The sequence below is a fragment of the Argentina anserina genome, chromosome 6 (assembly GCF_933775445.1).
Source record: "Argentina anserina chromosome 6, drPotAnse1.1, whole genome shotgun sequence".
NCBI classification, from domain to species: domain Eukaryota; kingdom Viridiplantae; phylum Streptophyta; class Magnoliopsida; order Rosales; family Rosaceae; genus Argentina; species Argentina anserina.
In genome coordinates this window covers 23,468,619-23,540,707 of record NC_065877.1, presented here as the reverse complement: position 1 = coordinate 23,540,707, position 72,089 = coordinate 23,468,619, and the positions used below count along the sequence as shown (strand labels likewise).

Below are 72,089 nucleotides of genomic sequence, written 5' to 3'. Positions count from 1 at the left end.
AGTGAATAGTAAATATGATTAACTGAGCGGCAAAATAATTACATTTGACTGTTTACCATAAAAGGTAATTTTTTAATACCAGAGATAAAAACCACTTTTTCATGGGTCGGGTCGGGTCGACGAATCCGGTTTAGGAGTTGCCGGGTCGAGGTCTGCAACCGCAGATCTGAGTAAATTTGCCAAATAACTGCATGTAACTGTGGTTGCTTTTAACGTTTGATTGAACCATCGCATTTCTCGCATTAATCGTCGTAGTGTACGTTACATACAAAAAAATTAGAATTATATGATTAGGTCGCATTTAATCATAATTTTCATTTAAATTAAGTGAATATAAAATATGATTCACTGAGTGTAATAATTTAAATTACCTGGTCATTTATACCAGAAAGAGGTAAACATATTTCTTTATGTTCTTGGATCAGATTCTGGGCAGCGGCGGCATCGACGATATTGAGCGTGGCATCTAGTGGCGCTGGCATTGGTCTCTCGACATAAAACAGGTCGGAGAAGATGGAGGCTAGCGGCGGTGGAAGGGTGCCGATGGTGAGAACAAAGAAGAAGGTGGGTGCCCAGAAAAGAAATCTGGGTGCTTTTCTGCCTTCTTAGTGTTCTTCTACAAAAATTGTTTTCGACAGAAGTTATGGTTTCTAGGTTTTCCAGTTATTTTCTTTGGCTAAAACTCAAATCCAAAGCTAACGTGTTGTAGGGAAAATAGAAGTGTCTACTCATCTCATTGATAATCCCCTTTATATAGGGGTCAGGATTATAATAGGAATAAATGGTAATTACAATGTAATTAAGGCAACATAATGGTGATTGGTCTATTACATCCGTTGACTATAAACATCATTAACTTATTCTGTTATTTACTTTAACGAAGACACACTAATGATGTTTTTCCTTTAACAATTTTTGAATTGTTTTGTGACTTTTGTGTTGTACTATTCTATTGAATTGTTTGGTTATGTATGTTGGTAGAATGGTAGTTGTTTTGTTTTTCAATGATTATCAGTTATTAGACTAATATATATAATGTCTATTAAAACGGAAAAGTCAAATTTAGATAGTTTAACTTTTTTGTTGTATCCATTTTTGTTTCAATTAATAAAAATATTTCGTATTATCGATATTTTTCACTATTTTTCTTCTTCTTTGGTTTTATATTTCAAGCATTTCCAATTTAGCCATCCAAGATTCGCCAATGCGTCAAAGTCTTGTTCCGATTGTTCGTGTTGATCGTCATATTCACAACAACATATGATTGTTTCTATGATTACTTCAATGGACAAAGTAGTAGTGCATCCCACACTTTGACGTCTTCAGGCGCTCTTGCTTCAATTGTCAATCACTTTGCTTTCAGAGTTTTGATTAATTTTTGTAGTAGATTTGGTTCCTTATATCCTTGGTTTCTATGTGTAATTGTCCCTATACGTTATCTTCAACATCTTCAACGTGTTTGCTATTAGGGCAATGGACACAATATAAAGGGCTAAATTAATTGCACGTGTGATATTTCGTGTCAATATGAACCTATCTAGGGGACTATCGCTTTGATTTGTATGGAGGTTGCTATATTAGGGGTTTTGCTTTGTAATTTGTTTATTTCTTAATAAAAAAGAGACTCGTTATTCTACAAATTGACTTTTGTACATGTTGTTTTCTTCAATTTCTTTAAATCTAACAAATCAAAAGAAAAATGACAATGACTCATAAAGGAATTGAACTCATTAAACCTATCGCATAGAGTTACAATGCTTATATATGAGCATGCAAATCGAAACCAAATGGTACGGGAACAAAACCACTTTATCAACTAAGTAAAAGCTTTTTTTGTTTTTTAGGGGAACTAAGTAAAAGTTTAAAAGTTAACCAAAAAAAAAGTAAGAGTTTAAAAGAACCAAAATGAAAAGCCTATAACAATAAAGCATAAACTATGAACAAGACTTAACAACCGTTGATGATCTGTATCTACAAATTTTAGTCCCACATTTAGTATTTAACATAGCCACTAGAGGTGGCAAGCCAAAACCGCGTATGTGCCCTTGTTTGGGTTATCTCATTTATTTATCATGTCAGGTTCGGACCAGCCGATTTACTTAATCATCCAGCCCCACCCAGCCTATGTCAGGCTGGGCCAAGAAGCGGGCCGGCTCATTAGTATTATAAAATATAATTAGAATAAAAAATATAATGTAATTAGACTATTTGTTTTATATTACTATTTAGAATAGTAAAATAATTAAAATACTACAACATATTTCATAATTTTATTTCTAAAACGTTACGTATGTCAAAACAATGACGTTTTCTTCACTATTGTGAAATAATATGGTTAAAATAATAAAATAATCTAAAATCTAATATTCAAGTGTAATAATGATAATTATTTAAATATTTATATCAATAATATAAAGTTATGTATTCAACGGGTCGGCCTATGAATTTATCGTGTTGAGGCCGTGCCTGGTTAAAAATGGGCTCGGGCCGGACCCAGCCCATGGGCTAATATATCTCAGCCTAGCCCAGCTCATTACTTTAACGGACTCTGGTCGAACATGACCGCTAATGGGCTCATGTCGTGCCTGGCTCGGGCTTTTCGGCCCATTTGCCACCTCTAGCCACGAATATGAAGAGGGGCAAGTAGATTCCATCCGCCATATACTTCTCACTAGCTATAACCACAAATATATGTGGGTAAATCCATTCTCCTACACATTCCATATGTAATTCTTGGAAGGAAATTTGAGCTTTGTACGTAATTACGTATCAAATGCTGTAAATTCGACACGGTGGTTAACCAAATTCTTTCCTAATGCAATCAGGAAGTAAATAGAGAAGACTGGGTTGAACACATGAAGATCAAGAGGAAAGTAATTGATCAAGATGAGACGGAAAGAGTGTTTAGGAAATCACTTCAAGATGTGGATGGGCATTGAAGGAGAGTTTGTAGGAATCTATCTTTCTAGGAATGAGATGCAATGTATTGTTTTTTGGGCCAATTACATATAAGGACACATGAAGACTCACATTTTAAATAAGGACACTCAAATATTTTTACCCACATAAGGACACTTTGGAGTAAAACTAGGGCTGGATTGGTTGGTATACCAGTCTTAATTTTCCAATACCATATACCAACCAATATATATTTGGTATGAAAAATCCACAATTTATACCAACCAATAACATTGGTATACCAATTAAGTGGTACGGTTGGTACTCGGTTGGTACGGTTGGTAATGGGCTTGTACCAACATATTTAAGGCCCAAAAATTTTAAGGCCCAACCCAAATAAATAATAATAAATAAGTGAAATAAAAATAGAATTCCAAAGTCTTATATAACTTCAACCAAATTACCAAATACAAAGTCATAAATAGAAAGTCAAAGTCCAAATAGTCAAACTGTTAAAGTACTTATGAATTCTCAAAACAATTGAAAAAATAAATGATAGGTTTAAATGCGATATATGTTGACATGTTGTAAACAGTGAGGGTGCTACTGATAGGTCTAAGCATTTGTACTTGGGAATTCGATTGAATCGATTCATTCATAATTAAATAAAGAAATTGAAGATGAGAAAAATAGTGTACTTGAGAAAGAAACTCAGAGAGATTAGATTAATGTTAGTAGATATATACGGTTTGGATTTATTTTTCAATAAATCTACAATTGAAATTTAAAGATATATATATTTTTTAATTAAATAATTTAATATAATATAAGTTGGTAGGTACGATATACCATGGTATATGAAAAATCTATACCACCTACCTACCGTATTTTTAATATTGGTACGGTATACTGTACCATATACCATGTACCAAGTATTTGGTATACCAACATATTTGGTACGGTTGGTATACGAATTGGTTGGAATGGTTTTCTATACCATTGCCACCCCTAAGTAAAACGACTTTCATTTTAGACATTAAAATTACAGAATGTACGCCACTAGAGTTCAAAAATTACACAAAAACCATCACTCCGGCAAAGTCCCCAGCCATTCACCGATGAAGTGTCTGGCGAGTTCGTCTCTGGTGACTTTCGGCCAACTCCGGCGATGTCTTTGACAACTTCCGGACGACTCTCGCGAGGTTCCGGCGAACACCTATCGGCTTTGGCGTGGTGTCCGGCAACTTCCGCATGACTCCAACAAACATTGATGATGACATACAAGATACTGTCACAAGAACCAAAAGCTACCACTATCGGCAATAAAGTACTACGATGAGATTTCCGGCAACCTCTGATGAGGTCCCAAAAGCTACTACCGAGTTAGACAAAAGATACTACTGAGCCACACAAAAGACACTACTGAGCTAGACAAAAGCTACTATACATGTTTACCAAAGCTATTATGAAGCAGAACAAAAGCTACTACTAACAACGAACAAAGCTACTACCAATAACGAACAAAGCTACTACCGAACCACACAAAAAATACTACTTTACATGTTTACCAAAGCTACTACCAACAACAAACAAAGCTACTATTTACAATCACACAATCCAACTTCATCCAACTATACATCCCAAATAGCTCATCCACTCGACACAATACACAAATCACACGCAATAACATAAAAAGATATTCTCGTAGATATATAAAAATACTACGGCTAGCATATAGACATTAGTCAGAATCAAAAGCTACTGCTAATACAACCAAAGACTACTACACCTAAAATCAAAAGCTACTACCAATACAACCAAAAGGTACTACATCTGCAATCAAAGTTTATACGCCTATTTGCCTTGACAAAATCATTTCCCTCATTCATTGAAATCATTTCCTTCATTCAAGCTTTGAAGTCATCTTACACCACCTAGGAAATTAAGCTTGATATCTCCAAAACAAACCAAGATCTAGAGAGGTGGAGGGTGAGATCGACCAAGGTCAGGTCGTTGATTCGGTAAGGCATGAAGGCTTCTTGGTCGAGGCTTTAGGTCTCCGTCGCTAGGAAGAGAGTGTGGAGGGGAGGGAGTGGTGGTTAAGTAGATCCCCCTGTGTTGAGCGCTTGATCGATCACAGTCGCCAAGAGCCAAAGATTGGAGGTAGGTGATAGGAGCACAGAGTGTAATGTTCTTAATGCGTTTATGCCCTATTATTACTCTTTGTTACTGTAATAACCCGATTTTTCGGAACGAGTATTGGATAGTTTTTAAGTTTATAAATTTGTGAAATTTAATTAAACGAATTTTTGTTTGCTTAGCGATGCGGTAAAACAAAACGGAAACGTTATCGAAACGTTTAATTAGAAAAACGTTACGTTTCCGTGACGTAAAAATCGACTTTTATTCCGTCACTCGGTTTTGAAAACTTCCTTCACGAAAGTTGTAGAACTCGTCGTTACGAGTTCGTGGACACTTCATGTGTTCGAATCGGAAGTCGGACCTGAAAGTTATTAACGACGGAAGTTAGTTTCTGATTTTGGAAACAAGTATAAATAGGGTATTTTCGAGATTAGGGTTTCCATAATTGGAAAACCCTCTCTCTCTCTCTTCACTTCCGCCTCCCTCTCTTCTCTCTCCCCGAGTTCGTCCTCTCCTCCCTCCGAAAAACCTTTCACCGACGATCTCCACCTCCAGTCGGCCGTGTTTCTCACCGCCACTCCCTACGGCCTCACAAGGTCCTCCGCAAGCGACCCCGAGCTCGCCGCACCGCGCCTCGCCACCATGAGCTTCCTCGAGACAACCCGAAGCTCGGAGGCAACCTCACACCGTCGTCGCAAACGCTCGCCTCTCATTTCCCTCCACCCTCTGACGCCACCACGAGTAATTGCAGCCCGAATCGAACCATGACACACCTTCCACGAGAAATCGACACGATCGGCGATTTGTTCCTCTCCAACGACTTTCGAAGCCTCCACCGTCCGATCTAGGTATGAAATTATGAATTTGATGTTTGTGTGTGATTGTGTGGTGTTTTGAATCGATTTGGGAATATTTGGAGGAGGATCGGAGGTAGAGGTGGAGTGTGGAACACCGCAGCCTTAGGCGGCGCGTGTGAGTACGCGGAGTTGCCTAGGGGCGGCGTGAGGCCGTGGGAAGGGCGAAGGAAGGAAGGGGAGAGATTTGGGGCGGTGGTGGCGTAATACGCGCCTTGGTTGGTGTCGGCGCGTGGGCCTCACACGCTGTCACAGTGAGTGGCGTGTGAGCGCCACGCGCGGTCGCCGGTGAGTGGCGTGTGGGGTCGGCGCGTGAATAGTGACTTGGACACAGTAAATTGTAAAATTTTATTTTCACATACGGTGAATGTAAAAAGTAATTTACGTACAGTAAAAGTAAATTTTATTTACGTATGCTAAATGTAAATGTAAATTACTTTCAGTAAATATAAAAAGTAATTTCAGAAGGGTAAATCAGTAATTAATATTTACTGAGACATTATTTACATTTGAATAGTATTTATACGTACAAAAATTATATATGGAGCATGTGATTTAATTTGTACAATATGAGGTGTGATTATTGTACGAGGTTTTAACATGATGTTTATTAAACGTTTTGTCTTCGGACGTGTTTATGAAATATGACATGTATATGATATAGCGGATTATCCTGCTTGTGGTGAGGTTTTTATTGTGGATTTGTGTGAGAACTTGTGAGGATTTATTTGTGAGATTTTGTGAGAGATTGTGAGGATTATTACATTTCCATTTTTATGTAATGTGAAATATAAATTTAGTTTGTAATAATTGGTTTGTCTGAGTTGTATTGTGAACTCAGTAATGATCCGCTGTGACATTTAAAATGATTTCGATTCGTTGAGATTGTTTTGGTGTTGTACAACTTTAATATTTTGAGTTTTTATGCTCGAAATTTTAGTGTCGTTACAGTTACCTCTTATTTAGTATATTTTAGTTTTTTTTATATGAATAAGTGTCTAGGTAGAGCTTATGTCGATTATGAGTGAATTGATGATGAAATCGTGCTAAGTGTAAAGAATCTTTGTTGAGATATGATTCCTTGTTCGAGTAGGATTCATCATTTCCTATTTCTTTGTTTCTAACGTACTTATTCTTATTAGGAAATACAAATCCATGTTGGGGAAGGAAAGCAATCCTAGTTCCACAAGGAAAGAAAAGAAGATATGCACTTAAAAGCCCAATCCATGTAAGAATCAAAATGCTGTCAAGATTTGTAGTCCAACTTCGACGGGGTCCCTTGGATAGCTCCGAACGAATTAGAAGATGTACCATATATGGATAAAAATCTGTGTGAGTCTAGTTTATGTAGTATTTGAAATCAAATTAATATCTTATTCCTACAAGGAGATATGACCGAATCATTACTCGGAGGTCTAGTGAACTTGGCAGAATTATCTCAGCCATTGATTTGCTTTTGATCCAAGGGTTGTGAGGGAAAGTTAGGACCTTGTTTTTCCTATGTATAGAGGCATGAATATATATCAAAATCACCAAAAATTCCTGCACCAAATAATGTCAAAGCATGCATGCAGCAAATTAATGAGAAGAGGTAAGAAAATTCAAATAAGGCTGCAACAATTAAGACTCTTGCTACCTTCCTAATTCAAAGTAGGAAATTTGTGCAAAAGAAATCAACATTAAAGGAAGAAGAAGATATGCAATTAATGTCCAATCCTTATAGAAATCAGAATTCTGGCAGTGTAGATCATCCAACTTTGACGGGCTCCTGTGGACAGCTCACAATAATTCAGAAAATGCCTGATATATCGATGAAAAGCTATGGGAGTCTATTTTCAAATTCCATTGGAATCAGCTCAATGTCTTTTTTTTAGAGAACGTTATGACCAGAACAAAGCACAAATATCAGATCTGCCGAATTAAGAAAATCTAGGAAACCTCAACCAATTTGGTTTCAACTTTGTGGCCTTTGTGGCCAGTCTCCCTTGGGTTTCTTCCTCTATATATATCACCTCAATTCCACAGAAAAACATCATCAACCTTGTTCACAAGACTAGCCAAAGCTCTCCCTTAAACACTACTTATCATCCTCAAAGCCATTCAAGCCGAATACACCATCTTCCTTTCATTCCATTCGATTCAAAGCGCTACGCCTAGGATTGCCATTCAAGTTGAAGCCGTGCTACCTTGTTTTGATACCGCTAAGGAGATTTACAAAGTGTAACTCGTTACGTCTTCAACTATGTTTTCGGGTTGGATTCTTTGTGTGATGTTGTGCTTATGTTTTTGGCTAGTACCGAATTTGTGGAATACTCTCATGTAGTTTACAATTTTGCAAGATGTTATAAAGTAGTTCTGATTTTCTTTTCTATGATTTCTATGTAGATGTCGTGAATTTATAATTCAATGATTTAATGATTCTCTTTCTTGTGCGTTAACTATATGTGATTCAAGGCGCTAAGTTAGTTTTGCATATAGGATTCTTAAGTGTTTTTGTTAACTTGTTAAAGTAAGTGACATGCTTCACTGGTTAGTAATCACTAGGAATTAACCATGATCCGTTGTTATCTAAAATGCGCTAAGTAATTAGATAAGAAATGAATCAATGAAGTGGTAAGATTGAGAATGACATGTTACTTTGTAATTTCTAAGCGCTAAGATAAGATTACTAGGTCATGTTTCGAGTTAGGGATGCGCTAAGTAACCTAGTTCGGCATTAGGTTGTTGTTTGTTCATTCAATACTTGTCCGCTAAGGCTCAGTGTTAGCATAAGATGAGATTATGATTTTGAAGCTACTTGTGACGTTTTGTTTGGTGATATTTATGTGTTGGTTGGTTGATCACATGTATATATTAGTTTAGGATTTATTTTTATATTCTTGATCCGATCTTATATCAAATCTTTATATCTCTTATGAATTCGTTGTTAAATGTTTGTGATTCTTTACCCTAATTGGATCCCCGGTTTGTGAACGATACCCTCTTACTTTATACTATTAACGATGCTTACAGGGTTAATATTGATCTCGAGTAATCGAACCGATCAGTAGGTCTCGAGGCGGAGGTCATCACAGGCTCGCAGTTAGGGGTGCCACTTCCGAACTGAAAAACCGAGAACCGAGCCAAACCGAAAAAAAACAGACAAAGAAACCGAACCGAAAACAAAACAAAAAATGCAGTTAAGTTTCAGTTCGGTGCTCCAACTGAACCAAATTGGCTGAACTAAACCGAAACCTAATACAGAACTCGAAAAAAGACTTTGTTTTACATATGTATATATTAGGCTGGGAAAAACCCTCGCCTCACTCGGGTCAGTCTCACTTAGCCTCAAACTGAAAGAGAAAGGATTCACTCAGCCTCACTCGATCTCTGCTTAGATGCTCTCTCATCTCAAGATTCAATGCCTCTTTGAGTCGCTTGGCTTGCAACCATCAACCACGGTTCACCAATCCACCGCACCACCGCTGGCGCCACACGGTTCTCTGCCATCCTAACTCCTAAGGTGATTTGCTTCTCCGATATTAATCTCTAAATATTCTCGAATTATTTCTTTCTAAACTAATAGCTCTCAATTTCTTGATTTTAGTCCCATTTTAATTCAATTTATATTTTCTGGGTTTCTCTGATCTGTCGAGTTCTCCGGCATCAGCCGAGTCCATGGCTTCACCTGCTACTCACTACTCTGTAGAAGATCCACGCTTCCTCCTCTATTGGTCTGGGTAAGTAGTTTTCATCGCAATTCAGTATTGAAGATTTTTGCATTTTTCTTGATAAGCAAAATGTGAATCCCTGTAATTCCTCTACTATATTGACTATGTTATTATATTCTATATCTACAATTAAACATAGCTTAATCTCAGGCATTATCATATCTCTCAGATTCAAATTGTTACAGAACCTCTTTATGAGACTTATTGTAATTGCTTGTACTTAGGATCTAAATTGGTATCACTACTGTATAAATCTGGACTCTGTGAATGAGAAATGCAAGAAATTTCAGCATTATTGTAAGATTCCAATATCACCACCATCACCACCATATGTGGTGGTGGTTCTGATTCTTGATCCAAGCTTCTATTTTGGGTTAACTTATTTTTGATAGGGAATTAAAGAGTCTTTATAATTTCAGAATCTAGGCCTTGAAGAGCAGAGGAGCGGAAGAGAAAGGTTTCAGCTTGGAGTAGTTCTCTTTGGGTGCATACTTGTAATTCAGGCCCTTGCCTCAATTGGATTTAATTAGAGGGTGAGTTGAGGTTACTCTTAATTAACTTTAGTTGTTTGAGAGGGTAAAATCCTGGTGTTAATTTTAGTGGGTTGTTGGTGAAGAGCTGCAGTTGAAGAAATAGAAGACAAAGGTTGAAGTTTGGTGTGGTTTATATTTGGGTATAGATATTAGCTTATGCTTAATTAATCTAAATTGATAAATCAAGATGGTAGCCAAGATGAATTCCTAGAAGAACAAAAGTTCAATTGTGGAGTGCAACTGCAAGTGGATAATCCCATTTCATTTATGTTTAATCTTGTTAGATTAATATAAGTCACAACCTTATAATTCTTGTTTGTAATTGCTATGTCCACCGGTTTTTTTCATTAGTGTCATCTTGTTCTAATAAACATACATATAATTGGAACCAGTTTCAAGATTAAGAATGAAGTTGGTTTCATGTGCATGCCCTATCTCCATCACTCCAAAAACATGGAATCATAGTAGGTTAAGGTATGCAAAACCCTTTTAAGTCTTTAATATTCTTATGATATGCCTCACTGTTTGGTTTGTTAATGATGAGACAAAACCATATCACTGTCAGTGTATTTGCTATTTGCTATGAAACAGAAGCTTTGTAATTAACAAGAACTTTATAGCTTGGTTCTTATTAATTTTGTTCAATTTAACAATTAACAATCAGTCTGATTCAGTTCAGTTTTTTTTTTCTGAAAAAAAAAAAGATCGAAAAAACTTAACCAAACCGAATCGGTCGGTTCACTTTTCAGTTTTGTCTGTCTGAGAACCGTAAATTGTGAACCAAACCGAGGTTCAGTTTCAATTCAGTTTTCAATTTGGGCTCAAAACCGAACTGTTTGGACTGAATTTCACCCCCACTCGCAGTGGTGGCACTGACGAGGGAGGAGTGATGGACTAGTTGTGGGGGAGTTAGGGTGGTGAAATCTATTTTAGAGAGAGAGAGAGAGAGAGAGAGAGAGAGAGAGTTTGTTGAGGGTAATTTAGTCAGAGCATGAAAATATTGAGTTAAGAAGTGGTCTTATGTGAGAAAAAAATTTAGTGTCCTTTTATGGGAGAGGGTGTTAAAAAGTGTCATTTAATGGTATTTTCTGGTTGAAAAAAAATGAATTTAGAGTGTCTTTTTTACGTAGTCTTCTGCATGCAATGTGGCAGTGGAGATCACATGGGAGGCTATCCAGACAAAGACACAGAAGCCGCTAAAGTGTTCCGAAAGGAAAATGGCTACTACTCCTACTAGACCGAGTAATGTATTTATGTAATTTCCATGTCTAGTGTTCACCCTAAATCTTATTATGTGTTGTGGCAGGCTGGCAGGCATTCTAGTACCCTTGTTTAGTGATCAGCTTTTGTTGCAGTACGTTTGAAATTACCGTTTTTAAGTAGTTATCTTTGAATGAAACTAAAGTCACATAAATTCCCGAGAAAATTAGATATAAGCCCAATATTGAAGCCATCTCTTTAAAATACATCCATGCCCAATTTTTCTTTCAATCTATACCCAAAATATTTTATTATCATTATTTATTCCTTTTATAAATGTTTAATCTACCCTTCTGAAACATAAAAAGTTATATTAAATTATTTCCTTACTTTTAGGTTTTTACATCCATTTGAATATGGAATTAATGAATTTCGTCCATAATTGTTTCATTGTTTTAAATTCATATTACTAACTTCAATCTATATATATACTCATCACTAGGTTATTCAGTTTTGTAAATTTTTCGAATCTCTTTGTTGTTCTTCTATCAATCTATCCAATTTTGTAAAGGTTTACACAATTCTTATTTTTAAGCAATAGGAGCTAGTAAAATGAAGATTATATGAGAAATTCTTATTGTGAAGTATGTACACATCTTTGTTCTTGAATGATATATTTTTTTCTTAATGTTAGATATATTATAACATAAATCCACTGTAAGAGATATAATATATATTTTTTTGGGATGAGAAGCGTAGGTAATATATATACACTACAAAATCTAATAACGAGGTACATTAAAATTATATATATACATGTTTTCTTCGATAAGAGGTACAATAGAAAATACTCATAATCTATATACCAATTTACACCATAAATTTGGCTATAATTATCCGTTTGCACCCCGAACTTGCATTTGAGTCAATTTACCTCTTGGTAAAAATTACTGATTTGCACCATATCCGTTAAATTTAATATTTTTCATCCAATTTTAAGTCACATGTCATGCATTTGAGGAGCAGTATTGTCATTATATATTTATTCATATTTAATAATGAAATAAATTAATATAATTACTTAAGAGGAACACTTGTTACTATGTTTTTTTTTGTTTTTTTTGCGAAACATGTTATTGATTTATATATTTATTATTTTAAGTGATATAGTATGTTAAAAGATATTAGAAAAATATAAATAAATACATAGAAAATTAAAAATAAATGTGTACATATAAATATATATATATATATATATATATATATATATATATATATATACAGTCCCTATCCAGAGTGAAGGTTCACTCTGAAGTTTCAGAGTGAAGTTCTAATTTTGGCACACTTTTCGGTCAAATTTTTTCAGTATAAGCGATTCAATATCTAGGTATGCTATTCAAGATCATCTCTACAAAATTTCATCTAAATCAGACATCGTTAAAGTATTGAAATTAGATTAAATCAATGAATGAATTAAAACTGTTCAACGTAAACCGTTCGTGTAAATCTCAATTTTGAAAGCTCAAATCATTGTCAAATTGGATGAAACTTTATAGAGATGATCTTGAATAGCATATCTAAATATTGAATCACTTATGGTGAAAAAAATTGACCGAAAAGTGTGCCAAAATTGGAACTTCACTCTGAAAATTCAGAGCGAACCTTCACTCTGGATAGGGACTGTATATATATATATATATATATATACATAACACACTATATTTGAACGGGTGGGTATGTTGAATATATAATTCAAAATAGGGTTAAGTATGTAGAAAAAATATGTAATAAAATAATTTAATTAAAAAATAATCCTCATTTTAAAGAATATTTTTATTTATTTTTAAGAAAAATATAAATAGAAAATGACAACATTACCCCTCATGTGCATGACATGTGACGCAAAATTGGATAGAAACAGTTAAATGTAACGGATGTTGGGCAAATCAGTAATTTTTACCAAATTTAGAATGTAAATGGACTCAAATGCAAGTTCGGGATACAAATTAACAATTTTAGCCAAATTTAGAATGTATTTTAGCAATTTGCCGGCATACAAATAAGTTTATACCGTAACTGTCATGTAAAATATTAATTGGCTTCCCAGTATAATGAAAGACCTTGTACCAATTTAGTTTGTCCACTTAAGTCTCATGTTCAATATGAAAGTATGTTGGGGAAGGGTTAAATCAGATAATAATATTGTTGAACAGGGAATCATCATATATTCTTAAGAGAGAGATGGATGATAAGAAAACTGTTGGACATGAACATATGTAATTTAACACACCTACATCAGACATATATGTTATACAAGAATTATGTGTAAAAGCGCTAGCTATCTCTCCCTACGATTTACACAAATACTTTTTGGCCAAGTCTAAGAATATATATAGGCAACCCAGCTAGCAATTCAAAGTATTAATGTCTAGATTGAATAGCAGTGGCATCTAAAGGCGCGTTTAAACTCACTGAAAATGTGAGGACCGTTTCCAGAATTGCATTCGCATTTTCTTCTCCTGGAATTCCATCGTAATATTAGGATAAATTTATATGTGTGGCGTAGGAAAAATGTGTCTTGTATGAATGAATTAGTGCTCTTGCCATGTTCTTCAATTGCTTTTTCAACCAACATCTTAGATAATCCCATTTTTATAAACTGATCAAGAACTTTAGAGTTGGAAGAACTTGGACATGAGCTCGCCTTCAGGATGAAGAAAAAAGCAATTGCACGTTAATTATCTCCATTTCATGCTTACTTGTGATAATAAACAAAAAATACACTAGCTTGTCCGGAAAATCAAAATTGTCACTGCACTAGATTTTACCTCCCAAGGCTCCTCACGAGGATGAACTACACTCGAAGAAGGCAAGAAAGTGTAGCTGTCGATTTCATCTTCAGTGTTCCGGCCATTATCATTGTCATCCATCCACACTAGAATGAATTCCCTCCTGCACAAAATCACAACATGTATGAGCAAATGAACAAGAAAATTGTGAATCAACAAGTGCGACTCCGTAGAACATGATATGGGTAATATTCATATCTTACTGGACTCGCTTTTATAACTCATTGTAGCTATACACCTTAGCATGCAGGAATCAGATACATGGTTTAATTCTTATTGGTTTTAGCTTACATGCTTAAAACAGAACCAGACATATACCGCAAGACTTCCATCAAACCCGTAAGGGACACTCAAGTAGAATCACAAATTACACAAACAAGCCTAGCTTCATACCAAAACCTAACCACAGTAGAATAACAAACACATCCTCAAATCGGTTGTTTAACCTAGAATAAGCTCCATCAGGCACCACAAGTGACCAAAGTCGGAACCTTTAAGAATTAAACAGATGGGTTTGAAATACGGAAACTCAAACAAGATGAAACCAGTACCATTTTCTCTAAAGCTCAACCAATCAAAGCTCGTCTTCTCCGAAAACCAGACAACCCTTGCAAAGAAGAAATTTTGTAAAACAAAGTCACAATTTTGTTACAAGTAGAGCTTGAGAAATTCAAATTTCAAAGAAGAAAAACCCAAGGGTTTTGCTCTGCTCTCTGTTCGTGAGTCAAGGAGGTGTCTTTTACCTCAAAAAAACGAGAGCTTGAGAAATGCAGAGGGATGACTGTGTGAAGAAGACCAAGAAATGGGGGAATGGAGAGACGTCTATATAGGACAAGCCGTGTAGTTTGGCTGGACCTCCGAGGCTTGTTTTAACCAATAGGGAGAGGTTTGAAATATTTGATTACAAAATTCCATTAAACTTCCACATATTGCATTAATTTCTATTATCCATGCATAATATACTCATTTAATCTACCAAGTACCCTTTTTTAGGAAGAAGACGATATAATTACGTTAGATGAAATCTAAAAAGTCTAAAAACATCAAAACAAATCGAAAAAACATAAAAATAAAAATAACAAGATGCATAGAGGCATCTAAAATGATGGGAGACCATGTAATTGATGTCATACGACATCACTGCATTGCATATATCACAAGAGCAGTGTAAAAGTAATTGTAATAATAACTATGAGTGTATCTGATTATGTGATTACTAAAAGAATAAGAAGAGATAGATGATCTGTTCAATAGGAATTCGAAAGTAACCAAGGGTATCATAAACTCGAAAATTAGCAAACGAATCCCTAAGATCCAGAACCAATACCGAGTCAATGTAAATCGGTGCCTATGATTCAATAACAGCACCCACCCTCTTGGATTCCAAATTCAAACCCAAACATGAGTGGGCCTTCTATCCGCACCCGAGCTCAAAAACAACACAAAATTGAGAACCCCAATATACTAAGGGCCTCCACCTCTGTTAGTTGAGGGTTTTCGCTAGAAGCACAAAACGATGGTCTTAGTCGTTGACCCCCTCCAGTCCATCCTGAGCAACGATAATGCCGACCACCGCCACACCACTGCTCCTCGCCAGAAAGTAGTGTCAGCCTTCAAATATCCCACGCCACCACGAAGATCTGGGCACCAAACTAGCATCCCAAATCTGTAGTGGTGTGCGTGACCAACCATAGCCAACCTTCTCCACCAGAAACCTTTCCCGGAGGACCCCAACACCACTCAAGATCCAGGATCCCAACCCCGTATTCGACCCAAGAGATTCTCAATTCCCTTGAAGGATCAACAGTCCCTAGCAGCCTAGGTGGGTTCTGGGCGGTTTTATCTTTGTTTTCAGTATTTTTTATCTAGAACTATTAAAATATATATTCTAATGTTATTTTAATTTTTATATGCTATATAAAAATAATAATTAAACAATACAAACCGCCTAGTCCCCGTCTAGACCCTCGACTAGTCCTCTAAACACTAATCCCTGACAATCTGCTCGACTAGTGTAGCGTTTTTTAGAACCTTGGCTGCATAGAATCGGATCCACACCTTGGAAGCATCTACCGAAGAAGGAGAAGGCATGGTAGTCACCGCACCTCAGTTTCCCAACACTAGAGGAAGTGCCGCTGAGATTCTCCATCAGAGATGGAGGAATTTGTAGAACTGGCCCCCGATAGGGTTTCATCTTAGTACTCACAAATTTTATTCTAAAGCATCTACCAAGTACTAGATTAATAATGCAGGTCGTGATGTTATATCTTGATACCTATATCGATTGAAAATATAATTGTTGTAAGTTGTGAAAGGATCACTCTCATTTTGTTAATTGTGAAAGACGTAAAGACAATTCACAAAATTAGTTGTTCCATCTGAGGTTTTTTCTGTTAAAAATGAAAAAAAAAAAATATATATATATATATATATATATATATATATATATATAGAGAGAGAGAGAGAGAGAGAGAGAGAGAGAGAGAGAGAGAGAGAGAGTAAGACAAAAACTACTGTCCACTATCAAAATCAGGAATTCATTACTGCAAAACTTGAAAAGAGGCCTACCAACAGGAGTCTGAGCCTCAGAGGCTTTACAACTTGTAGCACAAAAGAATAGTAACAATATCCAATAAAACGGCAATGAACCTGTTTTTAATCAAGCACAGTTGCATGAGTACTTGAAGAATCAAAACCATGCAGGTCCAGGTTTTCGCGGACCACAAAATCGCATTTATAACTAAAGTTCACAAGAATTGTATATACTGCAAATCAGGAATGGCAACAGGTGACATATTTACACGTTGGTTTTCGGACTTCTAAACACGCCCTATAGATACATGTGGTATTTTGGTTCATACTATGAGTGCTCTGATCCCGTGCAGGTAGAATATCGCCAATGTCAAAGTAGAGCTTGCAAGAGTCCAGCTGAATTTTAGGATGTTTATATGCTGGAAATACTAATGCTGAATACTGAAATGGTTGAAGCTGTTCTACAACATAAGTGCCTAATTACATGTGGTACTTAGTAAACTTGGTTCAAAAAGTTGGAAACTGCCACAGTTATATGTACATCATATTTGTTTAAAACCTTGGCTGCCATAGATGTCAGTCCAGGGCTCATAGTCTTATACCAACTAATGAAGTAAGAAATCATAGCAAAAGCAATGAAGCCTAAAAGAACCCACAGACAAAGACTGAAGCCGTCCTCTTCCCCTTCACTCAATGACCTATCTCCTGCAAATTGAACAAAAATCCGGACAAAAATAAAATAAATTTTTACTGGGGAACGTCATAGAAATGAATTCACTGTCATAAGTTTTTTACTTAGTACAAAAATTGAGTGGGCTAATTAAGTCTATATTCATGTAAATTACTTTCTTTGTGATTGAACAGTCTAAAAAACACATTGACTACTATAACTAAGGTAGCAGGTCCATCATGTTAAAGAAAAAAAGAGAAGAATTATGAATGCGCCAGTACGAGAAATTTTCAATGTGCATTGAACTCGTAATACAGGAACAAGTCAAAAAACTCAAGAATTAAAAGTTCACTACAACTCACACCTGCCAGAGAGCTTTATCACCGCAAAGACGTCAATCTAAATCTCAAAGCAAGTAGTTAAACAAAAAAATTTATCAACAAAAAAAAATAGTTAAGGTTAAAGAGACAAACGGTACTCCAATCAGGCATTGGATAAATGATCATCATGCCATGTCGAAGTAGATCAGGCACATGCAGAGTTACAGAAAAAAGCTCAGTCCTATCCAAGTATGAAGAAAACATGACCGATCTCAACAAAATTGGATATCCAAAACACATTTGCACTTCCTTTTAGATTTTACAACTGGCAAATACACTGTTACAGAATACCTTCCCTCTCCTTCCTAATTTCATGTAGTGACACAAAAGTTAATACCAACTCGAAAAAGATAAGGCAGTGTGTAAAAGCAGATTTGCATGATCAATATACCAGAGACAAATTTTGGGACACAGGACTACCATTTAGATGGATACTAACATATGCATGAAATAATCAAACAAACATCATGTTGCTCAATCCCTAAACCCTATTATTAAACAGTAATCACATCACCAAGAAGCTTAACTAATCCCACACAAAATCTAAATTCCACAACAGAACAAATGTTCAATCAGACCAGGAAATAAAAACCAAGAATCCAACGAAGAAATCCCAGATTTGAATACATGACCACAAAGAATATTGCTAAATTATATAGATTGGAAGAGGGAGTCACCTGTCAATACTTTTGCTGTCACTCCATTGATGACCAACTGCTGTACTGAGTCTCTGGGTAGGTCAAAAAATTGTTATGAGGCGGCTGGCGAAAACCCATATCTGATTTAAAAAAATAGTCACTAACTTGCACTCATACCTAATTGGCTTATCAGCTGCATCATGAAAAGCTCAACATTATTACAGAACAGGACTCCTTGTTTTTGGTGTACCATTCTTAGTCTCTTCAGAACATGACCAGTTTCATGTGGATTACTTATATACCTGCCATAATAGACTTGACCAAGTCCAGTATTCGGAAGTAATGATAGAAAAGTGAAGATTCTTTCCCCTCGAGTCCATCTCGATGATATCGATTGCTACCTGTAAGATTGTTACAGGGACTGCCACCAATTATAAAATCAAATCCGCCGAATGCACTTATAAACTGTTCCAAGTGGGCAGCATTCAGCTCTTGCACATCAGGAAGGTGAATTAAATTCCCGGTTTGCTTTGTCTGCTCCCACCAACACCTCAAAACATTTCTGTTCACTTCTGAAATCTCTAGAGACACAACATTCTTCATATGGATACCAAGCCGATGAAGGGCTATTTCTGCCCCACCTATCCCAGAGAAAAGAGAAAGGACGTTGATGCCATTCGGAAACATGTCTCGCAAAACAGACAAGTGGTATGACACGGTGTCAATCTGGATTAGGTTGAACTCATAAGTAAATTGTCTGAGAAGTGTATATAACAAACATGGTTTATCTGAATTGAACAGTTATGTGGCAGTTGATAGGAAAGCTCAAAATATAAGGTTAGCAGTCATGAGCACAACCAATAGTTTCATGCTTCTGCTGACATAATATTATAAGAATGAAACCACAGAAACAACGAAACTCTTTTACAGGGTTATACATATATTATATATATATATGTACTTATGAATAACTGCATCACAATTTGCAAAAAAAAGAAAAAAAAAAGGAAAAAAGAAGCTCTAATGGAAAACTAATTCCAGCAAAAAGTAGTACCTGAAATGCATTCCCGAGAGATTTATATCTATCAGTCCTGCTTATACCCCTGGTGTGGTTCTTTGGAAAACCCAAAAGCATTTCAAATTCATCAGGCTCAAGTGGGGCAACCCTATTTTTTCCAACCCACACTAAATTCCACTTCCGACATTCATGCATTACACCCCGCTGAACTTCTTCCGGTGGAATGTCATCGTAGCCCTCAAGAGCCTTCATGATCCTCTCTGTTAACTTTGCACTTGAATGGCATGTTACTAAGCAGTTTAGCTTTGTCCGTGTATCCCATGAAGGCCACCACTTTCTTGACAATGGAAATGCTTCATGTATGGTTTGTGGGGGTAGCGGAACAAGAGGAAATCTATTCTCTATTGGAAGATTGTGCACATAACCTCTTTTTCTGGCAGCAGCACAGAAGTGCTTAGAGTCAACAAATTCAGGTGGGACATCATATAGAAATCTGGATATAGTGTCCCAAGCCCCTTTGGGAGTAAGGGCTACATTCTCGTAATAAAAATAGGGAGGTCCAATGGCTACCTTTGGAAGATTTCTGTAAGATTGGTACGGTCCACTTGGAATACCAAACCCAATCATTGGCTTTGGGAGACGAACAGTCTCATTATCTTCCCCTATGAACCTATTCTGCCTTTTCCTTTTCGACACTTCATCAATCAAAAGTTTCCTTTTCTTCTTATGATCATCATTGTGTAGACGCTTCAGTCCGGGCTACAAAACCAGACGCTGCAATCACAATCTATCAAACATATACAACAAATAGACTGATTGGCGTATAAATTGAAGATGTTTAATAGTCAATGGGAAAATAAAGGGATTAGAGGACCTTTTGTTCAAGAGGAAGAAGGGCATCTTCTGCCTTTGCCAATTGAGCAGCAGATAAAAAATCAGTCAATTCCAGAAGTGACGAGCTCAAACCTGCAAATTTAAGGGATAGAGTAGTTGGTTTAAAGAAAAGAATGAAGCAACTAATTTGGACATGTGTACGTACCGGAATCTCTAAAAAAATCTAAATCAGCATAATGGATTATATATAAAACTAAAATGATACCACATCTTTCAATAGCTATGGAAGCTTCCTCTTCTGTGTACCCCATTTTGATTAAGGACATGAGCAGCTTCACCTCCTCGGATGTAGGACTTGTGTTTTCCTGCAAAATAGGTGAACTACGTTTTATGAGGCAAGTCACTTGTTGTTGTCATAACCCTACATTTATAAGCTTATTACTCATCGACAATAATAAGAAATATAGAATACAACAAGTTAAGAGATTATGATACGGTCTTGCTGAATAATATAAAGAAGAGCCATGGCTAAGCTCAGAATAAATGAGAGCTCTAACGAAAGAAAGCTATTCGAGAATCCAATCACTACCTCATCACTAGAGATGTCCAAATCTGAAAAGTCATCAAGAAAGCTTCTTGAGAAGTAATCTGAATCAGTTTGCTGCAGTTCTTGTGAAGAACTTTCCAAAACCTGAAAAACAGTTGAAAAAAATTTGATGAACGTTGTAGATTATTTCCTTCCTTTCCTTGTAAGTCAAGATCAGTCTACATTATTAAAAGATGCAAAAAGGAGAGTCAAATACCTATGACACATATATCTTGGAATAAAATAAATGTGCATCTGAACAACTAATAACACTAACAATATCCCACTTAATTATCTATCGTATGACACATAAGGTTGAGTTTAGAAATCGCCGGAATCGAAATCATCTACGCTGGAAAGAAGGGACTCTGAAGTAGACAGTAAATGACCGTGGGGCTGTATTATAAGTTTATAACTAATATGAGAAGTATGAGAAATACACCTTACAATTAAAAGGTACTGCACAGAGAGTAAAGAGAAAGAAGGAAGAGAAGAAATTAGCAGAAATGATGGTAGCGCTGTGCTGCTAAATTTAACACCTATGGCTGACAGCAAAAGTTAAATTAGCATTACATGCAAGCTCTGCCAACAACCCCTCCCCACCCCTCAGGTGCAAAGTCTGATGTAAGATTCTAAAAGTATTGGCAACCAAGTTAACAAAACTCACAATACTATATTTAAGAGGGCACCAGTATGTGTGAAAGATTGTTAAACTCACTGAATATGTGAGGAGCATTTCCAGAATTGCATCTGTATTTTCTTCTCCTGGATATTTCATCAAACAAGTTTTACATTAGAAGGGTTATAGATACAGCAGGAGAACAACATGTTCCTATATGAATGAAAAGTGGTTTCACCATGTTCGTCAATTGCTTTTTCAACCATCTTCTTAGAAAATCCCATCCCCATGAACTGATCAAGAACCTTGGAGTTGGAAGAACTTGGAGATGAGCTCCCCTGCAGGACGAAAAAAGGAACTGTATGTTAGTTATCTACATCTCATGCTTGCTTCTATAATAAACAAAAGAGCGCTAGATGCCATATAGTCATCCAAATCTGAGGTTCTATATATATATACTTGGGCCAGACTCAAACGAGGTGTGTTTGAGCTGAGAAAAAAAAAACGTCTCACAAAGTTAGAAACTTCACCAAGTCTACGGATTAAGTGTTGGGAGTATTAAGAAAGTTACTAATTCACACAGAATGTACTTCAGAAAACTTACAAATCAAATAGGTAACACTATCAGCAACCACATGCACAAAAAAAATGTTTCAGGAATATGCAACGAAAATTTGCTCATGTAACCCAAAGCATCACTATGTTAACCGAGTTTCCAAGAACACACAACTAGAAGCCAGTATTACCCCTACTTTCATAAAATAACTAACCCACCTCATGAATATACCAGTAATAACAAAAGCAATTTTCATAACATTTTGATGCAAATTCATTTACCTCCCCACATACCATATTCGCTTCGCCGCCTGTAAGTTCCAAACTTGGAAGGAGACAGCGTAAAGTTGTCCAATTCAAGCTCATCTTCTGTGTCCCAATCGATATCAATGCCTTCCACACTAGAAGTACTACTTCCATCCTGCACAACATCAAACATATACACACACATGAACAAGAAAAGGTCGTAAAATCGACAGGCGAATACTACATTACTAATTGAGCCACATGGAAATTAAACAGAACAACATCCACTTAGTCCACTAACTCAAGGTTGCACTCAAACTCGACAATACAACCATAAAAAATCAAACAAAGACCGAATCTTTAAGCAGGAAAGAACAAATCTTTAAGAAACCCACAAATATTTTACCCAAATATTAAGAAATTGAAACTTGTAAAAGGATGTAGCAAGCTTAGGAAGAAAGCAATGAAGAAGTAGTAGTACCATTCTTCTCTGTGAACTCTAGGCTTCGCTTTCAACCTGTCGACGCAAACATACCCGTTCACTAATTACATCAAATTTCCAAACTAGTGCGTGAAAATGAACCTAATTTCATTACCTGAGGTGAAAATGCAGAGGAGCTAGCTCTCTGTAAAAATGAAGAAGAAGAAGAAGAAGAAGAAGAAGAAGAAGAGGGAGAGTTGTGATCAAAAGGGTGATGGAAAATGGAAGAAACGACTGCCACCTGGTGCCGCTTAACAGAGTTAACGACATGCCGTGTCACCATCTGATGCCTACAGATTTCAACTACTCTCGCTCGTCACCTTTCTTTTGTTTTTGTTTTTACTTGTGCCAACAAAAGTATTGCAGAGAAAATTAACCCATAAAACACCTGAAAATTAAAAGTTAAAGCTCGGAAAAATTAACTGACGAGTTTAGCTATTGTATTAATGACTGAGATTTTCTATTCCATGTTGTTTTGAATACAAGGTCTGTCATGTTTTGCAAGTTATCTAGAATTTGAGTCTTTCGGATCACCTTATACATATATATGACATGTTACACCACAACCAAAAATGCAACAGATAATAGCTAAAACCATTATCTGATATAAATAAGAACCGTTGTGTATCAAACCGTTGTGTGATGAAAATAATTAGATAACAGTGAAAAAATCATTATGTGACTAGATATACATATAACGTCTTTAAAACATCGTTGTAACAAAACTCGGCAGATGCCTATGCACGGAGATGTCTTTACGCAGCAAGACATGTCATGCGCGTTATTGACACAACGAAATTAAATGGAATACCATTGTGTTATTTCTATTTGTACAACGAAGTTTAACGGAATGATCATTGTGTGATTTCTATTGGCACAATGAAGTTTAACGGAATCACCATTGTGTGATTTTTATTTGCACAACTAGTATGTAATTAAGAAACTATCATTGTGTAATTGAGAATTGCATAGCTTCACACAACTAATATTTGGGGAAACACCCTTGTCTGATTGAGCTTTGTACAACAAATTTTAAAAATTCATCATTGTCTGTTTGAGCTTTGCACAACCAATTTTAATGGTTTTTGTTGTGTATATTAAAGTATATGACAAGTTCTTCAAAGAAGTTGCGTTGCATGATATCCAATTTTAACATGAAAGCATTGTGCGACCATATTGGGTACAATGATGAAAATAAAAATACTAAATCTGTTGTAGCATTCATTTGAGCATTCATTCACTAATAGTTTGTATATTACAGAGCCTTGATGGTTTATGTCATTTCACCAAATAGTATATAGTACCTATACCACCAGGTGATATCCAATTTGTTATTGAGATCAACTGTTTAATAGCTAATGTCACCCCCACGGTAACCACCACCACCACCACCAGGTGATCGAGGACTTTTGGTAGCTATACTCACACAAATGCTTCGCCCATAACTCCTGGAATTCAAGAGGTCTAGTGAGAACACAAGTAAATAGTGTAGAGGCAACCAGAAAACTCAAGAATTTACTAGGCACACTACACAGTAATGAAACTTCTCAAGACCAAAAATTAGATGAACAATAAAAACAATTAGTACAACTAATAGCATCGGTACTCTCTTGCCATTACTATCTTCTGGTTCTAAAAAGAAAGCCAAGGAACCCTAGATAAATTACAAACAATTCACATCAATCCAGTTCAATGGTCATTGCAGCACTGCAGGGCTGTAAACCAAAGCTTTTTACATGAAGATTCGACATATTGAAGTTCCACACAAAGTAAAACCGACTCTCTACCCCCAAAATGGAATAGCAACATCCTTGATTTGTTGCCTCGCAGCTATATATCATAACCAAAGTTTAAATTAGGTATATATCACCACAGCTTAATGTCACAGTAGTCCCAAACGTAATAAGCACAAAATGGCACAACACCAGAAAACATAATTGAAGAATCCAGAGAATTTGGAGATGCATCACCACAGCTCAAAATCACAGTAGTACCAAACGAAAGCACAAGAAGGTAAATTGTTACCTAATTTGAAGAATCCCTCACTCAAGAACAGTTCGATATGCCTTGCATCCAATGTCTGCATTGTTCCTGTTCATATATCAAAGCTTTCTTAGTATATAATCTATAACTATAAATCAGCAATAAAGGAACATACATAGAGAGCAAGTTTCCATTCTTTTTATCATTTCAGCAGTTTGTATTACATGTAACAGTATAGAAGAAAGTGCATTGGTAAAGAGTGAGAATCTATAATGACACATCTCAGCTTTTGAAGCCAAAATTGAAGCATGACTATTGAGCTCTTGTATACTAACAGAGGCATTATATTTAAATGAATGCACATTGTGTTTTGTGATTCTTCAAGCACATGTACCAGCTTCTAATCAGGTATTAGGCAGTTAGAGGCATTTGTTCTTTACATCACAAGTATTGAGCTCGCAAATGGGGTATCAAATAAGCTGGAGATCTGTGGCAGATCAAAACAGAAGTTAATAGAAGTTATGATCATATATCACAAACACTTCATACTCTGGAGTCACATAAACTAGCTGAAAACTAAAACTAATATACACAACTCTACTTTGCTTGTGAACTCTTCAACAAATCAAAAAAATGGGTAAGGAATCACTGATATGCTTCTCCGGCTGCAGTTACTCCCATCTGCAATCAAACACGATAACGACCATAAATGAGCTCCGAGTTTAAATTTTGAATCGCTTCATTTATGAATTACAGGCATAAACGAGCTGAGCTCAGATCCAAAGTAACGAAATCCACACAGCGATACAAAAATTGATATCGAAATCCAGATCGAGCTCGAAGATCGAAACTCACACGCGGTGCATGAAATTCAAACGAAGTAGAGAAAATCAAAATCAAAAGCTCTGATTCTACTGAACTCGTTCATTTCTCAAGCGAATTCACACAGAAAACACATATTCAAGCTCAAAATTCACCGACCCAAACTTTGTAATGCATTGTACAACAAATACTTGTTTCTATTATAAAATAAGATTCTACATGCAATCAGACAGTGATTTTTTATTGTTCGTTGTTTATTGCAGGTATAATATTTGCATGCATGCACCAAAATGGCACTCATCATTACCTTACCCTCGCTCAAAATTTTATCATCTTGTGCATATCTTCGTAATACATTATACAACAGACACTTATTTCTATTGTAAGATTAGATTTTACATGCAAACACACAATGATCTTTAGTGTTCGTTGTTTTTTGCAAGTATAAGCATATGTACTTTGCATCCAATCATACAACATATGTACTTTGTTCTCTTGTCTGAATATTGAAAATTATACAACTGTAAATTGGTCCATGCGATCGATTTCTGTACATGAATAAAATTTTGTGAAATTCGTACTAGACGGACATTTCACTACTGCGATTACATCTTACGGTCGAAATTTCTAAATTTTGTTTCCTCGATCTTGTTGGTCTTGAAACATATGTATTTATGTATAATCTAGTAATATGTAAGCTTCTTTACTATGTTATATCTAAACAAGAATGTCTTAAACTAACAAGACCGAGGAAATGAAATTTGGAAAACTCAACCGTTAGATGCCATCGCAATAGTGAAACTGGCTTATGGTACAAATTTCACGAAATTTCATTAAGGTTTAGACTTCGATCACACAGGTCAACTATAGTTATTGGTCATGCTTATTGGATTTGACCGAATTCATACAACAGTACTAGACTACTAATGTTTACATACATTGTTTGTTTAGAGTTTAGGATTTAGAGTTTAGGGTTTTGAGTTTAGAGTTTAAAGTTTTGGGTTTTGGGATTATATTTTGCATCCAATCATACAATGGTCTTTAGTGTTCGTTGTTTATTGTAAGTGTGAACATATGTAATTTGCATCCAATCACACAACATATGTATTTTGTTCTCTTGTCTGAATATTGAAAAATTATACAACTATATATCGGCCATGTGATCGATACATGAATAAAATTTGGTGAATTTTGTACCATAAAGACATTTCACTACTGCGATTACATCTTATGATTGAAATTTCTAAATTTTGTTTCCTCGATCTTATTGGTCTTCAATCATTTGCATTTATGTATAATCTAACAATGTGTGAGTATTTATGTTCTATAAATTTTTGCTATGTTATATGTAAACAAAAACAATTTAACTAACAAGATTGAAGAAATGAAATTTGGAAAACCCGGCCGTTAGATGCCATTGCAAGAGTGAAACGTGGTCTATGGTCATGGTACAAATTTCACGAAATTCGATTAAAGTTTAGGTTTCGATTGCATAGGTCAACTATAGTTATTAGTTATGCTTATTCAATTTGACCGAATTCATGCAACAATACTGTTTACGTATGTTGTGTGATTAGGGTTTAAGTTTTAGAGCTTGTATTTTAGAGTTTAGGGGTTGGGTTTTAGAGTTTAGGGTTTTAAGTTTAGAGTTTAGGGGTTTGTTTTAGAGTTTAAAGTTTACAGTTTAGGATTTAGGGTTACAATTGAATTTTCACACGGTATAAACTTCAACTTGCAAATGTGGAAAAATTTCTAGAAAAAAGGGTTAAAATTGCTAGTCACATAACAAAATTCTAAATGATTTGTTGTCTAATTGAAAAATGACAAACTAGCAAAGTTGGGAATTTTCCTCTTGTTTCTATATTTATGTTGCTAGTCACATAAAAAAATCTTGTACATTTGTTGAATGATAGAAAAATGACAAAACCTATGGTTCATTAGTGTAAATTTGCTACCCACCATTTCTTTTCCCTTTTCTAATTGAGACGCCTCTTTTCTCTCTTTTTCTTTCTCTTCATTCTCTTCGACAACTAGAAAGCCCAGCTCTCCTCTCTCCGTCTTCTCCGACTGCCCGAGACCCAGCTCTGCCATCTCGGTGCCTCCAGAGCGGCGCACCGTCACCAAAAGCTTTTCCAGCATCTCATTTTTGAAACCCCTCAACCAGTTTACTGGTATTTACACATGCAACCTCTGAAGACGCAGAAGTGTATGCGCAAAGCTAAGCCGATTTGTTCATGCAACTCCTCGTTTCACTTGTTCCGGCTCAACCTTCACCTGGTGACCTCTCTCTCTCTCTCTCTCTCTTTGTGAATTTGAACTTGAATTTGAATTTCAAAAAACCGGTTTCAATTTGTGGATTTAGATTATGTGTGTGAGTGTGGGTGAATGCACAAGATGGTAAAACTTTGAGTCAAATATAACTCACTAGTGGGATGATGAGTGTCAGTTTGAGGCATGTGGGGAATTAACGTACGTAAATTAAACAACAAACACTAAAATCATTGCCTGAATGCACTAAAAATTTAGACTTACAATGTATATAAGTAAACAGTTGTGTGATATAGTACAAGACATGCACATTATCATTTAAGTGGTATCCATATTGGAGCAGGTTGGGAGAAGGAGTGCGGCTTTTTTTTCTTGTCTGACAACAAATAGTTTTTATGTTCGTTGTACAATAATCTTTTATATAAAAATTAACCACCTACACAATTTTGCACAACAAATAAATAGTAATATATGTTGTGGAATGACTTTTCATCAACACAAAACGAAAGTTTTTTCAATCGTTGTTACTAGACTATTGTCTGTTGCACTTTTTGGTGTAGTGTTACTGATGCTAGTGCACTACAAGGGAAGGAGATACTACCCTGAATTCAAGTTAATTTCTTTGTATTTTACTTTCCTAAGTCATGTTGCCTATTATGTGAACATCTTTTAATTTGATGATATTTAAGAAGTGTCAGTGATTATGGTATACTAGAATCAACAATAATCCTTCACTCCCAACACTGCATGAAAAACACACTTGTTTTTAAGCTTTGGAAACCATTTGCTCCAATATTTAGTATCATACGGAAAGAAAAAAAGGGCAACATTAGCTCATATAAACACTAATATCAAACAAAAAAACATGGACGAATGTTGCCACATAACAAACCAGAGAGCCAAATTTTGCAATTGTTAAGGTTCATCAGTTCAGATAGAGGTTTTGATTTCATATCTCTTCTACAAGTCACAAGAATGATAGTACGGTAGTAGCATCTAAATGTGCAAATGTCGTGGCCGGAGAAAGATGACTGGAATTAAGAATAGAATCCTAAAATCACGAATGGACTTGGGTCGTATACGCGATTATTACCCTATTGGCTCTCCTGTAATGAAAGAGATGGCGCCCAGACCACTTCGATTATGAGTCTGGGGATTCGAACATAGCGGCCCTAAAAAACCTTCTCCGCTATCTTAAAGCAGAGAGGCGCAATGGCTGTTCCAGCTGCCGTTGACATCAGTGCATCTCTAAACGACAAGGAGTTAACACCAAGGAAACTCCGCAACAGCAGGAGAAGAGGCCAACTCAGTCGTAGAAGAAGCAGAAGGAGACGAAGCAGCCGTTTACAGAGAATGATAAAGTTGACTTTACGGCATCAAATGGATCAGGGGGGCTTGGGGCCTAAGCATGTGAATCAATTACCCTAAATGCTCATAAGCACTCCTGCCAAAAAAAAAATCAAACTAGGGACTTACAGATACTAGGAATAATAAGGCAAGCTACAATAGTTTTAGCAAAGAGTTTATTTTAGGCATAAATGCCGATTTGCACCCCAAACTTGGCTGAAATTGTCAATTTGCACCCCGAACTTGTATTTGAGTCAATTTACCTCCTAAACTTGGTAAAAATTGCCGATTTACACCCCGAACTTGTATTTGAGTCAATTTACCTCCTAAACTTGGTAAAAATTGCCGATTTACACCCCGAACTTTTATTTGAGTCAATTTACCTCCTAAACTTGGTAAAAATTACCGATTTGCACCCATCCGTTAAATTTAACTATTTCTATCCAATTTTGCGTCACATGTCATACATTTAAGGGGTAATATTGTCATTATATATTTATTCATATTGAATAATGAAATAAATTAATAAAATTACTTAAGAGGAACACTTGCTACAATGTTTGTTTTTTCGAAACATGTTATTGATTTATATATTTATTATTTTATGTGATATAGTATGTTAAAAGATATTAGAAAAAATATAAATAAATAAATACATTGAAAATTAAAAATAAATGTGTGTTCCGAGAGAATTACTATTCTACCATTGTGTGTGTCTTAACCTTATTAGGTTTCCTGTTAGAGATAGATTCGCATATCTGTAATAGATTAGGACTCCGAATTCTACGGGATTGTGGTTATGTAATGCCTATATATTGGCCTCCTTATCAATCAATAAACGGTTACGTTCTATTCTATTACATCGTTATTATTCTCGTTTTATTCATCCTCCAACGATGTGTACATATAAAAATATATTTATACACAACACACTATATTTGAATGAGTGGGTATATTGAATATATAATTCAAAGTAGGGTTAAGTAGGTAGAAAAAAATATGTAAATAAATAATTTGATTAACAAAATAATCCTCATTTAAAAAAATATTTTTATTTATTTTTAAGAAAAATATAAATAGAAAATGACAACATTACCCCTCATGTGCTTGACATGTAACGCAAAATTGGATAAAAACAGTTAAATTTAACGGATGTGGTGCAAATCGGCAATTTTTACCAAGTTTAGGAGGTAAATTGACTCTAATACAAGTTCGGGGTGTAAATCGGCAATTTTTACCAAGTTTATGAGGTAAATTGACTCAAATGCAAATTCAGGGTGCAAATTGACATTTTCAGCCAAACTTGGGGTGCAAATCGGCATTTATGCCGTTTATTTTATAAGCCAATGGGAAAAGTACTGGAATGAAATCAAAAATAAAGACTGAAAAACAGTATGACACTTATAAGTCTTCTTGTAGAACTCATTGTAATCCTCTAGTGACTTCCTTAGGATTGCGAAGCTGCACATACCAATTTAGGATGGTGAGTAATCAACAAAAGAGTAGCTAATGTAAGCAGAGCACACAACTAAATACATAACTTCTCACACTCACCCATATTGGTTGTGTTTTGTTAGTCGGATCCCAGTCCTAGTATTTCTCAACAACAGTCTTTGTTTTCTTCTTATTCTGTAACAGTTAATTCATAAACAGGGGATCAATCATGCACAAAAAGCTATTCTGAAACTTAGCTAGTAGAGAGAATAACACCAGTTAATGATTGACAAATCAAAGACATTGCAAAACATATTAGTACCTCAGTCTTGCCTTCTTGCTCATCTTTCTTGGACTCAATTGAATCCTAATCAACCTCAACCTGAAATGAATTAGCCTCAATATACCTCAATATCATAGTCACTGAACTTATTACAAACATAGAAACATTGAAAAGATAGGTTGAAGGACACTCCCTTCTTTAGTATATCCCTCTTCCTGCCATGTGTAAATAGGAAAAGAAACAAATTGTGAATAGTTTTTCACAAGCTTCTAAATACGTTCTAGATGAGAAAAACCTTTGTCATCACGCTGCAAGAAGGGACATAAGTAAGTACTTTCAAAAACGTGATACTAAAACCTCAAGAAGCCACAAAAGTGGTTCAAAGACTTGAGTACTTTTCTACTGTAAAAGCAGAAATAATGTCAAGATACACCGGAAAAATTAGTGGGATGAATTTAAGTTTATAATAAGGGAGAAATAGTCCTGAGTACCTCTGTTGTAAAGTGAGAAGAAGCCAGCGGTCCAAGTAATCATTAAAATGGTTTGCCTTTAGTCTCTCAATCATCATCAAGCATCCCAATATCCCAGACCCTCCATGACCTTCTCTACTAGTTAGTATTGGTGTTTGTCTATAACTGCATGAAATATAACACAATTACATGAAAAACACTCATTCCTAACAAACTGACATGCATTAAGGGTGAAAACATAGGTGATTATATTTTATAAAGAATAGAATCGATTACAGTCATCTATCCAACAGAAGCATGTTACTTGAAATAGCCTACAAAACAACAAGCATATGATCAGCATTTTCAGACTTTTTAGAACGGAATGATGTCCAGGATCACCTTTAATCTAACAATTACATCAACAAAAAGCACAAGGTTTTCCTCACTGACCCTTCACCAAAATATCTAGAATCCATATCTTGAAGAACATCGACTTGTACACCCAACACAATCTTCCATTCATACCTAAGCAAAAATAAATTTGAAACTTCACAACTACCAGGGCAGATAAACCGACTTGAGAAACCCACTAAACAAATTAACCAGTAAAATTGTCACTCAAAATGATTTTACTTAGTAACACATATCAACCGAACTTGTTAGGGAATTATAAGTTGACACGACCACTAACAAGTCGAAGCGTCACATATCTGCACCCGATTATGATCATAGAACCCGACCCAGATCCAAACAATCCAAGTCGCACCTCCATAGATTTGACGACCCCAGCCCTTCCTTCATTGAATCGATGTGGCAAACCGCCGCTGATCTTTCTCCGATCAGCCCAGAGGAGGCCAACTCACAAACACCCACACAGAGGAAACAAGACTTGTCAGATGACGGCGAAACGGCTAGCCGCCAGACAGAGTTAGAGAAGGTTGGTTTTTTGCAAATGGCAAGGGTTACCTATCGAATTCTTCAGAAATCCAGCAAAATCTGCAAATCGGAGGAATTTAATTTAATCGGAGGAGGTTGGTTTTTTTCTCAGCCTAGTTTTTGACTCTTGTTTCTTCAGGGAGAAGAGGAGTATTATATGGGGACGGGCCAAATATACCTACACAGCATGCGCGTGATATGTGCATTATGGAGACGGAGATTGGGCACTTTCTTTGTTCCTTATTATTATTCACGCTGCACATATAAAATATTTAAGGGGAGACGGTCACCGTCGCAACATCTAAAATTGGAACGGAACAATCATGGCTGTCCCCATTAATGTTATATGGGTACGGAAATCAACTTTGTTCCCAATGAGTCCGTGCCCATTGCTTCCATAGCTAGTAGTGTACTATCCCTTAATTAGACTTAAATGATTCTTGTTTTACCAGTTAAATGGAAGTCTTGCAGAACATGATTGTATTTGAGAGGGATATACTTTTGAACTGCATCAAAGGAAAGCGAAAACAGTGATGGAAAACCAGCTGGGGTATTTGAAGGGGAGTCCTGCCTGCTGTGGTGTCCTGCATGCAATTAGTTTGTCTCCAATATGCACTCCACAAAAAATTAGAAATGCCATAGTTGTACATTAAGATGCACGTAAGAAGCACTATAACAATTGTTTTTGATTATATCTAACAGCTAGATTTTAGCAGAGCTGCGTTCAATCACAATGCATTCAACTGATTCAAGTGTATATTCATGTCCGGTTAAACAGGTAATTTGCACACTATTATTTTTCATTGCGACGATTCATGATTGATTTTGTGGTTTTACATTATTTTAGGGGATTTTGTGTTTTTATATAGATTGATGGAGATTGAACGGTTGAACCTCTTTACACACTCATCCTAGCTAGGTTCACTTGCACCAGTACTGTGCAAGTCAAGTGCCATAAGAGATTCAATCATTCAATATTGACGTTAGTCGTGTGATTATTTTGCTTCTTACTTGATGTTGCTGTTGCATCATCAAACTGGTTACGATGACGGAAAACATATATGGTGCATTCTTCATTTCTTTGCCAAATCTTGATGCCAAGACACGATGCCAAAGTTACATATTGAAACAACCTATGTTCAATTTATTTTCATCATTTAATTTGGTCACTGATATATTGTACAAATTGTAGGTAGAGAGATTTCAAAGAACACAATAAAGTTGCTGATACTTTAGGTGATGCCAATACAGTAACAAACACAATGCTTTCAACAAAAGAAATTAAAATAAGATAGATTTCAGACAGCAGACAGAATATGTAAGTAGGTGTTTCTGAGGAAAGAAGAACAAATTTCATGGCAAAATTTTGCTACAATTGAAGCAAACAGTGTGGAAGATCCCAAATCCCAAGTACATAGTTTACAACAGAAAAATGATGCATTTTATTTCAGCAGCAACAAACTTGATATTTTTTTATTTGCCTTTTATTTATTTTACAAGACGAAGACAGCAGCAAGCAGCCCTTGATCTTGGCAGGCTAACCGGGGCTCAAATGCTCAATCTTTTATTGCCATTAGGTATCTACAAATTAAGTTGCCGGTTCTATTGGCATTGCGAATCGGCAAATGGGACCAATGTTTTAAAAGGCTAAGGTGTAACCGAGGCGTTTTCGGAAGAGTCTCACTAAGGCGTAAGCCTTATATATGAATTCATATACTTGTGCATTCATTAGTCTTATATATAATATGATTTGTAACCAAAATATACATGATAAGTGGTTATTCCTTCATAACAAAAATCACACTGCATAATATAAATCCATATATCAAATTACTAATTAGTCTTAAAATAAATAAATAAACAAAAAAAACAAGAACAATGTTTGAACTAACTTTAAACTTCAAATCGTCATCATCATCAATTAGAATATCATCATCTAAATCATCACCTCCACCACCGACACCCATGGCAGGCCTTGGGGGTAAGCCCAAGAGGCATGGGCCTAGAGCCCCAAATTTTTGAGGGCCCAATATATATATATATATATATATATATATATATATATATGACAAAAAATCAGTTTGTATTTTGGTTTTTGTGTTTCGTCTCCTCTTCGGCACAATTCTTATAGTACACCTAACTCTTATATCAGATCTCTCCTTCATTCAATCCAATTTTCAAAAAAAATTTGTCTTACAAGGTAAATAATTTATCTATTATTTCTTGCTTTCAATACTTTAATTTCATCTGATTAGACATTGCTTTACTCTTATTGTGAATACAGTAAACCCTAACATACTACTGTATTTTTTGAAAGTTTGGGAATGGAAGAATGGACTGAATGGTTATTATGGTTTGCAATTTTACATAATTATCAATTGTCTATTCTCTCTAGTCTCTATTGATCTGCTATTGATTTGCTATTTTCTGTTCAACAATGATGAATATCGTCTTATTGACTTTAGATCATAAGTTATATTTGGATGAGTAATCAATCAGTTGGAAAGTTACTATGTTAGACTAGTTTGTTTGTTTGGTTTGCATAATTGTCCTATATATTTAGTAGTTTTATTGAGTATGTTCTTGTTTTTTATTTTTTCTTTATTATCTGTTGTTGTTGAAGAAGATTTTCTACTTTTTATTCTTAGTTTAAGAGGCCCTAACTTTTGTGTTGCCTATAATAGCACTCAAAATGTGAGGACTCGCCCTGCCGACACTTCCAACAACATCACATCCAACACCAACATAAATTTGATAGAGAGGATTGGTATATGTGGTCTTTTTAAAGTCTCAATTCTAAAATCTAAAAGACCAAATTTAAAAAATTTATCTATTAAAACAAAATCTTGAACTAAAAAAAAAAAAATTGATGCATTCGCCTTTCGCACCTCGGTGCAATTAAGACTAAGGCCTTTTAAACATTTTGAGGCGCCGACCCTTAAACATTGAATGGGACAACGGTGATTGATGTGCAACCGGTGGAGAATGCAATCTTGATGATAATAGTGCGAGCAGGGCAGCTGGTAACCATTTGATCCCATGCCAGCTGGCCATCATAATCTACCAAATAAATCCGACATGCATCTTCCAATCCATCAAGCCTAGCCTCACTGTCTCCAAGCCTTCAATGGACTCCCTTAGCTTGTTGCCGGAACATGTTAATTGGTTTTGACAGGCACAAACACTATGTCCTGACTTAATTATGGCGTCTGCGACAAAGTTTTGTTCATGTACAGTTGTGCACTTTCATGCATGTCATCGATACTACTTGTATCAAATAAGGGCGATTTTGTCTACCATTATCTTTTAGATATGTTCCTCTTCTATTTTCAGGGAAAAAAATCTTCAAATTATCTCTCTATTATATATGAATGAAGTTCTTTTTCTTGAAGATCACACGACACATTATTTCATATTATAAACCCTCCTCTCTTAAGTCAGTTAAGTGTATGATCAAAATCTTTTTCGTGAATATCGCACATAACACACAATGTGTTGGGATCTAATGTGGTAATCAGAATAAAGAAAGCTGGCTATATTATAAAGGAACAAAATCAGCACCTATTCCGCTCAAGAAAATTGAGTGTGACAAATGCTTGACATCTGAACTTGTACATGCTTATGGAAACTAACAATTTTACATGTTGATAATGATGTGTGTAAAAGGAACCGTATTGATAGATCGTTGGTTAAAACGTCTATAATAAACCATGTAAAACATCATCGTTAGTATAGAATAAGCAATGATCGTTCTTTCCGGGGAATTGAAGGGAACTCTAAACTTTTAGTGTTAACAAATAATATGGGGTTTGAGATTGATTATTAACTACTAAAATAAAACCTAAATTACTATTATATGATCGACTTCTCTTTAACAAACTTAAACCAAATTTACCATTACACCACATAATTACAAGTTCGAACCTATCATGCATTCTAATTCTACCAATTACGTACTTTTTAGACACCAATACAATTAGAGCCTTAGGGGATCATCTAATCATGCAAGATTTCAATTAACATTTAGATTGACTTATGGCCTAATCTAAATTTGCATGCAATCAAATTCAATAACACTTAGAGTAGAAATCAAATAAGATTACAGTTAAGCATCAAATCTTTGTTGGAGACATGTTTCATGTATGACGTCACCCACCATGGTTTCACATGCAAATTTCCAGAATTTTTACCACTTTTAATCAACACAAACCGAACCTACTTAGGACATGATTCGATTTGTGTCAATATGGTTGATGAATCTAGCACTCAAACACAATCTTAGGGACTATATCCAAGCACTAAATTCATATGCACATATCTGAAAATTATCTAAAAGTATGAGAAATATGATTAGAACACAACAATAGAAATACAAACTCATTAATTATAGGAAACCATCAATTTGGCAAAGAACCAAAAATCCAATAAAACAATATGAAAATTTTGATTCTTAATACAAAACAATAATCCCACACAAACATCATACTACAATCTTCATAGAAAAATTATTGTAAAAAATCAAAAACGAACAAACCCGTGGAGAAGAGTTGCGAGAATCACACGTTGTAGGAACCTTGGAGGTGTGTCTTCAATGGTAATTTTCGGTGGAGATGGAATTTGTATATGGGGGAGAGTGGCTTGCTGTTTTGGTGAAGGATGTTTGAGGTAGTATTTTGGTAGAGGTTTGGCTCTTGAATGCAAATGAGAAGTCTCCTTATTTGAGAGATGAAGCCATGTATATATAGAGGAAAGAATGAGGGTAGTTGCATCTTTCCTCATATTATAATACAATGCTTTAATCCCTTAAATCATGACATGTTTTGTTCCTTAAAACATGTCATGATTTATTCCCTAAAACATGCCATGTTTTATTTCCTAAAACATGCCATGTTTTATTCCCTAAAACATGCCATGTTTTATGCCTTTAATGATCATTTTTAATTGTTGCATGACTTGGCTCCATCTCTTTTTCTTTAATTATCTCTTCAATCAAATTTGAAAATAAGAAAATAAAATTATAAGTAAGAGATAATTAGTTTCAAAACATAACAAGGATTCCTAGTCAAACTAGGACTCTAGACAAATTATGCATTTTTAACTCATGTAAGCACAAAAATGCATCCAATACCGCTCAAGACTCTTACTACGACTTAATGACTCAATAGTACAACAATAAGGGCTAAGCAAAGTACAAATTGAGGTAAAAACATGTTAAAAACATCGCACAAAATGCTCATATCACGTATAAATAGCAACACATGTCAAAATTAAATACATTCTCTTTTATCTGTTTGAGTTATGAGGGCAACGGCAACACATGTTGAACCTGCATTGCATTTTTTTTTTTTTGAGAAATTTACATTGCATTCATGTACGTTCCTGCAAAATTAGTAACTAAATTGCCTCTTATCATGAAGTTTGATATTAAGGGCCCTTATAAAAGAAAGAACTCTTTTCATTTTCTGTAAGGGACTAAATGGGATAACTCAAGTTGTAAGAGCACTATTACGTAGAAAGTGTGTTATCAGATTCTGGGTTTGAATCACGATAATGAGATAGTTTTGAAACTTTTGATATTTTATAGAAAAAAAGACAAAAAAATAAAAAAATAAGAGTATTGTTTGAATTTCAACCCTAAAGTTTGAAAATTTAACCCAATAGGTCATCAACAACAAAACTATATTACGTTATAAAACTTCGACTTTAGGAGTTATGGGCTGATAAAAAGAACAATTTTGAAGCATCAGAATGTCAAATTATGTGATCTGAAGAATTCTCTACACAAATTTTAAGACTAATTGACCAATAAAATTTCTCATAATTTAGGTATTATGAACATTTCCTTTTCTATGGACCGTCATTTATTTTAAATAAAATAATAAAGCATCGCCACAGTTTAAAGTTAACATTATTCTATTCCTTCACAAATACTTATCCTCCCTCATTCTAAATCATATCTCCAACAAGCTCTATTGCTCCTCTATAGTCATTAATTACTTCTCCAATCTGCAGTATGCATCACTTCATCTACTAGATTTTGAAAACTATGGCTCTAATTAGGCCTACCTCGAAGCTAAGCTCCTCGAACGAACTGATCTGCATCACAAATGTCTAGTCATAGGTGAGAACCTGCTTCCTGCCTATGCACTTTATAATTAGTCTTTCTATCCATTTGTTCATTTTAATTAGAACCCTTAATCAAATTGATGTCGACTCTGACTAAATTAGAATTTAATCCATTTGTATCTGCATTCCAGCTAATTTGCATAGAAACAAACACAGTAATTTCTGATGCATTATATTGCTTTAAATTAATGTCTCAAAAGTGGCAAATATATCTATATTAATTGGATGCTTTGTACAAACTTCAAAAAAGTCGTTCCCGACAATAAAATCTAAAATGAAGTGAAATTATCAATCTCCAATATCAGAGTAGTGCCAACAGCATATTATTGTCTGCTTTAAACAATTAATCCACACTTAGCTAGTATCAAGTATCAACTCATTTTCTAATCCACAACGATTCTTCCCCGATTGAGTGTGGAAAAAAGAAAAAGATCATCATCGAAAAAACGAAAATAAAAAAGAGTTGACAAGTAAAAGTTGATTACACATTATATCCATAAAGCGGCCCTAATGCATATTGACCATATTATAAACAGGATTAGATGCTTGATTAGTCAACTGTTTTAATATGTCATCATTTACCTGGATGCATGTAAAACCACTAATCAAAATATGGATGTAAAGTTGATGAGTTTTTTTGTTAGACCATCTTCAACAGTTTCTCTAAAACTCAAATAATCCATATTATAGAGAAAAAATATCAATTTTTTTAAACTCAAACAGCTCATCTAAACCGTCATCTATAATAAATTAATTAAATGAGAATAGAGAGAAACAAAATTTCTATATTTGTAGTATAATTTTGAAAACAATCTCTAAACTTTATTTTTTACAAAAAAAAAATTCACTCTCCATCTTAAAAAAAGTAATGATTTATCTCTCCTATTAGAGGGAGACTAGCCATTAATTGGTATAAATTATGTCATTATGAGATTTAGTTTGATTTTTATTTAATTATACATATTTGTATTTAATTTTATATAATAGAATAGATGAGCTGTTGGAGTTAAAAAAAAATTTTTAGAAATTTGATTAATAGAGAATTTTTAAATGAGTTGTTGGAGATGCTCAAACAAAATGGAAGGACGGAGGAGATGACAATAATTTTACATCCACTTTACATGCACATATTATGAGGTCGATCGTTAATACTACACATTCGCATATACGAAGCTTAATTAAGTTAAGCATGCAGACAATTTATACATCTCGACATCAAACACGGACGTATGACTATTATGTTCAACATGCATGTAAAAATCTATCTAGCTCGTTCTACTATATATCTTGGGAGTATGAGAGATTTAAAGCTTAGGGCTGAATGCTTAGCTGTAGCCGCCCTCATAATAGATGCATAAATCATATATATGGAAATCAAAACCCGAACATCATACAAATAGAAACGAAAATAAAATGGGACTGGGGATATAAAATTATGACGGAATTCGAGCCTTTTCACGAGGGTAAGGTAGGAAACAAAGTCAAATTGTGCTTGAAGATATTGTAAACAAACATTATTGAACATTTACAATGTTCCATGAAAGCTTCATCTTATAGGTTCGGCCAAACTTAGTGGTGCATAACTGAGCCAAATTATTGAATTGAACCCTAAACTATTCTCTCTGAAGCTTCTTAGAGGGTAATTGGTGGTTCTTCTTATGAAAATTTATCTTCTTTAGGCTAGGATTTATTCTTGTGGCGACAACAATAATAAAATAAAATAAAAAGAAACCTAACATTATGTAGGGGCAACAATTTTAAGTTGAACTATTTAACTTTTATTTAAGAAATTAAGGAAAATTACAACAACAACAACAACAAAAACGCCTCTCGGCGACCAATAAAGACGAAATCTATATCAAGCTTCTTGGGAGGGATACCGGAGCAGAAAAAGGGCGCTAGGAGAGAGTAATTCATGAAGTAACCGCATCAACAAGGAATTAGTTTCTCAAAAAATATGAGAAATAAAGATATTCTCGAATGAGTCCATCAACGATTAAAATAAAAAGCATAGTTTGATGGCACCAAGGAAATTCACAACTTGTGCAATGATAAACCAGAGAAGAAACGACTTAAAAAGTTTTGGCCAATCTAGTGAATATAAAGATAAAAAGTTTTGGAAAGGTTGGTTTTGTAGTGGACAGCAACACTGCAACAAAGCAGATGCAAGGAGAGTTAAAAGTTCACACACTTTTCCTGTTGTCTCTTCCATTTTCATATAGCAAAATCCAGGTTGGTGATCAGACACATATATTTGTGGGTATCAAACAATTATTCACATATAATTCCAAAATTATGCCTTAGGAAAGATATGATATGGAGGGGAGAGGAGAACATAGAACCCAGTTGTCATCAATTCTCTCACACTACTTCAGTTTCTCAGTTCATTTCCATATATGAATAATTTCATTTGTGTATAAACAAAAGATAGAAATGGACTCTAGAAGGTTTAGTTGGGGTTAATGGGCATCCATCAATCATGCAAAATTCATTATCTAATGATTGAGAAAAAGATATTTTCTTTTACAAAATTAGATTATTCTCACTTGTTTTCAGAAAATATTCTTGCAGTGTTTTGTGATGTTTCTGTTGGGTGTTGCTTTATTTTCTAGCCACTGCCCACAAGCATAGATTCTCTCTTTCTCTGTGACAAGAGCTCTTAGGGATGGATGAATGTGCTCTTCTCTCCCCTTGATTGATTCTCTATGCTGTCTCCCTACTTTTGTCATTTTCTTAACCCTCTCCTTTTCATTGATGCCTTCCTCTTTTGGAGCTCATAGGCGGTTTTTGGCGCAGTGTATAGCTGTTGTGCACACCTTTGCTCCATAGCGGTCTGCATATTCACACATGTTTTATTCCATTTTCTCACATCCCTTCTGGTTATAAATAGAGCATTGCCATCCTGAGTTTTCTACATTGCAGTATTAGCCTTCTTCTAGCTCATTGCAATAGGTGGGGTGTTGAGCAGAGTTAATCGAAAGGAGAAGATGAGCTATTCGCGTTCTAATATGTCTTCTGGTTTGTTTCTAGACTATATATCATAGCACCTCTCATTGCCTCAAGTTGCTCAAGTTCTTTCTTTCTGAGTATTAATTAGTTCTTAACTACACTTCACTCCATCAGGCTACTTAGTTTCACTTGCTAAATCCTAGTAATTCGTATCACCTTTAAATTATATGATTGCTGAGTAGCAACTTGTTCATACGAAACTCAGGTAGCCGAACTGCTCGAAGAACACTTGACTTTGGAAGAACACATGTTGTGAGGCCCAGAGGGAAACATCAGGCAACAATGGTCTGGCTGCATGGACTGGGGGATAATGGCTCAAGGTATTGTTTTCTGTTCCCATTCTGAACTGATTCAGTTGTCATGAGTGATATATATTTATTAATTGCAAAAGCTTCTGAAGTCCTCTATATGCAAAGTTGCAAACTGCTTCATTGTTGCATTTAGTTCATCATTGAGTTTGGTATTTATTAAGCATCAAATTCAGCATACAACCCTTTTTTTTTTCTCTTTGCATGATCTCGTGTGAGAGGTTGGTGAAAACTCAAATATTATGTTTTTTCTTCTTCTATTTTTGGTGTTATTCTGATTTGCTATCAGCAGTCGATGTTCCGTTCTTTCTCTATCAAGTACATTTCCTGAACATGAATGTGTGCCAAAATGTCAACATCCTGAGGTGGATGGAAGCTTGATATGGCAATTCAAACGCTAAGAATCGTTCTTTTTTTTAGAATAATTAATTCGATTAGACTTGATAGAGCAGCAGCGCCGTCAGCGTGAAAGCTCGATCGTGTGTCCATGTTGATTCTTGTCTGATTGATGTTGACTAATTAGCTTAATCTGGAAAGCCTTGATTGGGAAATGGTATATTCCAAGTTCATGACTTGGGGACCACTAGCTCACTTTGTTCTCCAAATGGGAAACTACAATTAACTGAACCAAGTGCTTTAGCTGCAGATATGCATATTAGACGTAGTAAACTAGTAACTACAGACTCATTTTTGCATGATCAGCAAATAAGCTGATTCTATTCCCTTGATCCTCAAGTGATTGCGGTATTATTGTTAGTTTATTAATCACTGGGGCTTGCTTATGTTGATGCTTTCTGAAACTGTGTGATCCCAGTTATGCATAGGCAACAATGCTTAGAATTTGCCATAAGGCTAGTTGAGTTTGAAAATGTTGCAGAAGCTACAATTGAAAATTAATTTTTATTTTAGCTGTTAAAATGCAATTAATTTCTGATTAGAATTCTTAAAAATTGGATTTCTCATTATCTACTCCTTGTTGCAGTGCATCTCAGCTCTTGGAATCTCTTTCTCTCCCAAATGTAAGCATATATGTACCTTCAGTAGCTCACATTTTCATGTCTTCATTCTTGGCTATGTCACTGATACTAGTTCACTTGCCTATCTGAGTAACAGATAAAATGGATCTGTCCAACTGCACCTACTCGTCCTGTGGCTATACTTGGTGGTTATTCTTGCACTGCATGTAAGTTCCTATGTTCATCAAATGTGTATCACTGTAATATTCATAACCGTACCACTTATATCTCTTAATCTTATGCTGTTTTATGTTGATAAAAATATTCTGAATGGTTATGACTGTTTATCAGGGTTTGAAGTGGGAGAGCTATCAGAAGATGGCCCAGATGATTTGGAGAGTTTAGATGCTTCAGCAGCACATATTGTGAACTTGTTGGCAGCTGAGCCAGCTGATGGTATTTTTTTAAACTAATTGAAAATGATCAACCAGCTGTGATCTATCATATTCTGATTCAATATTTTAAAGATGTGATGTATTGATGGTTTGCATTGCTGAAATATTGACTAGCATATTACTTTATCATGTGACAGTTAAAGTCGGTATTGGAGGCTTTAGTATGGGTGCTGCAATGGCCCTTTATTCTGCAACTTGTTATGCTATGGGCAGGTATGGCAATGGCAACCCATACCCTCTCAATCTGAGGGCAATTGTTGGACTAAGTGGTTGGCTTCCAGGAGCAAGGTATGAGTTCATATCATACATGTAGATAATGAAGAAGCTATAAGAATTAAGGAGTATAATTTTCCATCTGCTGAGTGCAGTTTATATGCTTAAAGACTTTCGTGTTCAATCATGCAGGAGCTTAAGAAACAAAATAGAAGGGTCACATGAGGCTGCAAGGCGTGCTGCGTCACTACCCATTTTGCAGTGTCATGGAAATGGTATGTCTGAAAATTCTTATGCTGATATCTCAATTCTCATTTATCTGGAAGGTTTCTTAAAGAACTGCTATATGTGCACATGACAAGATGGTAGTTGCACCAGTGCTTTCATTTTTATCTTGTTGAAGCTAATATATACTTTTGTGCTGTTGTAGCTGATGATGTTGTCCCCTACATGTATGGAGAGAAATCAGTCCAGTGCTTGAATTCAGCAGGATTTCGATTCCTCTCATTCAAACCCTTCGATGGGTAGTGTTTCAGTTCCTATACCAATCAACATGTTCTTTTTGCATTTTTTCACAATGCTTAACTGATAGAACTTGAGTAATTTTCTAAATGTTAGGTTGTATTCTGCAGGCTTGGCCACTATACAATCCCTAAAGAGATGAATGAGGTCTCCAATTGGCTTACTGCAAGGCTAGGACTCGAAGGTTATCGCTCCTGAATCTGGCAGTCGTATTCGGAGCTAAAGTGATAGTAGCTAACAATAATGGGTGAGAAACGGGCAAGTACAAGTAGGCAGTATACAGAATGAGGCATGGAGAGTATATATTATAGCTACATTTTACCAGAAATTCACTTGTGTTCTGTCTTCCTTTACATATAAGTTTTGGGTGTGCTATTTATTCATTACACTTTGGTTCTGTTTTGGGTGTATTTTGTATTCATTTATGTGATACTATTATAATAAGTTGTAGTCTTTCTTCTGCTTGCTCTCTTCTCTCCCTCTTGTCACAATCAGACTTGGAATATAACATACATCAACTAAGCACAATAATATCAATGCAAGCAGGCAAACTTGCCAACCACAAAAGAAAAAACTCCAAAAATAGAATGATATATCGACAGGTTACAACAGAGTGAATAGAACAGAGACCAAAAAGAATAACGAATAATGCAGCACTTTCCTGTCCATGGCAAAAAAATCATTACCAATGCTACTTACACTACTCGCATTGTCACCATGGACACAAGCCTATGGTAGTATGGTTTTTCTTGGAAAGGAATCATAAAAAAAAAGTAAAATGAAGCCTATCAAAATTGGAACTGCCATAGGCCTTTTTGGCTGAGCTTATGAAGTTGGAAGAAGCTCAGCTGCTTGTCAATAATTAACTGCAAAAGCATTCTGATCATGGCTTATCAAACTCCTTGTGCGTCGTCTAATTGCCCTTCATGGTCGTTCCTAGTATCATTGACAGCTTCAGAATCACTGTATGGGGAAAGTGGCGGAAAAGAAGGCATAGCTTGCAGAACGAATTTGCGACCACTTCTCAAGCCTTTAGGAGACCTTGACCGCAACTTCTCAGCACAAGATTGTGGAGGTGACACTCGTTTCTGGTTTGGTGAACCTTTGATAATCTTGGCAGGGATAGAAGGTTCCTTCAGTAACTCAGGTATATCATCATCCATTCTTTCATAACTGGTACCATCAGAACTGAGCTGATTTGGTCCCTTGCTTTCAAATACTCGTGGAGTAAAAATGGCAGGTGACCGTCCCCTTTTTATGTCACCAGTACCTGACAGCTGAAGCCTACTTGATTGCAATTGGGCTTGTGAATTTTTTGTGCAGCTTCTCATGCTGGATAAAGCTGAAGATACCATGGTACTTGAGCAAGGATTTGACAATGGGGCGAGATTGCTTATAACAGAAACTCCTGACCATGAAGGAGAGTACGGATTCATATTTGAGGCCTTGATGTTATCACTCCCACGCTTAATAGTATCCAGCTTCCCAGCATGGTGTGTTTCCCACTTTTCAGCACGGTTGTGTTCGTGGTCTGTAATTGTAGCATACAAGTAACAGGTCTTTACTATTGAAAGAAAAAATATATATATATATATATAAGGGTCATATGCAATGTTTTTGTCGCAACAGTCACATTCTCTGAAGGTTTCATGCATGTCACGAATTGGGGACATCAAAATCTAAAAGTTGTTTTCATTGAAACATATCGAGTACATAAAGACACAAGGAACAACTGAAAACGTCATCAGTTGTCATTTGTCAAGAGAAACTGGCCTTCTTTTCCCCCACCCTTCTAAGGAATGCATGTATAAAGTGGATATTTGATATATCTCTCTCTCTCTCTCTCTCTCTCCCTCTCTGTTTCGCCTTGTGGCCGCCTAATAGTCATAGGGCAATTGTGGCCATAATAATAAAGGCAATTTAGAAAGAGAACCATGCAAACTAACCTGCCTTAAGGCCACAAGGATTTTGGCAACCATCACATCTACATGCGCCAGAACAACCAACATTGGCCTGGAGAAAGTACAAGGGAGAAAGAAGAGGTCTAACATCAGGATAAGTCAAGATCACAACAATGACCAACTTCATATGCAAATTATGGTTCCGCAACATTTAGATGAAAAGATATACAATTAATTTGAATATTCTACCATGCAACAGTTCAGGAAGCAGAATCAGAATGCAGGGATAAACAGCATGTTTCCGAGCATATGATACCAAAGTCAAAGTTATGTATATCAAACCTGGTAGCATTCACAGTATTTTTTCAGACACTTTGATTTCTTGCAATTGCAACCTCTCTTGTGCCTAGCTGATGATGGGGTCGTCCACTCAGCTTCTTCCTGCAAAGCTCTCAAAGTCAATATAGTTCCAAATTTCCAAAGCAACAGTAGAGATCTAAATGCCTTAACAGGATTACCAAAATGTTGGGCGAAGAGTTCAGATCATGCTTAACAACTCTGGGAGCAAATGCAAGCGGATTGCGGGATTCAATTTGCTGACGAGCATCAAAAACAGTGTCCTCAAACTCAGGCTTGTTATAGCAATTCTCACATGAACATGAATCCAAACAAAATACTCCAGCTGCAAAGCATTCGCAATAACTGCCAAAGACATAGAGTAACATGAATCAAACTTCAAGAACAATGGTGCATAGTGCGTATGCGTGTGCCTTTTTCCTCGAGCACGTCACTAAGAGCATTGTTATGAGCAGGAATCAGATGCTTGTTGATCAAGTTTTCTGTAGGAATATGGTTGAAATGAATTGAACATGTAGAAGAACAGTTACAAACTTTAATGCATCACGCATTTGAGTTTACTTCAAATCCAAAGTAATAGTAAAATAACCAATCAAGAGTGTGATATTAACAAGATTGGTGTTCACTTACAGTTTCAAACATTTAGACTTTTTACAGTTGCAGCGTTTGCAACCCTCACTCATGTCTGCACCTCCCCTCCTAAATACATTTAAAACATGCAAATAATTGGTGAGCCATGTAACAAGAGAAATGAAAAATCATTAATTGATAATAATGTACTTGCCTTTTCCTTTTCTGGCTCAGTTGGTTTGATTCCACAATCTTATTTGCATCTTGTGAAGCATTCATCTCCTCACAAGGAACTGATTCCTGGTCAACCAGCATCTGACCCACAGAATCACATGGAAAATATGGTAGACCACTATTAGAATAAAAGCTGAACGTAGTGTGCACAGAAGTTTGACTTCCTTGCTGATCATCGCCCATATAAGAATAATATTGTGCAGGTACATCAGAAAGAAAGGTACTACTTGAATCGTGTTCCGTATTGTCATCCTTCAACATCTGGTCCGGTGTGCTCAGACAACCAGTTGATTTCCTGCTTGAAATCACACCCGAGCTCAAGGATGTAGATCGAGTAATGCTATTCAGATGTAAACCAATACCAGAAGATATGGGAGGGAAGGTGGAAGAGTTTCCACCAATTTGGCTGGATCTAGCTGACTCATATAGGCAAGAAGACAACTGTGAAGTGTCACAGCTAACACCCTGCGGACTGCTGAAGGCTTTGTGATATGAATGAGAAGAACCTAGAGTCTTCGAGTTTGTTTGTGTAAAAGCTGACCTTAAATTGGCAGTATCATGTGTCAGGCTGCAAAGAGTTTCATGGCTACCAAAGCTAGAACTCTTGTGGGCTACCGCAGTCTCAAATTGGAGATGCCTACGTATACCACGGTGGTGTTGACTAAACTCCTACAATAGATGACAGAGATTATTGTATTGCATGTATGGGTATCATTTGATTAGATACAAAGACTACTCATGGACATCATAGCGCATACACACATAATTGGATGATGCAAAATGTAATCAACATAAATAAAGAGATTAAGAAAAAAAATGGTACTCTCTAACTACACGACCCTTATCTGAAGAGATTTCTACTTGAGAAATCAAAGAGAAAAATCATATTATTGGGAATGACACCAAAATAACTAAATGAGTATGACATTTATGCCTCAGATTCATTTAGTACTTTTCTGTTGCTCTCATTTGAATCTGCACGCAATTTTTCAGTAGCATTTAGGTCATCATAATGATAGCCTGCACTCTGCGGCTTCATATGCATTCAGAGATACTAGAGTTTAATGTATAAAAGCTAGTTTATTAGGAATCTCTAAACTAGCATTTAAAGAAACTATTTCCACACTAGTTCATAGAAATCACTCCACGAAACTACAATCACCTTAGATGTATTCTGTTCGCCCTTTTGTGCTCGGGTTAGATCTGCACTATCTTTATCAGTTCTCTCAATGATTATGGCTTCAATCTGTTTCAGTGAAGGTAAATGAAGATCCTCTTCCGCTTGATTCGATGTCATAAGGGCATCCCTCTTTGTACTACCATCAATACTCTCATGAACTCCTGTATTGGATTCTTTGCTGGCAGTGATGCCACTCGGTATATCAACAGAAGCTGTACGGACTACCTTTGCAGGGCGAGCCAGATACTTATCAATACAGCCTGATACACTGCACAACTGGACCTCCTTCTCAAAACTAGGGTTCTGGACTATAGTTGTATTACACTCTTTATATACAACAACTTCTGAACCCGCTCCAACTATAACATTCCTGCAAACATATAGAAAAAGGTGCCAAATGAAAGAAAATAAGGCCTTCAGCTTGATCAATAAGGCAGAAGATAGAATCAGGATATCACCCACCTGTCCAATAAACTAGTTTCCCGCTCCATATCAATACGAGGAGATGTAAACACAACCGGCGGCGTTGGGAAGAAGGCTCCTACCAATCTCTGCGAATAACTGTCACTCTTCACCGTATTGATAGGAGTGAGATTGCTAAGAAAATTCGAAAACGGCGACTCCTGCAACACAAACAAGTGCACACAAGAAACTCAGTCCATCATCAACTACAACAAATCCCAACAGCAGTGAGAAAACACTCCTCAACCATCATCTAATTACCAATACAATGCGAAACAATCCTTACATTTACAGCCTGATCAATTATCAACAACAATAACTCGCTGAATCAACAATAGCCTTCTCATTTTTAGTCCCAATTTCATTCAATTCTTCAACTAAACAAGAAATATAAAACCCGAGAAATCGAAACCCCTGGCCTCAATTTTGTTTTACACTTCTCATCATTTCGTAGCCGCCAAACAACAAAATTAGCATCGCCCGCAAACGAATTAGGGATTCAATCTCACACTAAACCGCACTCAAACCACAGCTATCCAAACTATAACCAAACCAAAACGACGGCGTTTGCAGCACATTAATAATTAATTAGATTTACAAAATAAGAACCGAATAGCTTACTTGCACAGCCGGAGACGACGATTGCGGCGGCGATGAGGCGGCGGCGGTGACCCGATTCGTTTCCGGAGAACCGTCCATTCTCTCACAGCAAAACTCACCCAAACCCTCCTACCTCTCTCTCTACACCGCCACCGAAATTTCTGGTCAAAATGACGACATCCCCCAAGTCATCATCGCTTTTTGAACTCACCCGAGCGGGAACCCTATACCACTCCCACCTCATTTCTTCCCTCCACGTGTCATTCTCACTGGGCCTATTGGGCTCGCAACCTAGCCCTGCCTCCAAGCCCAAATTCAGCTTAAACCCTCTCTGATAAACCCTAATCCCAAACCTTTACAAATCTTAGCTCTCTGCTTCTCTTTTCTTCTCTGTAATAAACGATGAACTTCAGATTCCAGAACCTTCTCGGAGCGCCGTACCGGGGCGGCAACACCGTGATCGTCAACAACACGGAGCTAGTCTCGCCGGTGGGGAACAGAGTCTCCGTCACCAACCTCCGCGACTCGGAGACCATAACCCTACCGATCCAATCCTCCTGCAACATCAGCCGCATCGCCGCCTCGCCGGACGGCGTCTTCCTCCTCACCGTCGACGAAAACCGCCGCTGCCTCTTCATCAACCTCCGCCGCCGCGTCGTTCTCCACCGCATTACCTTCAAAAGCGCCGTTGCCGCCGTCAAGTTCAGCCCCGACGGCGGTCTCATCGCGGTGGCCACCGGGAAGCTGGTGCAGATTTGGCGGTCGCCGGGGTTTAAGAAGGAGTTCTTTCCGTTTGAGCTGGTGAAGACCTTTGCTGACTGTGATGATAAGGTCACGGCGCTGGAGTGGAGCCCCGACTCCGGTTACCTGCTCGCCGGGTCGAAGGACTTGACGGCTAGGATTTTCTGTATGAAGAAGTTTAAATTGGGAGGGGTTAAGATTAAGCCATTTATGTTTTTGGGGCATAGAGATACAGTAGTTGGTGTATTTTTCGGAATCGATAAGAAAACTAGTAAGGTGTGTAGGGTTTATACTGTTGCGCGTGACGGTTATGTGTTTGTTTGGGGTTTAATTGGTGAAAATGAGGAGGTGGTGTCACCCGGTACGCCGGAGAAGGATGGGGAAGGCAATGTGGAAGGTGTGGTTGCGAAGAAAAGGAAGGGGTATGAGGGAAATGATGGGGAGTTGGATAGAGAAGGGGGGTATTTGGTGAATAGGAAATGGGAGTTGTTGAAGAAAGAGAGTTTCGGGCAGGCCTCTATGAAGGTTACGGCGTGTGATTATCATAAGGGGCTGGATATGTTGGTTGTGGGATTCTCAAAGGGTGTGTTTGGGCTGTATCAGATGCCGGATTTCGTGTGCATTCATAGATTGTCAATATCGAGGGAGAAGATTACTACTGCCGTTTTTAATGAGCTTGGGAATTGGCTGACGTTTGGGTGTGCGAAACTTGGGCAGTTGCTTGTTTGGGAGTGGCGATCGGAGAGTTATATATTGAAGCAGCAGGGGCATTATTTTGATGTGAACTGTGTTGCTTATTCGCCTGATTCGCAACTGTTGGCCACTGGAGCAGATGATAACAAAGTGAAGGTAAAATGAGTTCTTTGAACATAAAGGTCTTTTATTCAAGGATAATGCTTGTCTAGATTTATGTAAATAGTTACAGACTTGTAGGTTCAGAGCTCATAAGGGTATAAATATATGAGGATAAATAGATGCAGTACCTATGCTATACAATGTAGTTTGTCAATAATTTAACTATTGGCATTCATTATACAGCATCTGTAAATCTGCAATTTCAAGTATGTAAATCATTATATAATCATGCTGACATAATGATATTGGTCACAGAAGTCATGTTGAAGTGTTTACTGTTTGCTTTGTTCAGGTCTGGAATGTTTCTTCAGGATCCTGTTTTGTAACATTCTCTGAGCATGAAAATGCAGTCACTGCACTCCACTTTTTGGCTAACAAAAATACACTCTTAAGTGCCTCTTTGGATGGGACTGTTCGTGCATGGGATTTTTTCCGTTATCGAAATTTTAAGACGTATACCACCGCAGAACCAAGACAATTTGTTTCTTTGACAGCAACACAGAGTGGTGAAGTGATTTGTGCTGGAACTCTTGATACCTTTGAGGTATTTGTCCTTCATTGCTCATAGTATTTTGATTTTATTGTTTTTAATTTCTGTTTCCTAATTTTTCTCAATATTATGTGTTACCAGATATTTGTTTGGGATATGAGGACAGGCAACGTGAAGGACATTCTTAGCGGGCATGAAGGTCCTGTACATGGTCTGGCGTTTTCTCCTACAGATGCAAATGTGAGTCTACTCATATTATGTACTGGTGTTTTTGAATGCCTGAGATATATATTGCTAAAATTTATGGTTGTAGACTATGCTTTGATAACTCTCGAGTTTGTTTCAGTGTCCTTTGTCAAGTATGATCGTAAATGTTAGTCTTCATAGCTGCTCACCTGAGCGAAATTTGTTTTAATCTCCTTCCAACAGCAGGCAATTTCTGTTATTGCATGTTTTGCAAAGATTCAAATGGCAATTGTTAGAGGTGGTTTCATTTGATCCAACTGCTGAGTTAAATTGAGTGTCTCAGATGAGAAATTTTATGTCTGTCTCTTCAGTTAGATTATAAAATTAAAGTTGTAGGAGCATGAGATTCGCTTTTCATGTGCAGGTTTTAGCTTCATCGTCATGGGACAGAACAGTTCGTCTGTGGGATGTTTTTGAATCAAAAGGAGGTGTTGAAACATTTCCACACACACATGATGTTCTGACAGTGGTATACCGCCCAGATGGAAAGCAATTGGCTTGTAGCACATTAGAAGGTCATATCCATTTTTGGGATCCAATTGATGGCTTATTAATGTACACTATTGAGGGTCGTAGGGATATTTCTGGCGGTCGCCTCATGACTGATCGTAGAACAGCTGCCAACTCGAGCTCAGGAAAGTTCTTTACAACGTTGTGTTATTCCGCTGATGGGAGTTACATATTAGCTGGAGGTAGTAGTAAATACATCTGCATGTATGATGTTGCTGATCAGGTTAGTTAGCTTAGTGGAAAAACATCTTCAGATATGTTTTTTTAAATGTGATTGATTGCCCCTGTTTAGGATCTGTCAGCTTAGAATGGCTTGTCAGTGGTCTTCAGTTGCTTCATTTTGTCCATATATCAAATTTAATGGGTCTATGACTTGGGATTGTTTATACAGGTATTACTGCGGAAGTTTCAGATAACTCACAATTTATCTTTGGATGGAGTTCTGGACTTCTTAAACTCAAAGAACATGACAGATGCTGGCGCCCTGGATCTTATTGATAATGACGACAGTGATATAGAAGAAGGTATTGAGAAACAAACCCGGGGAAAATTGGGTTTTGATTTACCAGGGTCCATGCCTAATCGTGGAAGGCCTGTTGTTAGAACTAAATGCCTGAAAATTGCACCCACTGGTAGGAGCTTCTCGGCAGCCACTACAGAAGGAGTTCTAGTTTATTCCATTGATGATTCCTTTATCTTTGATCCAACTGATCTTGACATGGATGTCACACCCGAGGTACTTGGTGAAACCTTAGTATTATTACTTAAAATGGCCATTGCTTTAATAGAATGGCAGTTGTGAAACATTTATCGTTGTGGAATATTTTACTTTTGCTAACATATAGTTAAAGAAGACATGACATTAAAACAAATAATTATTTAGCTCATTTATTGGTTTAAGGGTTGTTGTGTTGACCCTCTTAATATTGATGAGCCTTGTATTTTTACTTGAGATAAAGGTGCCAATGGTGCACACCTTTGTGCTATGTCTACCAATGTCATTTTACTGTGGCTATGGGAACAAAAAATTTATTCAAGTGGCTTATGGAGCCAATTTTGGGGGTCAAACAGTAGCCACATTTTAAAGGCAACTATTTCTAGGTTATAATGTAACATTTACTGTTGGTTTTAACATTGCTTTCTCTTGTATTATTCTACAGGGAGTTGATGCAGCACTTAAAGAAGAACAAGTAACCAAAGCTTTAATCCTTAGTCTTAGACTAAATGAAGACTCTTTAATTAGGAAATGTATTTTTGCTGTTAATTCCATAGACATCCCCGTCGTTGCCTCATCAATTCCTACCAGATATTTGGAAAGATTAATTGAGGTATTTGCACATCTATTAGAAAAATGCCCACATTTGGAGTTCGTACTACGGTGGTGTCAGGTACTAATTCTTGACTTCATTATTCTGTTCATTATTAAATACTGCAGACCTGTTCCACTGTTTTGGGATTGAGATCTCACAAGTACTTTGTGATTGGTTTGTCTTGCAGGAGATCTGCAAAGCTCATGGTAACTCCATTCAACAATGTTCTCAAAAATTGAAGCCTGCTTTAATATCCTTGCAGAAAGCAATTACGAGAACACATCAAGATTTGGCAACTACTTGTGATTCCAACGAATGTATGCTCCGTTATTTATGTTCAAAGAGCCCTATCGAAAATTCATGAAATGAAAGTGATCTTAATGACGCTAAAGCGATTGGGGAAAAATCTTCAGACTAGCATTTGCTGTTTGCATCTTCAGCTCCCATGTGCTATATCAACACACGTCAGGGTGCGACCCTTCTGACACCAGGAAGTTGAACAAGAACTCAGCAGTATGTTGGTTTAGTGCCTCTGAAGTAAAAAGGTTGTTAGTCATGGCAGGTAGTTGTGGCGTCAGTTAACAGCATCTGCCTGATTGTTGGAAGTAGATTTTCTTGTAACATGATTTGACGCATATGCATTGCCCTGGCACCAGTTTTGATGTACTTCAGAACAAAGAGAATAACTTTTCTGATTCTCCGGATTGCTTTTGTCTGTTTGGAATTCGGAATGATATCAAAGAGTGCACTGATTCATCGTACTTGCGTTTTGAGTCATTCCTTTCTATTTTGGAGCAAGTAGTTTTCATTGTGGGTATGCACTATGCAGTATGCTATTAAACTGGTAAATAATTGGATGTGGTGAATATCCAGTCATTTTTTCACCGGAATTAATTGATGCAAGTGTTGAGATATAAAAAAAATGCATAATCTAAAATGCATGCAGTTGGTTAATTAACCATTTCAAGTTTTTGAAGTAGAGCGGCGTGTCTCTTTGACCAAGTAAAATGCAATTTGAATTCATGTTGGTTGCATATCGATTGGTTAGTTTCAAGCATCATCAAGAAATTCAAACGGCACATGCTTTCAAATTTAAACTTAAGATTGGAAGTGTTTTTCACTTTGGCCATATTGTTACAACCATTATAAAAGGCTTAGCTCCAACCAGAAGAGGGGGATAAAAAACGGAGAGAAAGAGTATAAAAATTCTGCCAAAATAGAGTGATAGCATTTTCGGTGAATCAAGCTTTTGAAGCTCAGGTAAAAATACATCTGAGCCATGCTTTGTTTTTAGCATGAAAGCACACTCCTGGAGTCTCACTCCACATAAAAGAAGTGTCGTTCATGAACGACTCATATTCTTTTGTGCGGTTCATTCTATGTGTCGACAATATTGGCCGTTCATGAACGACCAGAGTCACCACGTAATCACCATAATCAAAACTGTGTTTTGACAATAGTGGTCGTTCATGAACGTCCAAAGTCATGTAACGCATCGTGTTGCTGCATTTAGCGGTGCTGGAACACGTTGGTCGTTCATGAACGGCCGAGTTCCGGTGCTACTAAATTGCACAAAACACCTACAAAAATCACCATCGTTATGATGCCCTTGTGTCCTTCTCATGTCCTTTGTCACTTCCTAATCCTTCATATTCCACCATTTTCGAAACAGACACATTGAAAAGCCTAAATAGTTTATTCACCACACCAATTACGTCAAGTGATGTGGTCGGTATCTCACCTTCAATTCTTGCATTCAAACACAAAGTCTTTGATAAAAGCCCCTGCATTTCAGAGACATGTTGTTAATATATTGAAATCATTCCATAGTGACTCAATTGATAATAATTAAAGGAAGGAAAATTAAAATTGAAAACCATGGTGAAGCTGTGTTTTAAACGGTGCTGATACTCAGGTCAGTATGTGATGGTGGGTTTGGTTAACGAAGATTATAAATCGAAGTGATGATGGAAGGATGAAAGGTCTAGAAAATTGAACTGAGAATTGTAAGCCTTTGAATTCGTGATAAGGGAGCAATAGTTCATATTGACATAGCTCTACATACCTATCTATGATATCACGTTGGTGAGGTAGGAGGAGATAACAAAGCCCTACATATGAAACAAGTTCTAATTCATCACAGTAAGTGAAAACAAAAGAATCATGTTCATGAAATAAATTTAAGGCATGCTCAATTGAATAAAATGGCCAAGCGGTGGATTCTTTCGACCAAGTCCAAACGGTGGAAATATATGTGTCTTTAGACAAAATCAAATATCTTAAATCGGTGGAGTGGTATCTAAAACAAGCAAGAAGCAGTATACCTACTGGGAGAACATGTTTCAATGTAGTGCTCACCAAAAGCCCCACAGTAGCACCAGAGCCTAGTTTTCAACAAATTGGTAAATGTCAAGCGCCTCTGTTTATACGAATGAGGAGCTTGAGGACTCCATCTTATAATCAAAGTCATGCACCGAGTTTGTTAACCAATCCTATCCGAGATTTTCACTTATCAGGATGGAGGTCACGACTCTTTCTCTTTCACCCTCAGAAGATTTCGGAAGTCAGCAAGACAAAACAGAAGATTGAGTGTTGCCGTCTCAAACAAGCTTATGTGATAGGCTTAATTGGATCACTCTTATCTCATAATAGTTTCAATGTTTGGTCCAGTTGTATTTGGTTCAACATGAAGTCTGATTTTTACTACAAAGGGAATATTTATGGTGCTCGAAGGGATTTTCATGTCCTTGGCAGTGAGGGAATGTTACAAGTGCTCGAGGAGATTTTCATATTGTTGGCAATGAAGGAATATTCCTGGTGATTATGAAAGTTGGTACAAAACCAAAAACATATTTCGAACTACGATTGATTTGATCCCTTTCAGGGTACGTAGGCAATCTAGCGACCTACTAGATGTAACCACATGTTTAAACAGAATCCCTGATACCACCAGAAAATTTGCCAAAATTGAATCATTGGTCCATCAAATTCATCCAAACACTACTTCCATTCTAAAAAGCCTAAACCTTCCAATATGTCATTCACGTGTTGGAACTCTAGAACTATAAGTGGCTTGATCCCTCTCCTAAGGTATGTAGGCAACCCATTCATCCTTCTGAGTGTAGCCGCAAAAACAAACAAAGATACACACCTCCATTTGCTATTTTCTTCATGTTTGGAATCAAAGGGTTTACTTCTTTAATAAGGAGTTGTAATTAAAAAACATAATTGTTTTGAATGGGTTCAACACAACATAATAAAAATTCTATTTCCAAATATTGAAATAGGGCGAAATTATGTTGAGTACATTACACATTTTTGCTTAACAATAAGATTTCGAGTATTACATTGTAATAGTAATTCATTACCCTAAGGGTGCATGAGAAGCACATTCCCCTCTCCCCTGTAGTTTGATCAGTAATTCATGAGGAAGCTATTTATGCACATCACATAAACACGCAGACCCGAAAACCGAAAAAAAAACTATATCCGAATCCAAAAAAAATCAAAAATCGAAAAAAAACGAACTGAAAATAAAAACACTAAACTGAACTGATTATGTTTGGGTTGGGTTTTGGGTTTATTCCCTCATAAACTGAACAAAACCGAATTAACCCGAATAACCCGAAGTCAATGGTCAACATCATCGTTTTGGTATATTTTTACTTTTATTATTAAAAAAATAAAACTAAAGCCAGCATAAATCTAATTGATCTAATCAATCTTGAGGTATGTCTCATCTCAGACAAAAAACAACTTATGGCCCTATCTCTTTCTAAATCCTCACTCCTTAGCTTAGCACTATATTAAAAGTTCATTTCATTCCACAAAACTAGTCTATATAACTCCTCCCTCCTCTTTCAATCTCCATTTCTCGTGGCTTCTTTTTATACCGTGTCTCTAAAAATTGAATTCTCTAATCAATCATTTTATTAATGTTTCATATCTTCAGCGAATAAGTATCAATAATGGCTCACATGAGACTTGAAAGAAGACTTAGACTGACCATATGACCTACATGACAGACTTAGCGAGGTTCAATTATCTAAACTCATAGGGAGTGCAAACATTTTTGTTCCTCTCTGATTTTAATGTAATAGAGTTTTTTGTACTTGAGCTAAATATACACTGTGGAGATAGGTATGGAATAATCATTAGACCATTTGTTTTTCATCTTTATGTTAAAGTTTGTACTTTAAAATTAATATATAATATTACATATTTTACATATGGATAAACCCGGAAAAAACCGAACCGTGCGGGTTGGGTTGGGTTGTGGGTCACAGCCTCTAAAATAGAAAAACCGAACCAAATTTAAAATTTGGGTTGGGCTATGGATTTTGTCCAAAAACGAACCATATTGACTCATGTCCACTCCTACTTGGCATAAAAGATACAAGATAGAAAATTGGAAACAATAATCGAGCAGTTTGAAGCATCATTGCCAAAACTAATTCTCCATTTGCCAACTAATTCTCCATCTGCCTATTATATGAGATATTAGAGAAAATTACATATATGAGATATTAGAGAAATTACCTATTTTGGTAAATGATTGCCATGCTATGAGCTTGTGATTATTGTGACAAGTATGGCTCATGAATAGGGTTGTTATGACAGACCATGCATAACTATTGTGAGTATTGTCATAAGCAAATTTTCATGATAAATAGCATGAAGTTGAAGTTTCTTGCATACATCAGCACTACTTAGATAACGTTAAGGCCCAAAACAGGTGTTCCAGGATTCAGGGATTTGAGTTTGAATTTGAACAAGAATATTCAGGCAGGTATTCTAGGGTTTTAGAGATTTGAGTTTGAACAATAGTATTTAGACAGGTTCTAATCTCCAATGAAATAGATCTTAAGCCTGCTAATCTATCAGAACCAATCCCACACAATACTACTTGCTTTGCATGCAACATGAACATATCATATGCGACATGTTATTGTTGTATAACAAATTTTCGGTTTTATTGATTCCATGGATTTTATGATAACTTTCACTTTCAAAAGAAAAAAAAAATTAAACCAACTGTAATTTGATACAGGTCTTCATCTTCTTATTCCAACTTTTCTTGATTGGCTGCAATATCCTTGAGCTTTTCCTTCAGCTCACCATTCTACAAAAAGCATACCATAGTTTAAGCTATAAAGTAGCCTATAATTATAACTATATAGATAAAATAAGCAATGAATCACAAGAACTAACCTGATGCATATTGAGAATAATATCTGACCCTCCAATAAACTCCCCCTTGATGAAAATTTGCGGAAATGTTGGCCAGTAGCTTCAAGGAAAAACAAACATGCATTAAGAAAACAACACATACTCTGATCTGAAGATGCTAAGTTTTTCTAAACCACCAATCCTGCCTCTGGACAGCCAACAAAATTCCCAATTTTGGCATCGGATATGTTGATTTTCACTCAAATAAAGCCCAGGAAACTTATAAATTCAATTACACACTCTAGGTGAACCAGGGGTGAAGACACGAGTCTGTTATTCCAATGATTTAATGGATATGATGAGCACTGTGAAAATTACAAAAATTATATTCAACCATGAATTCATGAGATACTTCATGTAATTCAATGAAACAAATTAGTGTACCCTTACAGCTATATAACCAACCTGAGCTAGCTCGTATAAACAAAGGTGTAAAAGCTTAGAAAAATACAGCACTGAGTAGTACATACCTAAAGGCTTTCACAGCATTTTTCAGCTCAGGATCTTCCAAGATATTTCTAGCACTCATAGGAACATCTGCAATGTCCACAGGGCTGTAAGAATTTTTTTTTTTTTTTGCAATGCATAAAGATCATCAGAATGAAGTAAACAAGTTGCAGACACAATACATATATATATATAATATTTGTGATTATAGTGTTTGCTTTATTTCCTTAAGTTGTCGCAGTGTACGTGGCTTCAAGTTTCTTCAAAATGTCTAATTTTGGTGCCCATTGAAGAGCTTGACAAAACATAACTACAATGAGTTCAAGAGCCTAGTCCAGTCTGTAATTTATATTTCACCCAAAACAATATTCTGCTTCATGTGGATTTACTGTACGGACTGAGTTATACCTAGTTATGCGCTGACCATTGCATTATTTAGAATTCATTAGGTAGCTTGATGCACATAATCTATAAAACCGACATTCTTATGCATGTGTCATCATATGAGCCCGAGTGTATGTCTTCAAAATTGTAAACATCTATTTAGCTGAAAGCCCGTGGTTCAAAATATTAAAAATTACCACTACAGATTGCTCGCAATGTTTTCTTTTAGTTATTTATGAACAATTATGGAAACAGATGGCTGGCAATGTTTTATTTTTAGTTATTACTGTCCATATGAAAAAATTTATTGATTACCAAATGAACCTTACAAATTCATGAATCACGGGTGCACTATCAGAAGAGCCCATCACTTACGGTATAATGATAATACTCTCACTGCAAGTGAGCTGAATCCACATTGAGGAGCATTAGGCACTCCTTTCATGTAAAGCATTACGGGGTTATCCTTGACATCCTACAACACAAACAAACCAGGACCATTTACCATTGGGAAACAAAATTCCACATTAAGAACTCATTTGCCATTTACCTACCTGTTCAACAATGTCCTTCAAGCTAAGGCCGGAACCGGAAATCTTAGATTTGGGTTTAAAGTCATCATGTGTGTCGGGATCATTCGGCGCAGAGGTGGAGAATCGCATTCCATTGAGATTAAGCAACCCAGGAGCCTAATACCAATTTAAAAGAAAAAAAAACTATAAACTATCATGATTTCATAAATTGGGCTCATTTGGTATTAACACAAAGTCAAGTAATAACCCATATTTTGGGTTTGATTTCATTTGAACTAAAGTACTAAACCCTTCAGGGTCGTTCAATCTATTAGGTAATCTACTAGTTCTACCATTCAGATGTGAACACACCCTTCAAATTTATAGTGAGAAACATAAAAAGGAAGAGACTTTGAGACTTACAATTGTGGAAGAACGAGAAGCTGGGAGGCCTGAATATGAGATACCCTTGAATAGCAAATTTGAGATTGACCTAGCCATGATGCTGTTCAATCACAAACACTTGGTCAATCAACAAATAAAGTTAAGAATTAGAGCATGTTTGTCAGTCGAATAACCACAGGGAAGTTACCTCAAGATGAAGAATAAGAAGAAAAAGGGAAGGAAGGACGAGAAAGGAAGGAAAGAAGATGGGTAGAAGAATAAAGAATCGGAAGGAGGAAGATGTAGTGTTGGGTTAAAGTGATTTGAACTGGCTGCTGTCGGTCTGTTCTGTTTTTCTCGATTCAGATTTTAAGTGTATAATTCAGACACAAAAAAAAAGATTTTAAGAGTATAAAAGGCTTGGGAAACCCGGTTTATCCATTCTAACTATCACTGTTTTAAAATTAGGACTTCTTATAAAAAGTCACTTTTGACACTTGAAATTAGAAAAAAGTCAATTAAGATTTATAAATTAGAAAAAAATCAGTTTCCTAAATTATTTATACCGTTGCTCCTATTTTTCGCCAAAATTACAAAGAATGTCACTGCCATTTTTTTTTCACAGAAGTCGTAACACCACTTTCGTCTCCGACCCGCACCCTTTGACTAAATCAAGATTGGGGATGACCTCGTCGGCGTCATTGATGGCAAGGTCGATTCTAGGGTACTCGTCGAGGATAGAGAGAGAGATCTTGAAGTTGCAGGCTTGGTCCTAGGTTTGCTTTGAGGCTAGGACGCCGAGAAGGTTGGTGTTGCTGCAGATGCAGCTAGCCGGAAAAAGAAACCCAGATATGGGTTTAAGGGAGAAGATGATTAAGGGGTGCCCATAGCAGTTCATGGGTGCCCACAGCAGTTTCTTCTTCTTCTTCTTCTTCTTCTTCTTGTGCTTCTCCTCCTCCTCCTCCTCCTCCTCATCACAACAGTTATATAAAACAATGTGACAATGGGTGTGTGTGGCAGGTAGTGTGACAGCGGGTGTGACAGGTCGTGTGACAGGAGGTGTGACAGCAGCTGTGACAGGTAGTGTGACAGCGGGTGTGACAGCAGCTGTGACAACATCTGTGACAGCATCTGTGACAAGATCTGTGACAGCATCTGTGACAACATTTGTGATAGGTAGTGTGACAGCGGGTGTGATAGGTAGTGTGACAGCATCTGTGATAGGTAGTGTGACAACATCTGTGATAGGTAGTGTGACAACAGGTGTGACAGGATATGTGACAGTATCTATGTAAATAAATAGTGTCACAGCTTCTATGACAGTGGGTGTGATAATGGTTGCGACAATAGGTGTGACAGTTTAAGAGATAGTGTGACAGTGTTTGTGACAGTGGTTGTGATAGGAGGTGTGACATGCCTAGAAGAAATGTGGAAATATGCGAAATTTTGTTAAAATTCAAATGAAATTGGTATAAGTATGCTCAGAATTAAGAGAATAGCTAGAATTATGGAACCTTGAGCTTCGGTTTCGCCAGAATTGCTTGGAGCACCTCCATCGATGGCGGCAACCCTTTGCGATGGTTGTTGCCCTTGTACGGTTGGTTGATTCATAGTGGGTAGTATATCAAATGAAATAGGGGAGCGAGATCTTTCTAACGGTACCAATCTCGTCAAATAAAAAAAAATCACTTTTGACACATGAAATTAGAAAACAATCAAGTAAGATTTCAAAATTAGAATTTAGTCACTCAGTAGGTGTGACAGTGTCTGTGACAAGAGGTGTGACATGCCGAGAGGAAATGTGGAATATGTGCATTTTGTTAAAATTCAAATGAGATTGGTATAAGTATACTCAGAATGAAGAGAATAGTAGGAATTAGGGAACTTTGAGCTTCGGTTTCGCCGGAATTGCTTGAAGCACCGTCATTGATGGCGGCAACCCTTTACGATGGTTATTGCGCCTTGTACGGTTGGTCGATTCGGAGTGGGTAGTATATCAAATGAAAGAGGAGAGCAAGATCTTTCTAACGGTACCAATTTCCTCAAAATCTATCGCCGGACAAGAAAGTTATGGCCGAAATTAGAAAAAGAAAGAAAAAAAGAAGAAAAATAGTAAGAAAGGGCAAATTAGTCTATAAAATATTTTTAAAGTGATTTTTTTCTAATTTTGTTGACCTTTTATAATTTCCACTTAAATGTGATGATTTTTTTATAATTAATTTATAAGTAATGACTTTTTTCTAATATAAGTTAAGAGATTGTACATTTTTTATAATTTGCCCTTAAAATTACCCCGATTTGTGAGGTTAATTCTTGCATTTAAATTCCAAAGGAAAAAAATGATTATCCAAAAACAAATAAATTTTGATTAAATGATTTTATTTTGAGACCGAATTTTTTTCTTATTCTTATTCTCTCGAAATTTACATGTATAGTGTTTTATAATAACATTAAATTTTTGGGGTATGAAAAAACTCCCGAAAAACTGGAGCCTTATTCCGAAACCTCTTTAGGGTTTCGCGTCCTCTACCGGCCTTAGGTGTCTCTTGACACGGGTTCTTGGTTTTATGGTGCATCTCTACAGTTTTTGGGTCTGATTTTCACGTCTGTAGGTTTAGGTGGTTGACAAGGTAGATCGGCAGATAGACGGTCGACGATAGGATTCAAGAGTAGTTGTTCCTCTGGCGGCGCTACTGCAAAGACCCGATGACGGGGTGTGAAGGTGTTGTTGTAGCAGAGACGGCCGACTATTTTACAGAGGTGGTGACGAGTGGTTTCTGAGAACCAAGGCAGCGCAGAGTCCCTCTTTGGCGAGGTCTTTCTAGGCTTTCCAATCAGGCAGTGGCAATCTGATCTAGGTTGATGTTGATCATTATGGTAGAGGCATGAGTTCATCCACCGGAATCTGCGCAGTGCATGTTGTAGTTGGCGGAGGATCTCGGCTGACCTTACGGCGGGTCTGGTGAAGTATTTTGGGCTCGAGCAATGGGCTAGCATATCGGGTTTTTCAAAAAACCTAGTAGGTTCGTGTCGTTTTCCTTTTCTTTATAATTCACTTGGGCCTAGCATAAGTTTGGCATCCCATGATTCTAGTTTGATCAAGGGTTTGTGGAGTCTATTTTGCTTCATTTGTTTTTGATTTCTAGTTATGTCCGCTTGTTTTGGACATATTTTAGTTTGTTGAACTTTTGGATTTCATTTTTTATCATTTTATTCTGCCTAGTGTAGTGCCTGTTTGGGGTGGCTTGTCACCCTTTACTTGACCCATGCGGTCGTTACGAGCTTCGTGCTCGCATTGGCTTTAAGTCAAATGAATTTGTTTCATTATCCTTCAAAAACGTTAGAATTTGGGGGCTAACTAACTCCTAGGTCATCTTGAAAAAAAAGTACTTCAGAAAATAAATAGAAAAGAAATATCATACCACTGATGCCAGTGTAGTTAGTGGGCTTGATGAGGATTTCCTCTTCTTCTTTTTTGGTTGGGGGATCTCAGAGCTTCACCGGTTGTTCAGTTGGGTTGATACACATCGTAAAATCAGGGCATGTAAATTTTCTGAAAGAGAGAATTTTGGAGATTAGGTTATGTAACATCCAAGAAATTCAGTTTTCTATTTTTCTATTTATTTTATGGAGTACCTTCTTTCATGATGACCTAGGAGTTAGTTTGCCCCCGAGTTCAAACGTTTTTGAAGGATAATGAAACAAATTCATTTGACTTGAAGCCAATAGTTTTCTATTTTTGATAAGAAAATTATTTTTGAGCTATTTTATTTTAATTTCTATTATTTTAACCATTTCTAGCTTTTTAAAATTCATTTAAAATTTTAGTTTGTTGAGTTCTAACTTTGAGCCCGTAAAAATAAACTAGACATCGTTACGATTTGAACATCGTAGCTATTTTTAATAAGGGCTTCTTATAAAAAAAGTCTATTTTGACACATGAAATATAAAAAAATCAAACAAGATTGCAAAATTAGAAAAAAGTCATAAATTTAATTTGTTTAACCGTTGCCCATCAACTTCATCAAATTTACAAAAAAAAATACCACTACCTTAAAATTGGTATTACTCACGCATTAGATCTCGGTATTGAAGCAACCGTCGCCGTCCCTCACCCCCAACCTCAGGCGAGCTAGCTACCGGCCGGATTTCTGTGATCTCCGTCGACGCCGCAACAGATCACACACATCGCCGTCGTTGATGCCGCAACACGTCTCTCTCAGTTCCCGACATCAAGTCAATTTGTACATGGCGACTGTACATGGTGACTGTACATGGCGGTGTTAATTTGTGGTTATTAATTTATGGGTTTGGTTTCTACTGCACCTAAAATGAATGGGTGATGGGAGATGTTGATTATAAGAAATGGAGGACTTTATATATGGAAGGTTAAGATATCAGGTGAGTTGGTTGAGTTGTATATTGGGTGTGAAATTGGAATGTATACAGAGCATGTGTTTTGGTGTTGATTATCGAACTAGCAGAGTTTTAGTCAATGTTGAATTTTAATTGAGAAAGGGCAGTAGATATATGTGCATGCAGGGAGTAATTGAAATGCATGGAGCACCATGCTTCATTTTGGTACTAAGGATTGTATATTTGGATTAGATATGCTACTCACTGTTGATAAGGAAAGATGATTGATCGAAAGAATATTGAAGCAAGAGTATATGGGTGTCCTTAGTAAATTAAGGACTCGCACCCAATGTTGACATAGTCCTCGATCGTTGAGTAACCGAGTCGATTTGAAGTAGTTCACCAACGTTCTCGGATTAGCGATTCTATACGACAACCCCATAAGCAAAAGCACAAGGATGTCAAAATGCATGCAGATGAGTTACTGATTACGTTTAGCTTCGAAGCTAGCTTGGATTCCAAGTAAAGTGTTTCAGGAAACCTCTCGTATTTTAAATTGATAATTAGAATTTATATTCAAATTTCGTGATATGTTTGATTTTGTATGAATAACTCTTGTTTGTTATCGTTTTATATAAGCATGTGTAATCATGTTTTATATGATCATTGTTATTGCTTTTCTTAAAAGCATTATTTAATTGCCATGCATAATGCATTATGAGAAACAATGACTATGCATTTGAGAGAGAAGAATGAGAAGAATGTGGAAAGTAGAGATTGAGAGAAAAGAATGCATTTTGTGTAGTTGAGTTTTCTCATGGGACATGCCAAGATCTATGGTCAGCCTAATATGCACAAATGTGGTGAAAGTATGCCCTTTCGACGTGGATTCGATAAAACGATCTTATCGGGTTTCAGATTTGGAAGACTATGAGATTAACAAGACAACTAGCAAAAGAGGCACATGTGATGAGATCTTACCGGCGGTTAGTTTATGTCTCAAAAAGATTAGAGTCACCTAAGGTGGGTAAAGTACACGGTATGGGACGTGTATGCTCCCATGTTTTTGATATACGGTCTAACATTCGGTAATGAAGTGGAAGAAGTCCATTTGCAGTTATGCATTGCATTATTATTGTTTATTTGTTATTATTTAACAACTTGTGTTGGTAATTTCAATAAGATTAACCTTATGAGGTTTGGCCCTACTGAGTGTAAGCTCACCCCTAAAGATTTATTGTTCATGTGGTTACAAGGTAAGACACGTTTAGCGAGAAGACTAACAGTGACGTTTCCGCATATCCGATGGCGTATACAAGAGGCAAAGATGTTTATAAAGAGTTGAGCTAGATAGACCGCGAAGTTTTTTCCCTTCGACCAAGCTTTTTATTTTACCCAAGAGGTTTATATTTTTCTTGGCAAGGTTTTTACCGAGACAACAGTTATGCACCATGACACATTAGGATCACAATACAAAGGAGAGTGTTGTAGAAGAATTACTCTCAGTAATCTTCCGGTGTATCTTGTCCTAATTAGTATAGGTTAGTCTAAATAAGGAATGATATATAATCTCTAAATCTATGGGATACTTAATGTAATGCATATATAAATGTTTCCATTTTCAAATGTGTATTACATTCTTCTGTAACACTTTCATTTATTTATTTTAATAAATGTATTTTCAATTTTCTTTAATCCTATTGAATACCTATTTGGCGAAACCACCATCTAAGAAACAAAAATGAATTTGTTTAATTTTTAAGAAACAGTGAAATTAGTACAAAGCCACGAGTAGTGTACAAAAGTGGATCAGACAAGGGAGGTTTGTTATATATTTTGAATATTCAGTTGTTTATTTTTTATATGAAAATAATTATATTAGATAGAGAAGCCTTTAGGGCACTCACACTGTACAATGTCAAACACAAGGGCACTAGTGGTTGCATTTGGAATCAAACCAACTAGCCCTTTTTATTAAACTTATATGTGGCTAAGATTGGTTACAACATTGGTTATAAAAGTTGCTTCTCTAAATATGTGTGAAAGAATTGAATAAAAACATGTAGTAAGTGATCGAACATCTTCAATTATGCTGAAAAATGAATATTAATTTGCTTTAAATACTCAGATTTTGACATGCCCCGTCCACGATGAACATCCACTCCCGCCAGTGATCCGGGGTACCACTCGACTCTTGCTAATTAGTTCGAACCCTTGCCAAGAACATCCACTCCCGCCAGTGATCCGGGGTACCACCATCGGGGTGTAATTTCGGCCGTGAGTGGCCAACCTCAAGCAACCCCACTCCCTGCCTTGTCGGAGTATTTGGACACCCAACTTGTTAGGAACTCCCGCCAATATGGATTCTACTACCTCAGGGGCCGGAAGATCATTATGGTCCCCATCAACTGTTTCCACATGTTGGGGGTTACCTGCCCCGAGGCAATGTTGAGGCACGAGTGTGCACTGCACGCACCACGGCAACGGGAACGATAACCCACACACCAGCGCGTGCTCCAACACGCAGCATGTCCCCGGGGGCGGATCGTGCGCTAGCTCCCCGTCCGCCAAGAGCCTCAGTACGATCTCCTCACAAATTTTGAACGTCTGCATGGCCTCAATCTCCACCTCGGTGGCGCTCCTCCCGGGAGGATCTATGCATTGGTCCCCCAACCAGAAACCTTCCTGATGCGCCCTGCTGGAACCCGCCACAGTGTCTCTCATTTATGCAATTTTTTCAATTACCTCCAACAAAAGACCGAGCGGGTTATTTGTGGTCTCCGTATGGCTCATTGGGGACAAACCCCCCACTCTGCCCTCCTCCAAATTGACAATCCGCTCTGGGGTGTTCGACCTAGAGATGGATGAGGACGAGACCCCGCCATCTCCGAGCCAAAACACTTATGTTGACATTCTCATGTGCTATAATCCCCACAACACTCACAAAATTAGCCCAACCCAGAAAACCCACTCCGCCCAAATTCAAAATTCCAGAAAAGCTTAGAGCACCTTACCTAAGGTGATTGTAGTTGGACTCAAAGTCAATTTTAGTAGTTGCAAACGCCGAGATCTTCTCCTTTTACAACTAATCACCGCCGGAAAAAGTTCTCACTTTTCTCTCCTATTTCTTTCTTCTTTCTCTCCTTTTCTCTCAAACACAGACAATGCAGAAGAGAACCCCAAGTTTTTATCCTTCTATATATAGGCAGTAGCTTTAATCTGAGCCGTAGAATCCAACAGTCCATGACCGTTGGATCGTCGTCATGTGCTCCACTACCCTCGAAACGCCTCGATTCCCAACCAACGTGTCACATGCGCACGCAAAACCCCGTTATTCTACCCTTTTCCCCATACGTGATCATAATGGTTGACGTGAGTGATGTCTCGCTTTCTCAAGGGACCCACTTTTGTCCATCACATGAAATGCTAGGCCCCGTGGCAAGCTGCCCACTTGCCCTGGCCTGCGTTGGTTTATTTAAATGGGCATTCCTTGAATAGGGGCTTTGGGGACTCACTATGGTACTCTGGACAAATATACACCAAATAACCTGGGCCACTCGTTAGATCCATGGATATTTATGCTGCTAGTTAACCCACGAGTCTAGTACCGAGATCCTGGGTCACTCTCAGATCCATGGGTGCTCCAGTTGCTAGTTAACACACGGGCCTAGCACTGAGATCCTCGATCATTCGCCAGATCCATGGGTATTCCGGCTGCTAGTTAACATATCAGCTTACCACCGAGATCCTAGGTCACTTTCCAGATCCATCCAGATCCATGGGTGCTCTGGCTGCTAGTTAAGTCATGAGCCTAGCACCGAGATCCTAAGTCGCACGCTGACCAGCCCAGGACCCGAGGCGAGGGCTCAAGGACGTTTTCGTCAGAAATAAATGATTTAACAATAGGCCAAAAATCAAAGTTAACAATAGTTTTTTACCATTGTCTGATATAACCCTTGACCATTGTCTAAAGGCACTTCAGACAATGCTCAGCTAAAAAACTAGTATTGTCTGAATACCATAACAGACAATGCCCATTTAAAAAAGACAATTGTCCTATTTGTATTTGTACAATAGAATCGTGGCTGGAACTATTGTGGTTGTAATATTGAGACATTAGTTTTTTCTCTATCGTATTGACTTTGTGTTGAACACACAATGGTTTTTATAACTTCACCATTTTCAATTACTATTGTTTGCTAGTTATTAGAAAATTGTTTTTGCTTACAATAAAGTTGTCTCATAGGAAATTGAGAGGATATAAATTTAAATTCATATGTATAAGAATCTAATTTTCATACTCATAAAGCTAACCCAAATCCCCAAATCGAGTTCAATAATCAAAATTAAAAAAAAATACCCTAATCTAAAATTAAGTGATTTTTACTTTCTAGAACAACCTCCGAATAGTTGAGACTAGCCATAGTTCAAAACTTGGGAGTTGGGAGGAAGTTATGAGATGAACTACATGTACGCAAGGGTATGAACTTGAGAGAGAGAGAGAGAGAGAGAGAGAGAGAGAGAGAGAGAGAGAGAGAGAGAGAGAGAGAGAGAGAGAGAGTATGGGGCTACACAAAAAAGCTTAAAATGCTACGGTTTCCAATACTATTGTTTGGCTATTAAAAAATCATTGTTACATCTAGACTAAAGACAACGTAATATATAGCTATAGATGTACTATTGTATAAAAATAATTGTTCTATATTAGTTCAGACAATGCTTCAAATATAAGTAAAACCATTGTCGATAATCAACCTTCTAACAATAGACATATCAAAAACCATTGTTTGAACCTCACTAGATTGACAATGGTATTTATGTGCAACATAAAGCATTGTCCAAACTCGTTCATACAATAAGCAATATAAAACCATTGTCAATATTGATACATTAGACAATGGTTAATTTGATACCATTGTCTAATACCATCAGACAATAGTTATTTTAGTAAGCATTGACTATCTAGTATTGTCTAATTGAGTTTTTGACCTAGAGTAAACTCTCCACCCAAGTAATCTCTTTGACTGGGGACTTGAGGACTTGTTAACACCTCTCTCTGAAGGGACATTTCTCAGCAAAATCTCCTCCCATTGCGATCGCCGGACCAGCAGGAGGGACCCAACCCAGCCAGATACCAGGCTGAAATGACCTACCACATAATCTCCGGCTCTGACACCGTCCAAAGTAGCTCGCCAGAACAGTAAATGCACAGTGCTCAGGCATGTTTTTCCACATCGAGAACAGGGAATTGCACTTCTCTCAATGCGCCTATAAAGACCTGCCATAAATCTCCTAAAAAGGGTAACGTATTCATAAGTCCTTAACTCCCGAATTTGAATTATGCACCAGATACTAACTTAAGCTTTAGAGAGTCAAAGGTTGGCACACCGCTGGCCTTTTGACTTGACATTTGGTGTGTGCAGGTCCCACTGAGCTGACACATTGGAATACAGGCTACGAACCGCAGAATCCCCCAGATTCAACACCTGTAACAAAACTTAAGCATAGTCTATATACTCAATTTGAAAATGGTTCCAAGTTTCATTTAATGTCAAGACGTCACAAGACTATACAAAAGTAATCCAAGAAGACATAAAAGCATCTCAATCTGCTTCTTGCTTAAATTTATTCTTACAATTAGCAAGAATATTTTTTTTTCAATATGCCAAATGCATAAAACATTAGGAGTCATTGGAAACACAATTTGTATTGTCTTCATAATGCCAACTCCCTGTCAGTTATGATCGAGCCAATGGATAATTACCTTCTCCCAACAACTTACTAAGCATTTTCAAGAGCCCACTGATAATCTTATTGAAACTCTTTTTGCATGAAAATAAAACATAATGATGTGTTGAAGCTCGACACTCCTATAATGTCAAGTAATGTCATCTTGTACTTATTTGTTTTATAAGTACAATCCATCACAAAGACATTAGACAACTCAATAGAAATTGGATGAGCAAAAAACAAATGAGTCAAATGACAAAATGATCATATTTGACATTATGGACAAAACTAGCACCACCAAGCTCATCTAGTAAGCCTTGAATAATTGAACGCCCACTCAAACTCTCCCTCCTTAACTGAGCCATCTTACTATATGCATTTTTGGAAACAATTGGAAGATCAGGATTTTTTTGTTGAAGCGAAGAGAGAATTTTACTTGGTTTTATTCCAGCCTTACTCATTTGTTTCAGTTGTACATCTTCTTTAGTAAATCGACGACAATATGGATGTCCAGCCATATCAGTATAAAGCTTATGGTTATGTAATAAACTGCCTATCTCTACCTTCCACAACCCTTCAACTGACCTTCTTCCCACAATTTTGAAAGGGCAATCTATTTGGCGAGAAGAGGAATTATTTTTCCTCTCCTCAAGTGCAATGGTGGTTCGATAACAACCTCCTCTATCACAACCAATACAAACATACATATTGCCTTTAGACCTTCGGATTACCATGACATACCCTTGCTGCAACCCAATCTTACAAACAATATTGTAAGTTCTTCTCTATTTTCAAAAAATTTTGTCGGTAAGGAGATGAATTCAGCAGAAACATCAATCATAAGGGAGCCTTCAAGTAAATCAAACAAACAAACAAAACATAACTAAAAGCCCCTTACTTAAACACATACATGATATATTGAAGAAGCAGAAGTGAAGTGATAGTATAAGATACTTACCATCCATTGTATCTTCTTCCATTAGTCTAACCTCTCTAGTATCTGATTTAGGAATAGAGATGAATTTTTCAAACCAAATTTCAGTTAAATTACTCAATTTCGCAGACACTGAACATTAACGATGAATCGTAAGGAAGAATCTTATGTAGAGTAAATATTATGAAACACCAACCACGATGGATTTGAATTATATAATAACGAAGCAAAATTGAGCATCAAAGTGGTGCATATATGTGAGAGAGTAAGAGGAAAAGTTGAGATTTTGACCTGAGTTGGCTAATGATTGGTTGAACAATTGTCGTGGAAGCAAAGAATTGAGATGGAGACTTGAACAAAATTATAGAAAGAGAGAAGAGAAATCAATGTTTTCCACCGAAGTGTACATGAGAAAAGAGTGTAAAAGAAAAATGGATTATTGAGGGATATTTTAGGAAGTGTAGAAAAATGTGGGTGAAAAATTATTAAAAAATTGAAGGGCTGTGCATATTTCAATTTTGAGCTTGCCAATTTAAGACCACTAAAAGTAGGCCTCATCATTTAGCACGCAGATCCGATAAGCCAAAGGAGGCCCGTAAATCTGATGGGCTTTTACTTGGCCTAGCCCGCGAGAAAGCCCGCCAAAACCCGCTTTTGTGAGTAGAGGGCCGAGCTTCGTTTAGAGGTGTAAAACCCGGCTCAGCCAGCCAAAAGCCAGCAAGGCCCGGCCCGTAAAAGCCCGTAAGGCCAGGCCCTTAAAAGCATGTCAAATAATAAAATATTATACATACATATTCT

At 36.7% G+C, this 72,089-nt stretch overlaps 5 protein-coding genes across 6 annotated transcripts; 2 read left to right on the top strand and 3 right to left on the bottom strand.

The window, feature by feature from the left end:
• Positions 1 to 18,483: 18,483 nt before the first annotated feature.
• LOC126799101 (DNA (cytosine-5)-methyltransferase DRM2-like) lies at positions 18,484 to 22,887 on the bottom strand. The gene is given in 12 exon segments (XM_050526223.1): positions 18,484 to 18,599; positions 18,709 to 19,132; positions 19,461 to 20,183; positions 20,299 to 20,390; positions 20,524 to 20,623; positions 20,845 to 20,949; positions 21,563 to 21,609; positions 21,702 to 21,801; positions 22,301 to 22,339; positions 22,341 to 22,439; positions 22,746 to 22,781; positions 22,861 to 22,887. Coding segments are annotated over 11 exon segments (1,824 nt in total). The 5' UTR covers positions 22,749 to 22,781; positions 22,861 to 22,887; the 3' UTR covers positions 18,484 to 18,507.
• Positions 22,888 to 41,048: 18,161 nt separating this feature from the next.
• Positions 41,049 to 44,303, top strand: LOC126799097 (uncharacterized). The gene is made up of 9 exons (XM_050526216.1): positions 41,049 to 41,414; positions 41,611 to 41,725; positions 42,696 to 42,732; positions 42,827 to 42,896; positions 43,021 to 43,125; positions 43,262 to 43,412; positions 43,530 to 43,612; positions 43,768 to 43,861; positions 43,970 to 44,303. Exons 1-9 carry the CDS (start codon positions 41,384 to 41,386, stop codon positions 44,055 to 44,057), a joined length of 774 nt encoding a protein of 257 aa, XP_050382173.1. The 5' UTR covers positions 41,049 to 41,383; the 3' UTR covers positions 44,058 to 44,303.
• A 173-nt stretch (positions 44,304 to 44,476) lies between these two features.
• On the bottom strand, positions 44,477 to 49,301 carry LOC126799087 (CRC domain-containing protein TSO1-like). Of its 2 annotated transcripts, XM_050526203.1 has the most exons (10): positions 49,185 to 49,231; positions 48,825 to 48,886; positions 48,564 to 48,724; positions 48,084 to 48,471; positions 46,902 to 47,590; positions 46,748 to 46,816; positions 46,279 to 46,462; positions 46,103 to 46,201; positions 45,806 to 45,872; positions 44,477 to 45,390 (listed from the first exon to the last, which is right to left on the bottom strand). In XM_050526203.1, exons 3-10 carry the CDS (start codon positions 48,590 to 48,592, stop codon positions 44,753 to 44,755), a joined length of 2,163 nt encoding a protein of 720 aa, XP_050382160.1. In that variant the 5' UTR covers positions 48,593 to 48,724; positions 48,825 to 48,886; positions 49,185 to 49,231; the 3' UTR covers positions 44,477 to 44,752. The 2 variants fall into 2 exon arrangements, with proteins under 2 accessions (XP_050382160.1, XP_050382159.1); XM_050526202.1 differs by lacking the exon at positions 48,825 to 48,886 and having other exon boundaries at positions 49,185 to 49,301.
• Positions 49,302 to 49,537: 236 nt separating this feature from the next.
• On the top strand, positions 49,538 to 54,142 carry LOC126799086 (periodic tryptophan protein 2). The gene is made up of 7 exons (XM_050526201.1): positions 49,538 to 50,753; positions 51,052 to 51,303; positions 51,391 to 51,489; positions 51,860 to 52,228; positions 52,397 to 52,741; positions 53,166 to 53,393; positions 53,503 to 54,142. The coding sequence occupies exons 1-7, from the start codon at positions 49,566 to 49,568 to the stop codon at positions 53,677 to 53,679; spliced, it is 2,658 nt and encodes an 885-aa protein (XP_050382158.1). The 5' UTR covers positions 49,538 to 49,565; the 3' UTR covers positions 53,680 to 54,142.
• A 3,972-nt stretch (positions 54,143 to 58,114) lies between these two features.
• LOC126799100 (monothiol glutaredoxin-S15, mitochondrial) lies at positions 58,115 to 60,550 on the bottom strand. The gene is made up of 7 exons (XM_050526222.1): positions 60,480 to 60,550; positions 60,311 to 60,392; positions 59,930 to 60,064; positions 59,751 to 59,850; positions 59,015 to 59,081; positions 58,527 to 58,605; positions 58,115 to 58,437 (listed from the first exon to the last, which is right to left on the bottom strand). Exons 2-7 carry the CDS (start codon positions 60,386 to 60,388, stop codon positions 58,378 to 58,380), a joined length of 519 nt encoding a protein of 172 aa, XP_050382179.1. The 5' UTR covers positions 60,389 to 60,392; positions 60,480 to 60,550; the 3' UTR covers positions 58,115 to 58,377.
• Between the last annotated feature and the right edge of the window lie 11,539 nt (positions 60,551 to 72,089).

Bases quoted from the DNA above. Each gene is read 5' to 3' on its own strand.
- LOC126799097 (XM_050526216.1), top strand. From the start codon at position 41,384: ATGAGCTATTCGCGTTCTAATATGTCTTCTG. The intron at 42,733-42,826 runs GTAAGCATATAT...TCTGAGTAACAG, and splicing joins AATCTCTTTCTCTCCCAAAT to ATAAAATGGATCTGTCCAAC. The intron at 43,862-43,969 runs GTAGTGTTTCAG...TGTATTCTGCAG, and splicing joins TCATTCAAACCCTTCGATGG to GCTTGGCCACTATACAATCC.
- LOC126799087 (XM_050526202.1), bottom strand. From the start codon at position 49,262: ATGGACGGTTCTCCGGAAACGAATCGGGTCACCGCCGCCGCCTCATCG. The intron at 47,591-48,083 runs GTGATTGTAGTT...CATCTATTGTAG, and splicing joins GCGAACAGAATACATCTAAG to GAGTTTAGTCAACACCACCG. The intron at 46,463-46,747 runs GTAAGTGAACAC...TGTCTTTGGCAG, and splicing joins AAGTCTAAATGTTTGAAACT to TTATTGCGAATGCTTTGCAG.
- LOC126799086 (XM_050526201.1), top strand. From the start codon at position 49,566: ATGAACTTCAGATTCCAGAACCTTCTCGGAGCGCCGTACCGGGGCGGC. The intron at 51,490-51,859 runs GTGAGTCTACTC...TTTCATGTGCAG, and splicing joins TTTCTCCTACAGATGCAAAT to GTTTTAGCTTCATCGTCATG. The intron at 52,229-52,396 runs GTTAGTTAGCTT...TTGTTTATACAG, and splicing joins TGTATGATGTTGCTGATCAG to GTATTACTGCGGAAGTTTCA.
- LOC126799100 (XM_050526222.1), bottom strand. From the start codon at position 60,388: ATGGCTAGGTCAATCTCAAATTTGCTATTCAAGGGTATCTCATATTCA. The intron at 59,082-59,750 runs GTAAGTGATGGG...TGGACATTGCAG, and splicing joins GAGAGTATTATCATTATACC to ATGTTCCTATGAGTGCTAGA. The intron at 58,606-59,014 runs GTATGTACTACT...TTTTCCTTGAAG, and splicing joins AATGCTGTGAAAGCCTTTAG to CTACTGGCCAACATTTCCGC.